Genomic DNA, 72089 nt, shown 5'->3' with positions numbered 1-72089 from the left:
AGAGGAGTAAGGTAAGAAGAGTAAAGTGGAAGAAGTTTTTGCTGCGGGTGAGATATGGAAGATGAACGAGGTGAGGAAGGTAACGAGAGTGAGGAAAGATATAGAAGACTAACGAGGTGAGGAAGGTAATGAGAGTGAAGAAGAGAGTGATGCGGGTGAGATATAGAAGATGAACGAGGTGAGGAAGGTAACGAGAGTGAGGAAAGATATAGAAGACTAACGAGGTGAGGAAGGTAACGAGAGTGAGGAAGAGAGTGAGGAAAGATATAGAAGACGAACGAGGTGAGGAAGGTAACGAGAGTGAGGAAGGTAACTAGAGGAGATAAGGCAAGATGAAAGGAGTATGCTTGAGAAGAGGAGGCAAGGCTGCGGGCAAGATGGAAGGAGCAAGCTTGAGGAGAGGAAGGAGCAAGCTTGAGGAGAGGAGTAAGGTAAGAAGAGCAAAGTGGAAGAAGTGTCTGCTGCGGGTGAGATATAGAAGATGAACGACTACTAGGGAATTTATAGAACTACAGATGCAAGACCGTAATGCGAGATGACTAGATGCAAGTTCGTAATGCGAGACATTATAAAATAAAATGATGGGATGCAAGACCGTAATGGGAGACATTTGAGACATATAAGATAGTGATAGTACATTGAAATCTATAAAGTAAAATGATGGAACACAGGAATGATATAATTAATAGAATCTCATCATGAAGAGCAAAGTGCAAGAAGTGTCTGCTTGCGGGTGAGATATAGAAGATGAACGACTACTAGGGAATTTATAGAACTACAGATGCAAGACCGTAATGCGAGATGACTAGATGCAAGATTGTAATGCGAGACATTATAAAATAAAATGATGGGATGCAAGACCGTAATGGGAGTCATTTGAGACATATAAGATAGTGATAGTACATTGAAATCTATAAAGTAAAATGATGGAACACAAGAATGATATAATTAATAGAATCTCATCATGAGATACTTGCTGTACATAATAAATGATAGATTTTGAGTACATTGAAATCTATAAAATAAAGTGATGAAACATAAGAATGATATGATTATTAGATTCTCATCATAAGATATTTATTGTACATAATAAATTAGACTTTCAAAAAAGTAAAACCTAATGTATTGTAATGAAAAAATATCATAAAATATCCTAATGTATTGCAACATTTAACATAAGTTTTAAAAACACTATCATTAATCAATACAAACAAGATAAAAATCTTCAAGGACTCATGTTTCTTTCTACATGTTTTACAACTGAATAGAGTCTGATGAGTCCTCTTGAGGCTGTGATTCTCTAAGAGTACATTGAGTCTCTACTTGTGTGGATGGTGTACATTGAGATTCTACTTCTGGTGCAATCGGGATAGACTTAATCTCTTCCTCCTTTACAAGATGTGATGTTGTAGATGCACATTGAGTCTCCACTTCTTGTGTAGGAAGAATGCATTGAGTCTCTAATTCAAGTGTAGACTGTAATGCTTCTACTTGAGGCTGTGATACAGAAGGAGACTGAATTGTCTCTTCTTTTTCTTTGGCTCCCTCAGGTTCTTCATTGAGTCCATCATGTTGTTTCCCAATGATAGTAGTTAGATAGTGAACAGTCTTAGCCACAAAATCTTGTAGCTCGAGCTTGGTATATGCTTCTATGGAGACATGTTCAAAAATTTCATTGAGATACAACATGAAGTTGTAGGCAATTCTCCACCCACTACTAAACATGTCCTTTTGGTCCACTGCAAGGCGTGTCTGGAAATTTGGTTGGTCTTGATGCTCCCTGATTTTCATAATCGCAAAAACTAACTTGTTTGCAGACCTGTCCATCATGACATATGACAAAGTGAATTTGTGTAGTAAATAGTAACTTGATGCATGTTCATAATGATATGATAAAAGAACACTTACTTGAACACCCCGTGAAAGCCTGTAATTGAGTTGACAAACCAACAATGGTTGTCATCAAGGTCCCATACTATCAGGCTCCAATGTGAACTACATCACCAATAAAGAGCGATAAGATTTATCACAATATTAAGTATTAATTGACACAATATTATAAATAAGAGAGTAAAAGAAAGATTGAGACCATACTTACTTTTCATAGTATGGCATAAAGACAAGTAGTATGCCATCCAAGTCTAAAGGTTGTAGAATTGAACAAACATCATCTACTGTCTTCTTGGTATCACTAAGTACAGCTGAAAGAAGAGAATCGAGCATACAGACGCGATTCTGTACTGATCTAGGAAAATGAGATATAACCGTACTGCAGCAATAAATAAACAAATGTTAGAAGCAGATTGAATCAAATGATTGAAGTATCAAGTCAAGAGATGTTCATATCAAACCTGAGGATGGCCATCATGACTTTGTCATTAGCCTCTTTCAAAGGGTCGGAGAGGATTGTAACTTCCTCGCTACCAAAAGTCAAAACACGAGGTCGCTTGCTAATGATGACCTTAATCTCAGAAGAGCTCCCCATTTCGTCCAATACAGCGGTTACATCAGGACAACTTATGGGCGTAGCAACCAATGTTTCCTCTAGATGCTCCACCACGTTAACAATAAATGCCTTAATGATAGATGACATAAATGCATATAGATGCAAGTCTGTATATGTGGACAATGAGGTTTCACCGCCTCTCAAATCAAAAATTTGAGCAAGGAGCAAGAAGCAGTTATATCCAACTCTCCACCCACAACTGTGGTCATCATTCTGCTTCGCTGCAGGGCATGTTACATACTCTATTTGATCTTCCAAGTCACCCTCCATTTGCATAAGTGCATCTATAGCACTTACCAACTTTCGAGCAGATCTACACATCAAAATAGAAAACATAAATGAATGTGCGCATTGCATAGGATGCATCTCATTGACATAATTATGACACAAGTAGGTTATACTTACTCTGACACACTGCCATGGATAGATGCTATTGAATTGACAAAGAAGCATTGCTTGGCTAAGATGTCCACAATTACCAAGCTCCAATGCAAGCTGCATTATCAATTAAGAATAATTATTATTTGATATAATCCTCCACAATGTAAGAGATAAGCTAGGTAGGGATTGATACTCACTCCTCGTGATATGCGGTAAAGATAACTCGCGCCGCAGTCAAATCAATAGGTTGCAACCACTTAAAAATGTCATCTATGGTCTTCTCCTTATTGCTAAGTACACTAGAAACAAGAGGATCGACCATATATGCACATCTTTGTATATATAGCGGAAGCTGTTGTAAAACCATACTGCAATAAAAAGAAAAGAATATTAGTTCATTTGATCCAATGGAAATACAAAAGCATAAAGTCAGTAAAAAGTTTGTGTCAAACCTGAGGATGGCTATTATAACCTTGTCATTGACCTCTTTCTTGAAGTTTATGAGGATTGAAATATCCTCTTCATCGAATATAAAAGTAAGAGGTTGTTCTCGAACTTGAAACCTAACTTGAAATGACTTCTCCATTTGCTGCAATGTATGATTATTTTCTAGAGTCATCCGATGGATAGCCAGAGCAGCTTTGCTTTCTTGAGATGAGCTTTCATGATTCTCTGCTCCAACTATGTCCTCCTCATCCTCCTCCTCTCCCTTCTCCTATAAAAGGATAAAATAATTATGAGATTCAAAATTTTAAATTAATTATAAATTTAAAAAGACCTTTAAATGAATAAAGAAAATTAAACATAAGTCTTCATACCTCTACATATCTTCGTGGTCTTTTTATGTAACCTTCAGAGGCAAGGTCAGTGTCATATCCATCTTCCTCTGCTTCCTTGCTATCGCTGGTATCCTCACTATTATATCCAGAGCTTTGATCATTTTCATCATCTTTCTTGCTCTCATCGTACATGATCTGCTCTATGTCATCCTCTTCATGTGAGATCGGACCTTTCTTATCAAACTTTATTGTGAGAGAAGCCACGGTATCAAGGTATTCCAAGCAAGCAGGGCTCTCAATAATATTCACATTGTGTCCTTTTCTGATAAGAGCTTCGAACAGATGTCCCATTCGGCACAATGTGACTTCCCATCCAAACAGTAGCAAAAATTCCATCATACTAATTAAAAGATCAGCACTTTTTGCTGGCCTTTCATAGTGATTTGCATTGCGATGGAGGGGACTTGGAGCTTCATGCTCTTCCAGCAGTAGTTGCAATCTCTTTGCATTCCCTCTTATATTGTTTTGTAAGGAGTGATCATTATAAGGGCTCTTCATGCACAAGAAAAAGGTTTCTAGACTCTGTATCTTGAGACCGCATTCTCTCTTGTCCCTTTTTCTTGAGTATATCCCATTGTAAATCTTGAGCTCATTGCCATATTGTTTTTCTAGGGTAGCAGACATTTGTTCCTTGTCATCTTTATCAGCAAATATGACTATATTACATTGTCCCACTCTACCAATGGTGGTATGTAATATTCTGTCAAGGAGTGGACGGATGTCATCCGCTGATATTTCATAGACAAAGAAAAGCTGAGGTCTCTCCCAAGCAGTGTCGTCGGACAAAAAATCACTCAATGAAACTCCCTTGCACTCAACACTCTTTCCAGACTCTGAAATGATTTCATGTATGAAATAAAAGCCCTTGTTCAAAGTCTTTTCTTTTCTGAGAGTGTGGTTATTGATGACTTTTTGTGCATATGCATACACATTTTCCGGAATGTCACTTCTCATAGAGGGAGTAATTTCAGATCCATCATCTTCTACCTTCACCCATTTATGCGCCCAAGCCTTCTGTTTAGCTGACGGTAAAGCTGATGCCATCTGCCTCACAATGTTATGATCAATTTTACATTGGCTGATTGGAATATTTTTTTCTCCCAATAAATATTGAATTGCTCTCTTTACTGCATCACGCTTCACCTGTTGGATGATGTTATCTTCCATGCAATGATCTTTATCCTTTTTGCCAAAAAACCATTCTTTTGACATTAATTTCTCTGCAGCAAGACTTGCGTATTTATCTGGTAGGTTTCTTAAAGGCCTCCACATCCGAGCTGTCATCTCTTTTTTCTCAATCTTCTTTGCCTTCTCTTTAATCAATGATGGAGCCTCATATGTAACATCTCCTTTCTCACATGCAAGACACACGTCTTTGATCTGATGAAAAACTTCATCACTACGGAAAAGTATGCTTGTGTAGTCTTGATACCTATCCCTTACTGTCTTGAAGCTTGTAATCACCTCAGCTCTTTCCTGCTTTCCCCTTGGTACAATGGCACTCAAGCATGTGTAGAAGTCAACAAGATTATCCGCTTCCACTTTAGTTGCAGTTCTTTTGAGAGTGGTCAAAGGAGAATTAAAAGTTTTCCATATGGTCCTAGCTTTGAGCAACATCTCTGAAGTGGAGGTGATTTTTCGTAGTGCATAAATGTCATGATTAAGTCTTTCCGACTCAATCAAATATTTCTTCTCGTTCTTGAAGATACAGATGCATGCAGAATAGTAGTGAAATTGAGGCACACTCGCGAAAGTTTGATAAGTAATTTCTCCTTTCTTGTATGCATCTCTAGAGCGCTCATTACAAGCATAGGCATAGTGCTGACCATCTATTGCCTCAAATGTACAATGAGCTAAGAAATTTCTCTTGGCATCCCTTATATGTCGTTCTGGATCATTCACTAAACTCTGTCCTTCTTGAAGTGAGGGAACTTGTTTTCCGAGGAACTTAGTGAATTGCATCTCAAAATCTATAGGCTGAGAGAAATTGATGGATTGACTATAATCTCCCATGACTGGCCAAAATGTTCTTGGACAGAGTACCAAATTAGAAACAACTGGTTTTTTTCCATCAATCAAAGCCTGAAAAATCTTTTCAGCATAGGCTGTATCTAAGGTCCTGCTGTTGGTGAAGACACTTGCTTTGACCACTGTTGAAGCATGTATAACTTGAGTCTTCTGGCCCCATATATATCCTGGATCCTCATCTGTCACAGCCTCATTCAAGCGAAGATTTAGGTTCTTCATTGATAACATTTCTGCTTCTAGATCTGACTCCATTTCAAGACCCTCCGCATCCTCTTCATGTTCTTCCTCTTCTCTTCTTTGCCCTTTCTTTGTATATGAACGACCTCTTTTTCCAGTTATAGGACTTGGAACTGTAGCTCGTGAAGTACTTGCCTTTTGCATTTGACATCGAGGTTTATTTTTTAGAGGCTCAATGTGAACTGCTTTAGATCGCCCTACTTCTTCTTCTATTGCCTCAACTTCAGGTATACTTAAGGGCTTCACTTGTTCTGTTATTCCATCAACTTCATGAGTTACACCATCTAAGTGAGTAATACCATGAACAAGAGATGTGTGTGCATGTCCTGTCTTATCTGATGCATGTCGTGTCTCACTCAATTCAATTTCTGTCTGAGATGCATGTGCATGTCCGGTCTCCACCAATTCAATTCCTGTCTCAAATGTAGATCCCTTGTAAGCATCCACGTGTACAAGACCCTCATCCATTGCTACAATGTGTTCTATCTCCTCCACTCCACTTCCTCTCTCATTTGTATTACCATGAACCAAATCTACATGGCATGTCTCATCACTTCCTTTCTCATGTGTGGATTCTTGCACCTTAGGTCCCTCCAATGAAGTTGAACCTTGTTGGATGACACCCTGAAAGTATTCAAGGATAATCTTTGACTGCATTTTTCTTGCTTCCTCAATGGGAAATTCCTCCCACACATGTTGAAGGATCTCCAATGCAGGAACCAATTCAGGAAATCTAAGTGCTTTTGGCGGCGGCATCACAAAGTGCATTGCATCTTTCTTAGAAAGAAGAAACGATCTGTTGCTCATTCTTGACTTTGTGTAAATCATCATTGTAGTGCTGTCTTTTTCAATTTTTATTCCTACTAAGGTGCCCCCTTGAATCAAATTGCTCTTGGAGAAAGATACATTTGATGCGCACTCATCTTTCTCCAACTCTCTCTTTGTCATCACTAGAATGAGATTTCCTTTACTTAAGACCAAGAACCATGCTTTCTTTGTTGTGTCAACAACTGTCCAGTTTGTGAAGTTCTTTGGGGCATAAATTCTTCCATTGTATTTCAGTGTCATACCATTGACAAATGCTGTAGCCTCAAGATCCATCCTGTATTCAAGCACAACACAAATTTTAAGTACTTTGACAAACTACAATTACTTTGAAAAATCAAAAGTACAATGAGTCCCATTAATACACCTCAAGTTTGTATTCTTCCCAATCATATAAGTATCAATTTCATGCTTTGGGAATAGCCTAAAAGGCTTTACAAGGCTTACAGCATAAATGCTTTGGAAATAGCCTAAAAGGCTTTACAAGGCTTAGAGCATAAATGCTTTGGGAATAGCCTAAAAGGCTTTACAAGGCTTAGAGCATAAATGTGAAAAAAAATAAGGATTTACAATGATCTCTGAATACAAATTTGAAGTCTGTCATATATAAGTACAAAATGCTCTGTCAACTCCCGCAACTAATATAAGTGTAAAATGCTCTGTCAACTTCCACAACTGTAATCTGTCATGTCCACTGATACAACTTTCAATCATCTTGAAAGTTTAAAAACCTTAATCGTTGCTTAAATGGTATCGTTGCTTAAATGGTAGGGTTGTTGTGACTGTGAAACCGAATGTGAACGAATGGACTGACTCCGATTAGGAACTAGTCGGGAAATTTTGAGCATGGCTTTGATTGGTTTTTTTGGAGTTCTCTCCTCTAAGGACAAACTAATCTATGCTAATCTAGACTACACCAACCGTCGAAGCGAAGAAAAGCAAGAAATAATTTCTTTTCCATTGTTCTTTTTAATATCCTTAGGTTGCGAATTAAAAGCAAAAAATAATCTTTCCATTATTCTTTTTAATACACTAAGGTTGTGAGTTTAAAAAAGATAAAATTTATATTTTATCTTTTTTAAACTCACACCCCTTTCTCTCTCTCTCTCCCCCCCTTCTCTCCCCCCCCTTCTCTCTCGCTGCCGCCCCCATCCTCCCACCCCACCTTCCCCATTCTCACTCCCACGCCCACGTCCATTCTTTCACCTTCCCCATTCCCACTCCCTCTCCCACTCCCATCCTCCCACCCCTTTCTCTCTCTCTCCCCCCCCATTCTCTCTCGCTGCCGCGGCAGCGGCCCCCCCTTCTCTCTCTCTCTCTTCTCCTTCTCATTTTAAAAAAGATAAAATTTATATTTTCAAAAACTAATTTACTTACAACTCATAAGAATTGAACATTCACATTAATAAGAAGTTAAAATCTTAATAAATTTGAATTTATATAATAAAAACTATAAAGTAGTTTAACTTAAAGTTTATGAAAAAATAACGTAAAATAAAGAAAACAAGACTTTAAATTAAAATTTTAATATTTACCTAGAAGAATATATTAATTCTCCCTAAAAAGAAATAAATTAAAGTAATAATAACGAATATTCTCCCTAAAAAGAAATAAATTAAAGTAATAATAACGAATGTAAGTTAAACTACTTTTAAAATTTTAATTTAAAATGTAATAAAATCAAAATTATACTCTTTATATTCCAAAACAAAATGCATTATAGTGTAAATTAAACTAGTAAATTAAAAATGAAAGTGAAACTCATTTTAAATTCAAAAACAAAGAAAAATTTAAAATTCAAGTTTCTACAAGTTTTGCTTTTAGCATACATTTGTCTTTTCACATCCACGGGTTTGTCTTTTGAAACACAAGGTTGTCTTTTATCACAATTTTCACATCCACGCGTTTGTCTTTTGAAACACAAGGTTGTCTTTTCTCACAATTTTCAAGTTTTCACACGTTCGTCTTTTCAAACACAAGGATTCATCGTTTAACAAAAGGCGAGAAATTTTGAAATTCTAGTTTCCACACGTTTCTCTTTTCAAACACCAAGGTTTGTCTTTTCAAACACAAGGATTCATAGTTTAAAAAAAGGCGGGAAATTTTGAAATTCTAGTTTCCACACGTTTCTCTTTTCAAACACCAAGGTTTATAGTTTTGTTTGTTTAAGTTTCGACTAAATCACACACCAATCTCCTCTAATATGCCTCATTGATCGTAGCTCCCAAATTCTTCCATCAAAACATCTCTCCTTTATTTCTTCTTGATCATCGCCCACTCATTTTTTCTCCTCATTGGTAAGATTTTTTATCTCGATCGTACTTTCTCTTGTGCCCTTCCTCTCTAAATTTTCATCAAACACCAAGGTTTATAGTTTTGTTTGTTTAAGTTTAGACTAAATCACATACCAATCTCCTCTCATATGCCTCATTGATCGTAGCTTCTTCATCTTGTCTCGATCGTCGCCCACTCATTTCTCCTCTTCATTGGTAAGATTTTCTATCTCGATCGTACTTTCTCGTGTCCTCCCTCTCTAAATTTTCATCTCTCTCACTCTTCTCTCTCTCTCTTTCCTCTCCGCTCTAGTCTACGTTTCCTCTCATCTTAGTCTACTCTCTCCCCTCCTCTTCATTTCCCCTCTCTCTCTCTCTCTCCCTTTCTCCTCACCTTTTTCCTCTCTCTCACTTGCGCTCCCCACTCTCCTCTCCACTCTCTCTCTCACTTGCCGTGATCTCCCCCCCCCTCCCCTCTCTCTCTCTCCTCCCCCTCTCTCTCTCTCTCTCTCCACCCCTCCCTCTCTTTCGCTGCCGCGGCAGCGGCCCCTCCCCTCCTCTCTCTCTCTCCCTCCCCCTCTCTCTCGCTCTCGCATCTCCCCCCTACTCTCTCGCTGCCACGGCAGCGGCTCCCCCTCTCTCTTCCCTCTCCCCACCCCTTCCCTCTCCCCCTCTCCCCCTCTCTCTCTCCCTCCCCTCTCTCTCGCTACCCCCCTTCTCTCTCTCCCCCCCTCCCTCTCTCGCTGCCGCGGCAGCGGCCGCGGCCCCCCCCCCTTCTCTCTCTCTCCCCCTCCCCTCTCTCTCGCTCCCTCTGCCCCCTCCCCCCTTCCCTCTCCCCCCCTCCCCCTCTCTCGCTGCCGCGGCAGCAGCCGCGGCCCCCCCCCCTTCTCTCTCTCTCCCCCTTCCCTCTCTCTCGCTGCCCCCGGCCCCTCCCCCCTTCCCTCTCCCCCCCCTCCCCCTCTCTCGCTGCCGTGGCAGTGGCCGCGCCCCCCCCCCTTCCCTCTCCCCCCTCTCTCGCTCCCCCCTCCCTCTCGCTCCCCCCTTCCCTCTCCCCCCCCTCCCCCTCTCTCGCTGCCATGCCCCCCCCCCCCTTACCTCTCCCCCCTCTCTCGCTCCCCCCTTCCCTCTCTCTCCCCCCTTCCCTCTCCCCCCCCCTCCCCCTCTCTCGCTGCCGCGGCAGCGGCCGCGGCCCCCCCCTTTCTCTCTCTCCTCCCCTCCCTTTCCCCCCCCCCTTCTCTCTCCCCTCCCCTCCCTCTCTCGCTGCCGCTGCCGCGGCAGCGGCCCCCCCCCCCTCTCTCTCTCTTCCCCCCCCTTCCCTCTCTCCTCCCCTCCCTTTCCCCCTCCCTCCCTCTCGCTCCCCCCTTCCCTCTCCCCCCCCTCCCCCTCTCTCGCTGCCGCGGCCCCCCCCCCCTTCCCTCTCCCCCCTCTCTCGCTCCCCCCTTCCCTCTCCCCCCCTCCCCCTCTCTCACTGCCGCGGCAGCGGCCGCGGCCCCCCCCCGCTTTCTCTCTCTCCTCCCCTCCCTTTCCCCCCCCTTCTCTCTCCCCTCCCCTCCCTCTCTCGCTGCCGCTGCCGCGGCAGCGGCCCCCCCCCTCTCTCTCTCTTCCCCCCCCTTCCCTCTCTCCTCCCCTCCCTTTCCCCCCCCTCCTTCTCTCTCCCCTCCCCTCCCTCTCTCGCTGCCGCTGCCGCAGCAGCGGCCCCCCCCTCTTTCTCTCTCTTCCCCCCCTTCCCTTTCGCTGCCCCCTCTCTCCCCCGTTCCCTCTCCCCCCTCCCCCTCTCTCACTGCCGCTGCCGCGACAGCGGCCCCCTCCCTCCCCTCTCCCCCCTCCCCTCTCCCCCCTCCCCCTCTCTCGCTGCCGCGGCAGCGGCAGCGGCCCCCTCCCCTCCCTCTCCCTCCTCCCTCTCACCGCCCCCCCTTCTCTCTCTCCCCCCTTGCCCCCTCCCCCCCCCCCCTTCCCTCTCCCCCCCCTCCCTCTCTCGCTGCCGCTGCCGCGGCAGCGGCCCCCTCCCCTCCCTCTCCCCCCTCCCCTCCCCGCCCCCTCCCCCCTCCCCCTCTCTCGCTGCCGCGGCAGCGGCTCCCTCCCCTCCCTCTCCCCCCTCCCTCTCACCGCCCCCCCTCCTCTCTCGCCGCGGCCCCCATCCCTCCCTCTCCCCTCTCCCTCTCACCGCCCCCCCTTCCCTCTCCCCCCCCTCCCCCTCTCTCGCTGCCGCGGCAGCGGCAACGGCCCCCTCCCCTCCCTCTCCCCCCTCGCCTCCCCTCCCTCTTCCCCCTCTCTATCCCTGCCCCCCCTCCCTCTCTCGCCGCCCCCCCTCCCTCTCCCCTCCCCTCTCCCTCCCCTCCCTTCCCCCCTCTGCGCTGCCGCGGCGCAGCGGCCTCCCCCTCCCCTCTCTCTCTCCCCCCCCCTCGCTGCTTCTCCTCTCTTTCCCCCCTCCCCCTTCTCTCCCCCTCCCTTTCTCTCCCCTCTCTTTCCCCCCCCTTCTCTCGTCTCTCTCCCTCTCTCTTTCTTTCTCTCTTTTGCTGCCGAGGCAGCAAGACTCTCTCTCTTCTTTTCTCTCTCTAAAAATCTTTCCTTCACTTTTCTCTCTCTATAATAAAATTCAAAGAATACAAAATTTTAAAACAGTACCTGGAAAAAAGTTGAAATCGATGCTTGTGCTTGCTTGTGCTTGCTTTTGCTCTTCCTCCTCTTTTTGCTTCTCCTCTTGCTCTTCCTTGTTGAAATGAGAGAAACAATGAGAGAAGGAGAGTATATATAAGAAAAACTAGGGTTTTAAGTGCTTCTCTCTCATTGGTCCTTCTATAACATTATCTCCTCTCCCATTGGCCTCTCTATTAGATTATCTTCTCTCTCTCTCCCACCCACTCCCATCCTCCCACCCCATTCCCACTCCCACTCCCACTCCCACCCCCATGCTCCCACCCCACCTCCCCCATTCTCACTCCCACGCCCACGCCCATTCTTTCACCTTCCCCATTTTCCACTCCCTCTCCCACTCCCATCCTCCCACCCCACCCCTCCCACTCCCACCCTCACTCCACCCCCACCTCCCCCATTCCCACTCCCACTCCCACTCCCACTCCCATTCTCCCACCCACTCACATCCTCCCACCTACACCTCTCACTCCCACTCCCATCCTCCCACCCCCACCCCTCCCCCCCCATTCCCACTCCCACTCCCATTCTCCCACCCTTATCCTCCCACCTCACCCCTCCCACTCCCATCCTCCCACTCCCTCTCCCACTCCCACTCCCACTCCCACTCCCATTTTCCCACCCCCCCACCTCCCCCATTCCCACTCCCACTCCCATTTTCCCACCCCCCCCACCTCCCCCACTCCCACTCCCTCCCCCATCCTCCCACCCCACCCCTCCCACTTCCACCCCCACCTCCCCCATTCCCACTCCCATCCTCCCACCTCACCCCTCCCACTTCCACCCCCACCTCCCCCATTCCCACTCCCTCTCCCACTCCCATCCTCCCACTCCCACTCCCCACCCCACCCCTCCCACTCCCACTCCCATCCTCCCATCCTCCCACCCTCACCCCACCCCCACCTCCCCCATTCCCACTCCCTCTCCCACTCCCACTCCCATTCTCCCACCCCCACCTCCCCCATTCCCACTCCCTCTCCCACTCCCACTCCCATCCTCCCACCCCCACCCCCACCGCCCCCATTCCCACTGCCTCTCCCACTCTCCCTTTCTCCCACTACCACCCTCCCACACTCCCTTTCTCCACTTTCCCACTCTCCCTTTCTCCCACTACCACCCTCCCAACTATCAATTCCACTATTACTTATGAATTCTAATTAAAACTATTACTTAAATAAATGATATTACTTGAAAACACTCATAGGATTTAAGGTTTAGGATTTCGTGGTTTGGGTTTAGGATTTGGGGTTTGGTGAGTTAGGGTTTAGGGTTTAGGGTTCAAGGTTTGAGGGTTAGGGTTTGGGGGTTAGGGTTTAGAGTTTGGTGGTTTAGGGTTTAGGGTTTAGGGGTTAGGGTTTAGGATTTAGGGTTTAGGGTTTAGGGTTTGGGGGTTAGGGTTTAGGGTTTAGGGTTTGGGGGTAGGGTTTAGGGTTTGGGAGTTAGAGTTTAAGGTTTAGGGTTTAGGGTTTGGGGTTTAGGGTTTAGGGTTTGGGGTTTAGGGTTTGGGAGTTAGGGTTTAGGGTTTAGGGTTCAGGGTTTGGGGTTTAGGGTTTGGGGTTTAGGGTTTAGGGTTTGGGAGTTAGGGTTTAGGGTTTAGGGTTTGGGATTTAGGGTTTAGGGTTTAGGGTTTGGGAGTTAGGGTTTAGGGTTTAGGATTTAGGGTTTAGGAGTTAGGGTTTAGGGTTTGGGGGTTAGGGTTAAGGGCTTAGGGTTTAGGATCTAGGGTTTAGGAGTTAGGGTTTAGAGTTTAGGGCTTGGGGGTTAGGGTTAAGGGTTTAGGGTTTAGGGTTTAGGGTTTCGGGTTTCGAGTTTGGGAGTTAGGGTTTAGGGTTTGGGGTTTGGGAGTTAGGGTTTAGGGTTTAGGGTTTGGGGGTTAGGGTTTAGGGTTTAGGGTTTAGGGTTTAGGAGTTAGGGTTTGGGGTTTAGGGTTTAGGGTTTGGAAGTTAGGGTTTGGGGTTTGGGGGTTGGGGTTTAGGGTTTGGGGTTTGGGGGTTAGGGTTTAGGGTTTAGGGTTGTTATTAGTTAGGGTTTAGGGTTGTTTTGGTTTACAGTTTAGGGTTTAGGGTTTAGGGTTGTTATTGGTTAGTGTCTAATTAAATTTTCAAACACGTTCTGGATTTTTAAATCATTAATAAAGTAGATTATTGAGAAGAGACTAATGTTCTTTTTAATGGTTGTTACAGCTTGTTTGCAGGGGAAACTCACAAAGGAGATGGCTATAAAATTTATTCCGGGGATGGAGGTGATTTTATGTTGCAAAAGAGAAGTAGTTGCATTTGCTACAATCCATGAAAGTGATCCAAATTCTATTTGTCACTTTAGAAGACTTGGCGAAGATAAGGTAGCGGTTATCGTATCAAGGATTCTTAGTGCACATGTTGAGCTAAAGCATAAGTGTGGGGATATGGAAATCCTTGGAGATGTTATGCCCTATAATACTTCCAACAAAGCATTTATTGCATGGGACAGAGATGAGACTTATCCAACACATGTCATCAGGAATACAAAGTGCATATCTTTGGATTTTAGAGTGGGAGATATTTTACAAATGTTATCATTTACAAATAAGTATGTAGCAGAAGGTCAAGTCTTGGGATTTGAACAAGTTGAACACTGGACATTTGCGCAGATGAGAATTCAAAAAGTTACTGATGATGGTATGGATGATAACTCAATGTCATTGGATGGTCCCTACTATGAGGTAGGTAAGGATTTGAGATGGAGCATGCAATTTTTAAAGATTGGAAAGACTCGGCATGTGGTTTTTAATGATAAACATAATGTATACTACAACATCAAAGAATTGAAAGAATATGCCAATGTACCAAGCTCTATTCCTTCAGAGATGGATGATTCCAATGCACTCAACTATAGCACTGACGTCTTATCAGAAGTCGATGAGTTCATTGGTACCGAGAAAGAAAAATATTTCACAAGTGATGCCTTATCCGGGGTGGATGAGTTCATGCACATTGAGAACTTTGGCAAAGATGTGAAAAGTGTTATATCTTCAAGCATGGATGGCTTCATGGATACTGATAAAGTTCTTGGAGTCAAAGCAGGTAGCTATGGAATTATGGAAATCATGCACGATAGTATAATGAGTGATGTTCTCTCTGGAGTAGAGGAGTTTCAAGACTATGGAGTTATGAAATCCATAGAAAGTGCATCAATGAGCGATGTTCTCTCAGGAATAGATGAGTTTGAAGATCATTCTGGACACTCTATCACCACTGACTATGGAGTTATGAAATCCATAGAAAGTGCATCAATGAGTGATGTTCTCTCAGGAATAGATGAGTTTGAAGATCATTCGGGACACTCTAATGCCATTGTGACAAGTGGTTCTACGATTGTATCAAAAGTAGGGATGAGATCAACAAAGGACTATTCGGTGTTTGACTTTGATTGTGAACTTGTAAATGTTACAAATGGTTTGACGAATGTATCAAAAGCAAGGATGACATCAACAGAGGAATATTCAGTATTTGACTATCAGAGTGATAAGATCAAGGATGCAACATCTCATGAAAACAACGTGACAAATAAATCTTACAAGGAGAACTACACAAATCCAAATAAGAAGGAACAGAAGGTCCCAAAACGGACATACAGATGCATGAAAAGACAACGAGTGCAGGCAGATCCAGAAAAGCAACCAAAGAGAATAAGAGTAATGAATGAAGATGTTATGCTAAAAGCAATGCGATCTACATGCTGTAAGCATACATGTATGCGATCCATTAACTTACATGACATCAAGGGTTGTAGAGAACATGTCTGGCAAAGGAAAGGAAGCAGAAGAAATGAATACCTACTCACGAGATTGTCTTGCTTTCTTGTAAATGATAAGAGAAGGCGAAGTTCAGGACATCAAATAAGGCCTCTTATAAATGGAAAAAGTATATGCAATAATGCATATCGCATTATTACAGGATTATCACATGGCACATATTGGAATTTGGCTAATAAAGCAAACTATGGAGTTAAATTTAACATTCATGGAAACATAGGAAGGCCCAAAACAAGAGCCTCAACGGTTGCGGCAACAGCAATTTTGAAAGATTACATTTATGAAAATGCTTTACCGCAACCCCACCTATCAGAAATGCATCTTCCGATAGGTTTGACCAAAAAAGAAGTATTTAACTCTATTGGAGAAACACAGAGGCAAAGAGGGCATGCACCGGCATCTTTTCATACTTTGTATACTCTTTGGAAAAAAAGCTTTGGACATGTTAAAATCCCAAAGAGGCAAAAAATGTCAAAGTGCAACGACTGTGATGATCTAAAGCGAGCACTTGAGAGTGCAACATCTCCAGAACAAAAAGAAGCTTACAAAAGAAAGAGAGAATTTCATCATGGACTTGTTCGACATTCTAGAATAAAATATGCATTTTGGAAGGAGCAAGCTATTTCTCACCCAAATGAGTACATGTGCATTATTGTAGATGGTATGGATCAAAATACAACAACATTACCTCGATTCGTTAACACTCCACCTAAGCTACAAGGCAAATACTTTTTAAAGACACATCTATGTGGAGTGTTAGTGCACGGATTTAAGTTTTTTGTAGACATATGGATTGATTCCTTGCATCTACACGATAGCAATCAAGTTGTAACATCCGTTATGAAGGCAATTCACAATGTACATGCAGAAAAAGGTCGCCTACCAGCAACTTTGAGAATACAAGCAGACAATTGCGGACGAGAGAATAAGAATGTACTCTTCTTTGCATTTTGCTCAATGCTAATCGCTCATAGAATCTTCAATGAGATTGAAGTTGGGTTTTTGTTGGTTGGGCACACACATGAGGATATCGATCAGGTATTTAGCACAGTTTCAAGAGAACTAAAACACAAGGACATGGAGACAATGGATGACTTGATAAGAAAATGCGGGAGGCAAGTTGGTGGCCGTAAGGAAGGAACAATATGCTCAATGGTTGAGAGGATGTATGATTGGAAGAGCTTTATTCTACCTTTCATATAAAAAGGTGGTGATGCCCTGATTGGTCATAGCGCTCCACACTATTTTCGATTTTTCTTAAAGGATGAAAAACCAGTGATGCAATGGCAACACTATTCTCTTGATACAAAATGGGAACCTGAAGAACCTTACTCTCTCTTAACTTCAATCCCGAGCAAAGAAATGCATCCAACATGGGCTCCTATAAAAGAATTCAGCGAGAAATCCAAAGGTGAAATAGAAGGCTTAAAAGCTTTTATTGCATACAAAGAGGAAATGCTCCGGAGATTTCCTGATTGGAAGCCCTCTTGGAAGGAACACACTACTGTTGTAATTAGCAAGACCTACCAATTGATAAAGGACCTTGCAAAAATGCGAGAAGATGATATTAAGGCAGAACGGCCTTTATTTTGGCCAAATGTTGGTAATGACTTGCGTCCAGCATGTGGTCTCTTTGAAAATGAGTTTGAATCGTTGCTCCCACGTCCATATTGTGGACCCAAGAAGAGAGAGTTTATGCCACAAATAGACATAGATGTCCATTGTTTTGTTGCAGTTCGACCATCGGATGATGAACATGAGAACGTGAAGTTTTGGGTTGCAAAAGTAGTTGACGTGAGCATGGATGACCGGGGGAGAGCTACAACATTTACAGCGGTATGGTATGAGCCAAGGGGCAGGAAGGAGAACCAAGATAACAGTACATTGTATAGTAGTTGTTTGAAAAAGGAATGGGTCCCAAACCATGAAGCAATTTCAAGACTTTCCACAGAGACAGTCATAGTATCCTGGAAATCAAGGTCAAAGAAAACAAAGAAGCACATGGGGTATGATGTAGAAGACAAAATAAAATTACCGCAACCAATTATTACGCACATTACAGAGTTCACAAAGATGCTCGCCCGGGAGGAAGTAGAAGGAGATAGCGCAAATGAAGAATGCCCATGATAACACCATTCAAATATCGAGAAAGAGTGAAGGTGGTGGTGGTTGTCAGATGAGAGTGAATGAAGATGGCACCCAAGCGACAAGTGACGACAGAAAGGACATTCTGAACAAGCAAATGTTTGGATCGCTCATTTCTGTGATCATGATAGAAAAGGACATTCAAACAAGCAAATGTTTGGATCGCCCATTTGTACTAAACTCATTGTAAAGGAAAAATTAAATTATTGAAAAGGCCACAGGAGATCCTTTGTACAAAGACTCATCCAGAGCAATATTTGTTGTAAAACTTATGACATGATAATGTAAAATTGCAAGCATAGCTATTGCTATTTTTTGGAGTACAAAAGAGGCTTCCATCATGTCTCATGTGTATATAAACCTTTTAATTTCTTGAATATTCAAGAGTGTTATAGTTTTCTGCATTGAAAGTAAAAAGAGTCTTACAGGTCTCTTATGTATACATTTTTAAAATGTTGTGAATCCTCAATAGCATGGGTTTTTCATGGATTTAAACTAATAACTCAGATTTTTTATTTTAAGAATATGATTCTTATAAACAAGAAATAGAAATTTAGGATTTAATAGTAGTTTTTGCATTATTTGTACAACATTGTAGAGAGATATTTTGAAATGTCTTATGTGAAAATGATAGTGCCAGAAAGTAAACTTTTGATTCTCGAATGACAATTTCATAAAGTAAACTTTTCAGTTGGGAAGAATTTTAAGGAATAGTCCAAAAGTAGACATATGAGTCCAAAATTAATGAAATAAGTGTTAGTAGTGGAAAGTGTGTGGAGGAGGAGGCATTAATGCTAGAGAGGTATACTTTTCATGTTTGTTATTTATGTGCCTCTTGTTCTTAACTAGTTTTTTGTGATTGACTTGCTCCATGGGTTTCTTGATAAGGCATTCAAAAGGTCAATGTAAATCTGATTCTGGATCCTCTGGAGACATGACCGAGGAGCACCGTAAAAATCTTGAGGAGCAACAAAAGATGTTGGTGGAGAAACAAAAGGAAAATATAGGGAATCCTGATCCTGTAAAACCAGGGAGAAGGAAGAATACCAACTTGGATGGAGATGGTAAGCTGAAATATCTTTGTTGAAGTTTTCCAATTCCTTTTAGTCTAGTATTGTCATTTGATATGCATTATGTTTGCAGATACTTCGGAAGCTCATGACTCGAGGATAGTGAGAAAGCCTTTCTCCATTGAATTTATTTGGGTTCCATTGTCTTTTTTGCCACGTTGGAAACATCCCGTCATACCTAGGAGTTGGGTAAAGGTATGGGAGTTTGACTATATCAAATTGGGCAAAGAGATAGTGCAATCACAGCTTGTAGATGGATATCAAGAATTATGTGATTTTTTTGCACTTCTACATCAACAAGGGAAGAAACGAAACTCTAAACAATGCACATGGAGTGTGGATTGTTGCATTGTGGATCTTCCCACAGGGTATGCTATAGGTGGTGAAGAAGAGGTTCCACCTTGGAATGTTATCTCAGAAGATCATATCTCCTCTTCCTTGACCATTGCTACAAGTGTGATGGATGACAATGGGTCGACTTTGGTTTTTTGTTCTCCATCTACTTTGCCTATTGTGGAGTGCTATGCAGTAAGATTAAAAATGGAGGTGGCTTGCAGGTAAATTTATTTGTGTTGAACACTTCATGAAGTCTTGCAGGTTATAGGCTAGGGTCTGGATTCTGGTACATATTGTTTTGTTTCAAGAAGATGGATAGTACAAAGCATGGAACCTCAAGGCATTTCAAACACTTGGGATTGGTGTGAAGGTGAGTCTTCAGATGTATTTTTGCTTCTACTTCTGTATCATAAATCACATAGAAATTGACTCATGCTTTTTTGAATAGTCTTATATTTTCCATGCTATGGCTATGAGGAGGATAGGACATGCAATCAGCAAAGGGTGTGGCCTCCATGATGAGGATGAGTTTAGATAGAAACTTGCTTCCACATTACTTGCCTTCAGTCCATCGTTCCAAAAGAGTTGGCAAGGGAGGTGCATGGCGTGGATCTCTTGAGAAGAGTCTTGCATTCATACTTATGTTCTTGGAGATGTTGTGTCCTCCAAATGGTTCCATTCTTGAGATGGGGGCAGGGACAGGACCAGGATAAGGGCTGCACTCCACTTTGGTCGCCCTTGCTTGGCAATAGACAATGACCCAAAGATATGTACTAGACTACTTCCAGGAGTGGTGGATGCTATTTATGCAGGTGTGGGATTGTCTACACAGCAGCATATGCTCATGGACATCGATGCTGAGGAGGAAGAAATCAATGTTGCTGTGCCATTGGGCTAGTGAGTAAAAAATGTTGTTCTTTATTTTGGATGAATACCTTTCATTTACGCATGTAAGGGAGTTTTAGAGTTTCATTTTGAAGTGAATTGCCAACTTACACAGAGAGTATGGCCATCCACATGGAAAGGAATGACAAATCTTATAACTATGAGTTGAGGGAGAAGAAAAGACGACGGACTTTATTTGTGGATGACTTCGTCGATGAGAATTAGTTTATGGTTATACTTTATGGTCTACTAGACATTGGTGCTATCTCACATACACGATTTTTATATTTGGCTATCGTTTTGATTCTGAAATTTTGTGACATTATGCATATGAGACAATAGTTTGGAAAACTTTTTTTGGGTGTACTCTAGTTTATTAATGCGCAAGTAAAATCTACATTGGAGGTACAGATTGTTTTGGCTTTTGAAACAATCTTGAGCTTCTATTTTGTTGGTTGGCATTATTTAATGTAAGATTCTATGATATGCATTCCTTTTCCTTCATACGTTGTCACTCTTACTTGTTATATTACCTGCATCTGGTAAACTTGTTGCATGTGGTTTGTAAAATATCACTTGGCGGCTTACATATAGATGAGCAAGCTGAAGTGCACACATAGATTTATTGGTCGGATTGGTTCATTGAAATTCAAAATTTAAATTATGCTTGTGGGTTATAATTTTTAGTGTGGAATCCTGGATTCATGATTTGGATTTAATCTTTTTTTGGTTAGGAATATACTGGGCAAAACTTCCATGTCTGGTAAAAGTTTTGTGCAATATGTTTAAACCTTGTTCATAGATGGAATCACATACATGAGTGGCCAACTTAGTTGAATAGTCTACTTTGGGTGTGAGGAGAATAGATAAAAAAATAATGAATTTAAACATATATATGAATGTTCTAAAAGATAATGTATCATTCTAGGGGGGTTGCAAATGACCTTGACCCATTTTAATATTTTCTTTAAATACTATACATGGAAAGTTTGTACTATTAGAATTGAATAAATATAGTTGGTATTTAACATATGCCACTGTAATAGTGTTTCAATATAATTCCTTGAATGAATATACATAGGAACATGTTGCAAAAAGGCTCGCTCGGACTTCTCCACTCGTGCTTTTCTGCTCGGATACCTGTAAAACCCACTTCTTAATGGAGGACCATACATTTGAGGTGGAGGCGGTGGATACATCCCTAATGAGGGGTGGGGGTATGCCCCTGAGTTGGAAACCCCAGGTTGTTGTTGCAAGAATCGAGGGGGTTGCGGAGGGGCAATCATCTTCTTTGAAGGGGGGTTAGGCAGAACTTTATCAAACTTTTGAGCAATCTCATGTGCTAGCACCATAGTTTATGGATTCTCCCATTTAAGCTTGAGGCGAAATTTCTTCACTTGCTCCTGCTACAAGGTATCCCAGCACATGCTGAGTCATTCCAGCTCCAAATCTGGCATTGTCCTCCTACGTGGCAATTAAATAGTCCAAGAGCACGGCCACTCAATCCACATATGGACACGCCATCTCACCTTTTGACTGCTTCAAGTTTGCCACCTGCAGGTACACATTCTCTGGCTCCTCTTCTTTGTGAAATACTCAATCATCACTGCTGTCAACCTTGGCCAACTTTTGCAAACGTCTTCGGCCTACTTCTCATACCACACTTGAGCCAAATTCTCTAGAAAGGTGGGAAGAACCAATAGCCATCTATCTTCAGTAAGAAAGTTGAGAGAAACACAACAGCACTTGAAGGCCACAAGATACTCATTTGGATTTTCTTCAACCCATCCACCACAGGAATGGTGGCTAAGATTCCATCGGGCTGATAGAATTACTAGCCATCGTAGTGGCCTGCAATTACTCACCTGTTAGTTAGCACCACCGGGCTTACATGCATGATTAACTATGAGTGTAGTAAATGACTAGCCACCAGGCTTGCATGCTCAGTAAAGTACTAGAGTGCATGGTAATGAGTGATTAGAGGTGATTAGGCTTCGTGATTTACTTTTATGGTAATTGCTGCCTAGTGTGGTGTCTCTCATCAACCATGTTTATCGTGGCTAAGATTCCACCAGGCTAGCAGTTAGTTATACCAGCCATCGCAATGGCATGCTCACCTGCCAATTACCACCACCTAGCATTTGCTTCATGATTACCAGCCACTGCTGCCTGCAATTAATATGGATGGTACCTTGAGCCTTCGGGCCTCCAGCCACCATGGTGGCTTGAACTTTATAATATATAAGATCTGTGGCATTTGGCAACGTTGCTCTCATTCGCTCCTGCTTTGCTGCTTTGCTCCACACAGTTTGCTACTTTTCTCACATGCTCTACATGACTTTTCTCTACACACCCTCCTCCATCTCTCTTCTGCCCCTACTCTACTTTGCTCTTGCCTCCCTCCTCCAACTCTTTGTTGGGATAAGTATGATCAAGGGCTTGCTCTATGGTGCATGTGTGCATCTAGGGGAGTCACATGTGTGTGTGTGTGTGTGTGTGTGTGTGTGTTGTAGAGGCACATCTAGTGCTATGATGTGTCTAGTGTGTGACCTAAGTGATGATATAAGCCAGAGGCCCCCACATGGGAGGTTCCTTTGATTTAGGCCAATCCCACTGATGTAGGGGCTGATTGCCATTGATATCCTCTCTTTCTCTAAAATGGAGGTCATTCCTTCATTCTAATACATGGATTTTGACTCTTTGTGCCATGATGCATCTCTTCTATCCCATACACCCTAGCATAAGTTGGTCCATTCCTAGAGCCTATTGCTGGTGAATTTTGAAGGCCAATGCTTGATGGAGCAAGGATAAATCAAAGAAAAGACAGTCAAAGAAGGTGCACTATTTCATCTATGCTCTATGGTGAACTTACCTTGGTATAAAAGCTTTAGTTTTGCATAGAAAGCCCTCTCAAACTCTTCTCCATTTGTGTGAATTATGACCTCCAAGTTGAGCTAGTCTACTACAAAGCATCTTTTATAGTATTGGACATTTAATGTTAGAGTAAATGCTAGAGTGATGTTTAAGGATTGAAGAAATGCTAAAGTATATATTAGAGAATTCTTTTCCAGTTTGAAATTCAGTTGGGACTGATCTCTTGTCAAAATGCCAAGCTCTAAAGGTTCTTCTAATGATAAGCACTTGAAGAAGATTACAAGGACAAAGTTCAAAGTGAAGAAGACCCTAGCAAAGAAGCTTTGGGAGAAGCCAACAGGGTTTCAATATGCTATACAATTAGGATTCTCTAAATTTATCTCTAGCAATCTACATTTGTCTGGTGAGGGAGATTTTCTTGTTCAACAAGATTTGTCATTAAATTATAAGAGAGTAGATACTGCTTGACAAAGGTAAGACCCTCTCATGGCTACTTATAAAATTGACAAGCTCGCAAGGCTTCCATACCTGGCAGATGAAGATAGAGTTTATGCTTATGAAAGAAAATATTTGGGACTTAGTCAAGGAAGGAACTCAAACCTCTCAAGAAGATGAATCAACTACAACCAAAGGTAAAGGAAAGGCCACTGAGTCTATACTTCTACACCTATCGATGCAAAAAGGATAGAGAAAGCCTATGCCATCATTAATCACCTTGAGAGGAATTGTTATATAATCAACCCTTGCTCATATTGTGCCAAGAATAATCACTCTGAAAAGTTTTGCAATGAGAAAAAGAGGACTATGACAAATTTGGTTGAAGAGAGAACTCCATCAGCAAATGAAGCATCCAACCTTGTGGTAGAAGATGACTTTGCCTTTTGAGCAACTTGTCTTTGAATTTTTATTTATCATCACTCGGTCAAATTTTGAGGTTCTCTGCCTGGAGTAGTACTCCAAAAAGAATGCTATGTATTTTGTCTTTTGTAACTCACCTCTGGTCACCATATGATGTAGGCAATGTGATATGTGTTTGGTCTATCCCATTTTTGTAAATCTTGACCCTTGGGCACCTTTTCTAGCATGAGATTCTAGACATAGATTTATCCTTGCCCACCATGAGATGGCATGAGAAACTATGAGACTAGATGTATCCTTGACATTGCAAGAGGCAAACCCTTGAGGGGGGGTATGTTGGGATAAGTATAGTTAAGGGCTTACTCTATGGTGCATGTGTGCATCTAGGCGAGTCACATGTGTGTGTGTGTGTGTGTGTGTGTGTGTGTGTGTTGTAGAGGTACATCTAGGGCTATGATGTGTCTAGTGTGTGACTTAAGTAATGATGTAAGCCAAAGGCCCCCACATGGGAGGTTCCTTTGATTTAGGCTAGTCCCATTGATGTAGGGGCTGCTTGCCACTGATATAAGGGAGGTGCCTACACCATCCTCTCTTTCTATAAAATGGAGGTCATTCCTTCATTCTAATACATGGATTTTGCCTCACTTGTGCTCTCACTCTTTGTGCTATGAATGCATCTCTTCTATCCCAGTGCCCACACTCTTCTACACTCTCATCACTCATCTGCTCCCCTGCTCATCCACTCTACTACTCACACACTCATCTTCACCATGCCTACTACCACCCCTCGATGCAACATAATCCCAATATTATTTGCCTTCTCGTATAAGGTGATTGCATTGCAGACATATGGAGTAGGAATGTTGGCTCTAGTGGACACCCTTTGTTCCTACAGTCGATTCCCCCATATCTGCATCTCACCACCTTAAATGACATGGTCAAAGAGGGCCTCTTGTCTTGAGATATCGAGCTCCACTTGTGATATGCCAAGGTGACCGTTGTGCATTTATGTCACCGACTTGTTAGCTACAGATGCGGTTGGTACACCGCCCATGAATAATAGCTAAATGACATCTATCTTTATCTACTCTAGTTAGTGGCTCAGTTAGTATGCCACCTTAGTTAGCTGAGTTTGGTTTGAGACCCACATATAGGGTTCACCTATTCTTTTGTACTTAGAGTTCTTTTGGCTTTCACAACTAAGAAGAGGAAAATTGTTTTCAGCCTCCACCTTTGTGTATATTTCCCATTGTGTAAGTGAGAATGTTGTGAGACTCCTTCCTTTCTCCCACTCTCTTCACATGGTATCAAAGCTCAGTTCATGATAAGGAGCTCAAGAAATCAAACCAAGTTCGCAGTGTCCTAGTAAGAGGATCAGTGTTGCACAGCCAAAAAGAGCAAGAGTGCACTGTCTCAGATTGGGACGTCCTTTGCGGTGTGGCGAAAGGGAAGTATACACTATAAGCAAGGGCATAGTCCTTGGTGAAATTATTTTTTTGATTTGAGGCCATTTTAGGGCCCGTTTTGGTGGCAGAAGTTTTCCGCATGCACTCAGGAAAGTGCCTTATTTTTAGCGTGCGACCAATGTTCCGCAGGTCGGTGAAAAGTTATCACAGAAATTACATCGTATGCCTATGCGCAGAGATATTGAGAGTGCCAAAATCATTCTTATTACCTGTTGATGCATAATCGTCACTAGGAAGTGACTGTGTGGTCAAATACCACTGTCGTTAGTTTTGCAGATTTGCCCTTGTGAGGCAGAAGTGTTTTTTTGTAGTGACAGAATATTTTACAGTGTTCTGTAATGGCGTCTGATGCTCTTTCATAGATTATCACTGAAAAGCTTGACAAGAACAACTTCCAAGCATGGAAGTTTAGAATGATGAATTTCCTTAAGGGAAAAGGCTATTGGGAGTTCATTACTGGAGCTAAACAAGAATCAGTTATTCCTAATATTCCCAATCAACAAGAGTTGCATGCATTTAAAGGCTGGCATGAGAGAGCCAGAAAAGTTATGTACTGGCTATCTATCAATATTTTAGATTCTATGATTGTGCATATTTAGGATGCAAGCACGCCAAAGGAGGCATGGGATACTTTGACAAAAATGTATGGCACAAATATGCAAGCCAGGAAAATGCAGCTCAAGCAGGAGTTGCATAATGTGTAGAGAGAAAATATGAGCATCAATGACTACCACATGAAGGTGAAGAAGATTGCAGATGCACTTGCTTCTATTGGGTCGCCAGTGGAAGATGATGCTTTAGTTTCTGTGACCTTGAATGGTCTAGGAAAGGACATGGCTGATGAGAGTCACCTCCATCGGGCATTGATCACCACATAAGTAAATCATGAAGCCTAATCACCTCTAATCCCTCATTACCATGCACTCTAGTACTCTACTAAGCATGCAAGCCTGGTGACTGGTCATTTACTGCACTCATAGTAATCATGCATGCAAGCCCTGTGGTGGTAACTGATAGGTGAGTAATTGCGTGCCATTGGGGTGGCTAGTAATTAACTGCCAACCTATTGGAATCTTAGCCACCACCATAGATATGGCTAGTAATCTTAGATCCACCACCTCTAATCACTCATTACAATGCAAGGTAGTACTGCTGCCTTGAATTAATCAAAATTTGGGCCAACCAGTCTATGGCTCTCATCTTGATAGTTCCTTGTAGTCAAGCTACAAACTTAAGCCCCCATGAATTTGGGAGCTCCTCACTCGCTCTTCAAAAGCCCAATTTGGATGCTCTTAGCAACTTCACCAGGTTGGTACAGGAGTTGAATGTGAAGGAGGGACAAATTTCTATCAAGGTTAGAAGATTATCATCATTGAAAGCATGATTAAAATGGTGCTAGGCATTCCCGGAGGTGATTTGGCACACTTCTTCAAGAAGTAGTGGAAGAGACATAATATTCTCGATGTATATCCCAACACTCAAATCAGTAAAGATGGTGGAGTCAAGCTTTCTAGCTTGCCACTAGACCTCCAAGATATGTTGAAGAAGACAATGCACTTCTTTACGAGACATACTGTGAAGTTTTGGCAGGTTCAAGCAACAACAGTAAAGCAACTGAAAGGATGTGATGTATCTTTCTCAAGGGCAACCTCCTAGAGCATAATAACCAACCTGAAGCATTGCATAGATGGCAAATCCCAATTGTCATCTCAGTCCACTAGAGTTGTAATGCACCTGATGACATCTACCCTCAAAGGGATTTTTGAGCAATATGATAAGAAGATATCTCAAAAGGTTACTTTTCTACAAAAGAAAGCCACAGATGCAGCAAAGGCAGTGCAACTTGAGAAATTTCTCAAGGAGGGTGCAGAGGCTAAGGTAGAGGAGGCAAAAGCAAGGGCCTTTTAGGCATGATAGCAAGCTAAGGCCGCTGCAAAAATGGTTGGCATAGAAAGGCATAGAAGAGAAGAAGCAGAGAAGCGCATCAAGGAGCTCTTAGATAGGCTTGAAAAGTTAGAAGTGATGGGGACATCGCAGACAAGGAGCTAGCAATGATGCAAAAGGAGCTTAAAGATCAGAGAGCCAAAAATGAGGCTTTTTACAAAGGACTCTGCATTACACAGAACGCATTGAATATTGAAAAAGACCAGATGATGGAGGAACTGAAAAGAAAGAATGAAAAATCCAAAGCAGTGATGCAAGAGCTGCAAGAGAGCTTCAAGACCAGGAAGGATGGGGCAGAGAGCAACAAGGGTAGAGAAGCAATGAGGCAGCTCTCTAGGCTAGGAAGGATGCAGAGAGCATCCATGGTGGAGCAAGTTGTAGTAGCCATAGTGGGAGTTGTTATTTTGAAACACTGTTGGAAGTTCAAAGAGTAAGCTCCAAGACCTTGCAACAAGATTATGGGAGGGTTGTGCATGAGCTTGCAGTGGGTTTCAAAAGTTTTGACAAGCAGTCCGTCATCATGAGAGATTTCCAAACTAGAGTGGAAGTCTTGGAGATGGCCCATGTTGATGTTTTGGAGCAATTTAAGTAGCTACAAGAGATGCTGAGGGAATCAAATGAAGCTGTTGCATGGAGTGAGCAAAGAGTCGAGGAGATAAAGGAGAACATCCGCAGCCTTAGGATGAGGGAGAAAGGAATCAAGAAGCAACTTCACCATGTACAGAGCAAGACACTGGTATTAACATCCACAATAGTTAAATTGGCTGCCTATCCTGCTATGCAGAGAATCATGAAATGCATGATCTTCCATACCCCCATCATAGATGACTAAAGGATCCAATGGCCTACGTGCTACCACCTTGTGCACGTTTTTTGCTTTGGAGTGTTCATGCATACAAGCTCGGTATGTAGAAAATGTCATTTTCCATTGCCTAAGTCATGAACAAATCAAATGTGTCTGCCTGCTACAGTTATCTATATGACGAGAAAGTAGATGTTGTAGCTCAATTTTCCATTTGGACAAAAATTGCAAGAGACAAGGGGCTCAAATTGAAGAAGTCCAAGCCCACCGAGCTTGACTGTGAGGAAAAGGAGCCTAAAGGGAGGAACCAACCCTTCAAGAAAGGAGCAAGAAGGGCCGAGCTTGCAACCAGGAAGCTCAAAGCAAGGAAAGAGGAAGCGACATGAAGGGAGGGGCCGGGCCCTGAAGGAAGGAGCCAGTCCCCTTCGGGAAAGGAGTAAGGAAGACCGAGCCTGCAATCAAGGAGCTCAAAAAGGCAACTTGCTGAAAGAAATGTGGAAGCAGCCCCCTGAAGGAAAGGAATCTTTGAGATGTAATCTATGTAATCTGTGTGTAATCTATTGAATTATTAATTTTCTCCAGAGTTTACTTGGGCAATGTTTTTGTTTTAGGATAACACTTTGCGATGTAATCTATGCAATCTGTGTGTAATCTATTGAATTATTAATTCTCTCCAGAGTTTACTTGGGCAATGTATCTATTTTAGGATAACACTTTGCAGCATGCGATTCATTCTAGTATAATAGCTTCTAATATAATAGCATTGGTTGGTTGCAGCTCAGAGGTTGGTTGTGCACTAGGATATTAACTACCACCAGCGTAGTGGTTTTCTTCTATTTTTACGAGGATATTAACTTACTACCTCCAATGCGATGGTTGGGCACCACCACAGTGGTTGGTTGCACACTAGGATTATAACTAACACCAGCGCGGTAGTTTTCTTCTATTATTATTATTATTACAAGACAAGATGAATGGCATACAATTCTTTCGTTTAGGAATTGTGGATTAGTTATGGGATTTCATATTCCTCAATGTAAATATAGTTGTTAAGATATATATATATATATATATACATATAATAATATATGTGTATGTATATATATGCAATATTATAATATTTCCAAAGTGACTGAAGTGATGTTTTTCTCAACTATGTGACTAGAGAGTGTCCTTTGACTGCAGGCCAAGGACCATAATGTGAGACGAAAGATTTTGATAAAACGGAGCTGAATATTTGAAATAAAGTGATTGGATAATACTAATGAGAGAGGAAGAGATGTCACTATGATGACCGTAGCATGTAGTACAACAGGAGAACAATCTAAGTCTGGGAAGTGTCAAGACACACCAAGGATCGTACAATGTTAGCCAAATATCTACATATATCTATATGTCTGTAGATATCCAATTCTATAGACGAATTGATTGAAGTGATGTTGTACAAATCTTCAAAATGATCTTCAAAGTGATCGAAGTGATGTTGTATATAGCTCCAAAGTGATTGAAGTGATCCTTTTCCAAGATAAGGACCATTATGTTAAACAAAATATTTTGAATATCTATATACATCTATATGTCTATATATTGTAGAAAAGTCACTGAGATTTGCATGCTCTTTGATACAAGCTAGTGCAGGAAAAACGAAGGAACATAGATGGAAAACCATGATACCAACAACATTTCTTCAGCCTATTGTCCTATAGAAACTGAAGCCATTTTGCAATGGCTCCTTTGGCAACCTAGGATTGTCGTACAAGAGATTGATCAATTGGAGGAGGTACTTAGTGTTCCACATCATCAACCCGATATCGTCATTTGGAAGAAGTATCTATTGCAGGAGGAATTGTGGGAAGGCCTTCAATACTATAAGGATCCACAGTTTGTGAAGTGCATTGTTGAAGTCTCCCACTATGCTCTATGTCCTGCCATTGTCCTGAAAGCCTTGTGTGAATATAAAGTTCTTCAAAGATGGCACACTTGATCTCTCGAAGCTTTGGCTACTCTTTTTTTTCTTTTCACCCGTCTTTTTTTTTGTTTCAACTTTAATCTTAGAACCACTTTTTCATTCTAAGTGAAACCAATTCAAATTTTATAAGAGTAAATTTGGATATATATTCCTCAGGTCTTTTTTAGGGGTTGACCACCCCAGCATAGTCTCAAATACACTTTCCATTTTTCAAGATAAGTAGATTATTCTTTCTTTGCAATGAGACAACATTTTCTTAGTACTATCTTAGTCATCCTCATCCACTGCTCCAAGACACCCGAAGATGTGCTCCTTCACGTCTAAATCCAATTTGAAGACACTCTTCTCCTTCTTTCATTGTGACACAAGTTGCATCTGGAGAGCATTTGGAACTTAATATCTCCTACTAGATGAGAGTACACAAATGTTTGTGGACTCTTATGTACAATTTGTAATTGCAGCATCTCTTGGATGTTTTTTGGTACTAAAAATCTCCGATTAATACATCCCACTTCTCATAGGTTGTTACCCTTAAATGCTTCCTCGATCTTGTGCTTAGGTTTTGTGCACTACAACACAAAATATCGGTCATCTTCCTTGTTCTCCCCAAAGGCAATGACAATTGCAAAGTTATTCCCCTCTTGTAGACAATTAGTGAGGTCATCGAAACTCTCCCCAAACTGTGGTGAGTCATTGTTTGTCATTCCATATGAACATAGAGGAAAAACTTGAACTCACTCCCATGTCTTCACAGTTGCAATGTTGTCACAATCGTCATGATCCCCTATGATGCATGCATTGTAAAAACAAGAAAATTTTCTTGTTTTAATCACGTGGTTGTTTTGAAAAGCCCCATATGCTATGTAGACTATGAACTCCTTTAATTTTCTTGCAATCGTGCCAACTTCTCCTTTGCACTTAATCCACTTTCCATTCATGGAACACTTTGTGTACTACACTATTCTTAAGGCTTTGTTTACTGTATCTTAAATGTGCACTTGTGGAGAGGTTGGTTGTAGTCCATATTACAGCATCATGGGGCATCATTGAGTTTTTCTTGAGGGCATGTTAATTGGTGTTTAAACAGAGACAAAACAAGTACGCACAAAAATGCGGTCTAATTAAAGTATATATATGAAGCAAAATAATTTTCAACCACCGTGTTGGTTTAGGATAGTCACAATTTGAACTATCGGGCTGGTTTAGGATAATCACAATTTCAATCACCGAGCTAGTTTAGGAAACATTTAGGATAGTCACAATTTCAATCACCGTGCTGGTTTAGGACAGTCACAATTTCAATCACCGAGCTGGTTTAGGATATGTTTAGGACAGTCAACCACCAAGCTGGTTTAGGACAGCAGTCACAATTTCAACGATCGAGCTAGTTTAGGACAGTCACACAATTTCAACCACCGGGCTAGTTTAGGAAAATCATAATTTCAATCATCGGGCTGGTTTAGGACACATTTAGGATAGTCAACCACTAGACTGGTTTAGGACACATCTAAGACAGTCACAATTTCAACTACTGGGCTAGTTTAGGATAGTCACAGAGTTGATTACTCAGTTGGGAGAGGCAACAAGTGATCCCTTGTTTCACAAGATGGTACAACATCTTTTTGAGGGAAAGCCATAGAAGCCTCCCTCTGGAGTAGATCAGGAAGGAGTGGTGGGCAAAAAGAGGAAAAGAGCAGGTCCTCTTCCCAAGAAGAAGAAGGCTAAGAATCATCAGTTCGTCTTCATCTTCTAGCTCCAGTCTTCATCCTCGATATCACCTCCTTCTTCGGGATCTTCAGAGTCAAAGAAGAAGAAGAAGAAGAAGAAGTCCAGCAGGAAGGCAGCGACTAAAGAATTTAAGGACGCTGGGAAGTCCGTAAGATTTGCCACTTACAATGGCCAATTTGGCCAAGCTGAAAAGGCTATGCAGTTCATAAGGCAGTTTGATGCTACCTTCAGCCTAGAAAATTTCAGTGAGTCCTCAAAGCTTCGTATGGATGGTTTACACTTGATTGGTACAGCCACCAGTGCATGGTGGATAGCAAAAACAACCAACTATGTAGCCCCCAGGAAATGGAAGGACTTCAAGAAAGCTTTCTATAAATAGTTTATTCCCAAACAGTTTTGAGATCATGTCCTTCTGGGTTGGGAGAGCAGTCGTATGGAAGCACAAGATACAGTTGAGTCTTACAACCAGAAATTTTGGGATGCAAACTTGCAGGGCCTTTCAAGAATATTTGTGATAAGACTCAACTCAAGAAGTATAGGGCCAGACTCACTCCAAAGATACAGGCCCAAGTTAACACTAAAGATATTAGATCTCATGCATTCAGCCAATGTGGCTAGTCTCATGTACATCTAGGATCCTACTAGTGTGCCTTCATTACCAGCAGGGTTACCGGGGGATAAAAAGCTAGCGACCCCCAAGTTTAAAACAAGAGAGTTTCCCAAGGCTCAAAAGAGGGGATTTCAGCCTCAGAAACTAGGGGAAACCAAGTGCAAGAGCCCTATAAGGGAAGACCACAGTTTACCCCTGAACACATTGAAACTTTCAGGAAAGAGGGTAAATGCTTCAGGTGCATCAAAGAGGGGCACGTGGCTTCCCAGTGCCCAGAAAAGCCTTCAACTTCGAAGGGAAAAGAGACAGAGTAGCCACGAGGACTGCAAAAGCCAATGGTAGGAGGCATTCCTTACATATTGGGTCATGTTTCAAACCCAGAGGAACGACAATTGCTACTATCTTGGGGCAAAGTCAGAGACTAGCAAGCACTAATTTTATTTGATCCAGGCGCTACTAATAACTTTATATCAGAGGATCTAGCCCTGAGGCTGGGAGTAAAGATAGAGGAGTTGGGCAGGGCTTTGGATGCCGATCAGATGTTCTGTGGGAACCCTGTGCTAGTCACTCCCTTGATAGGGAATCTCTGTCTTCATGTATAGAGTTATGTGGATCAGGAAGACTTCTTCATTTCTCCACTGAAACATCATGATGTACTCTCTTGGGTATGCCTTGGTTTCATCGCAAGGCAGTGAAGTTGACTCTTCCTGAAAGAGTGCTGGAGTTTGTATATAGGGGCAAAGTACATTGTGTGGTTGCTAGGAATAGAGGGGAAACTATTCCCATTGTATCAAATAGTTCTGTTCGAAAAGAAATAAAGTATGGAGTTTTAGCTTACATGGTTTTTGTAAAAGAGAGAGATATGGAAATGCATGTTCAAATAAGTGAGGTAGATTAGAACAAATTTTAGTTTCTTAAAAATTTTAAAGATTGCTTTTCTGACGCTTTACCAGGGGAGCTAACCCCTGAGAGACCTGAGGATCATGGCATAGAACTCGATCCTAGCAGCGAGCCACACAATAGGGCCCCATACAGAGATAGTACAACTCAATGAGAGGAGATCATGACTCAGATGTAGGACTTGTTGTCCAAGGGGCTGATTCAGCCCAGTTCTTCTCCTTTTTGTTGCTTGTACTACTAGTACAGAGAAAGATGGCTCATTCCGTATGTGCGTCGATTACCGCGTGCTAAACAAAATGACCATCAAAAATAGATTCCCTATTCCACTCATTGATGATGTGCTGGATCAGTTAAATGGAGCTTCAGTTTTCAACAGGATAGACTTAAAGAGTGGCTATCACCAAGGGAGGATACAACCTCACGATGTGCATAAGATAGTGTTCCACACTACTTTTGGGTTGTATGAGTATCGAGTGATGCCTTTTAGATTGACAAATGCCCCAGCTACTTTCAATAGGATGATGGATCGTATCTTCCGACCCTACAGACAGTTCACTAGTACCTTCTTCGATGACATAATTGTCTTTTCTAAGTCCGAAGAAGAGCACAAGGAACATCTTGCTATAGTGTTTCAAGAGCTGAGAAATCGTTAGCTTTATACAAACAACAAGAAAAGTGAATTCTTTTTGGAAGAGATCCATTACTTGGGGCATATGATATCCAAAGATGGGATACGGATGAATCCGGCAAAGATCTGTGCCATTCAGGAATGGCCAGAGCTGGAAATTGTGCATGAAGTTCGAAGTTTCCTAGGCCTGTGTTCTTACTACAAAAGATTTATCAAGCATTTTGTGGATATAGCCGCTCCATTCCACGATCTTACTAAGAAAAATGTAGCTTTCAAATGGGGAATTCCTCAAAAGACAGCATTCATCACACTCAAAGAGAGGCTGACCACAGAACCAATTTTGATGTTCTATATTTATATCAGCCATTTGATGTGGATTGTGATGCTTGTGGGGAATGTGTTGGGGCTGCATTGCATCAGAATGGTCATGTAGTGGCTTATGAGAGTAGGATGCTGTCATGACTGGCGGATATCTGGAGATCGCCTATCGACCTGTTCTCAAAGCCCACTCCAAACACAATAAGCACGTCGGATTTACCGACTGAATAGTTTGCACGAAAAGAGCCGTGCTTGCCAAGAATGCCTAAACACCTCTCTGCATCATCAGAAGGGAAGACTCCGATGCCCGTGAGAGTAGTCGCCACTGGGATTCCCGTCAGATGAACGAACTCTCTCAGCTCTTGGCTTGCTCGACATCCACCTCCGCAATACCCCACCGGTTTGCGAGAATTCGAAATCGAACGAAGAATTGGCTCCAGAATCCAGATGCGAGACCCCCCCGGAGGTTTTGGCAACGTTTGCAGATACCCGACAAGCGGTTGCGACGAGTCGGGTATTGTCGTTTGTTGATGAACGTCCTTGGGAATGTGGACGCGTACCTTTCCAGAGGCGGCTGAGAAGGCGGCTTCCTTGATGACAAAAGGGATGTCGTGCACATTCACGATGCGGATCTCGTGGAAGGCACGGGGACACAGTCCCGAGAGATCAATCATGTAGCTGTCGGGCAATTCATCAGCAGTAGAAGTGGAGACGAACGGAAGAGAGACGGAACTGAAGAGAGATGGTGCCAAGGAGCGGAAGCGAGGAGAAGGAGCAGGCGACGCCATAGCCAGACCCAAGTAGCGGAAGCGAGGAGGAGAAGCCATGGCTCAAGCAAACGAACCGAGCCGACTTTTTCTTCATAGTGCCGCCGCCCATCAGTTGTCAAAATACGTAGAACCTTCTTCTGTACTCCACCCTTCCAATTAATAACAAATGTTTGCCCATTGATGAGGCCCGGTTAACCACAAGAACATTACACTTTAGACACGCAATAGTGCGAGGCTGCTAGCCTACAAGCGTTTTTTGCCTTCCCACGAGGAGGCTTAAGTCCTAGTAGAAGCGTACCTATTTATTTATTCAATTTTTTAGACTCTCTTCTCGTGTCCGAGTTTAAATTTGCATTTGCATTTGCATTTTTCCCCACTTTCCCCTTTCCACACCCCTTTCTAGCCATCATGTTTCACTTTTTGGCCTGCCAAAGGGAGGTCTAAGTGAAGGTGACGGAGATTCAGAAGTGAAAATGGCTATTTTTTATTTTTTTTTAATCACAATTTTTTCTTGCTATTTTTCTCCTCCACATTTTCAGTGCCTCTCTCTCTCTCTCTCTCTCTCTCTCTCTCACATCCCTTTGAATTCATCATCCCCCCCCTCTTTCCCTATTTGGATCTACGGCAGGCCTTATGAATGATTTATTATCATTCACCTTCTTTTCTAATGTATAAAAAGCACTCCATCGAGATCAACCACACCGACAAGAACTTTATTTGCGTGTAGCTCACAATAAAAGGTTGCTAAAAGGGTGAGAGTGTGTGTTTCTTTCATGTTTAAATGTGAAAACTATTAGGGGCACGACCATCCTGTTAGACCAAACTTATTATTAAATTTAGTTTCAATGGCCATCCTCTTTGATCAAACTTAATAGATAGTCTCAATGATTGTAAGGTGGTATCTTTTCTTCTTTTCTTCCATTGTAAGGAGCACTCTTTTCTTCAATTGAGATCCTAGTGGCTTTTAACAAATTGAAAATAGTGTGAACCTATGAATTTCTTAAAAGAGAATGCAAGTCAACCCTAGGGTGTCATTGTTGGGTCCCAATATGTCCCCCATTCGATACAAAAAACAAAATTTTGATTAATATGATTAAACTAAGTTAGAACGCCCCCCCTTGTGTGTGTGTGTAGAAAAAAATTAAGCCCCGCCTTTACAATATATTATACCTCCCCTTTGTCTACCCTAAAGGAGACTCTTTTTCATATCCTGATCATGACTCATGATGATGATGATGTTGGAGCTATGGAAGAACAAATGTCTCTTCTGCCAAATCAAGAAGTGTTAAATAGTCAAGACAAAGGACATGATGAGAAGCCACTTATGACTCGGCCCTTCAACCGAATCAAGAAGTGTTGATGAGTAGTCGTCGTCTTCAAAGATTCCACTTTGAACTAAGTCGATGACCCACTGGAAGAATACAAATATAATTGGAACTATCAAGTTTGGTAATGAAAATTTGCATACGAATTTAAATCAAAGCTATCGTTAGTGACCGTTTGTTTCAACCGCATTGGAAATTTTCTCAAGTATCTCATTCTTTCATTATATGAAAGACCTTATTTCGTGAATCTCACTTTAGCCTCACAACTCTTCTGAAACTATCCTATTCAAAGGTTATCATAAAAAGAATGTAATAGCATAATTTGAAAGAACATCATTGAACATTCAAGCTCATTTCCATTTCATGATGATTTTGATATTATCCAAGACACAAAGATGTGCTTGATGTCTACTCAAGTCATTAAGCATGACCTCCACTCCATTCCCTTTTAATGCCTCATTGTAAAAGTTTTCATGCTCCTTTGCATCCCATACTCTTTTGCATGGTCCATCAAACTTACTGATGTACTGATGAGAACAATCCCATAGCTTTTGTGATTGCATAACCCTCAGCTATACTTCCTTCTAGCCTTGCTTTATTTTTCACGTATTCTTTTAAAGGCCTCATGGTCCTCTCAAAAGGATACATCCATCACATACTAACATGTCCACAAATTCTCAATTCTTTAACTACATGAATGAGTAATGCGTCATAATGCCAAAGAAGGAAGGAAGTACCACTACTACAAAACTAGGTAGAAATGGCAGCCCAAAAGTGACATTTCTACATTATTAAATGGCACTTTCTTGCCACCATTTTCACATGTGCCATTTTTTGGAAATGGCAACCAAAAGTGCCATATATTTTTACCATTTCTCTGTCCATAATTTGGCAACTAAAAGTGCCACATATTTTGCCATTTTTACATATGAAATGGCAACTAAAAGTGCCATATAGTTTTGCCATTTCCACATACAAAATGGCAATCAAGAGTGCCATATATTTCTACCATTTTTGTGTCTAAAATGGCAACCGAAAGTGCCATATATTTTGCCATTTTTACGTATTAAATGGCAACTAAAAGTGCCATATAGTTTTGCCATTTCCACATGCAAAATGACAGCCAAAAGTGCCATATATTTTTGCCATTTATGTCTTAAATGGCAACCAAAAGTGCCATATATTTTGCCATTTTTATGTATGAAATGGCAACTAAAAGTGCCATATAGTATTGCCATTTCCACATGCAAAATGGCAACCAAAAGTGCCATATATTTTTGCCATTTTGATGTGTAAAATGGCAACCAAAAGTGCCATATATTTTGCCATTTTTATGTATGAAATGGCAGCTAAAAGTGCCATATAGTATTGCCATTTCCACATGCGAAATGGCAACCAAAATTGCCATATATTTTTGCCATTTTGATGTCTGAAATGGCAACCAAAAGTGCTGTATATTCTGCCATTTTTATGTATGAAATGGCAACTAAAAGTGCCATATAGTTTTGCCATTTCCACAATCAAAATGGCAACCAAAAGTACCATATATTTTTGCCATTTTTAATGCATGAAATGGCACTACAATAGAGACCAACTGTGAAAGAAATGGTAAAAGTTGACATAAAAATTGTCACTTATTATATTCAAAATGGCAAAAGATGACTTAAATTTTGCAAGATTTCATGTTGAAAATGGAAATAAAGTGACATAAAAAATGTCGATTATTATGTTACAAATGGAAAGAAATGGAATCACAATTTCCATTTCTTCTTTTATAAGCAATAGCATTCAAAATGGACAAAAACATTTAACTTCTACTAGCTTTTAAAATGGGCCAAAAAGTTACATGGCATTGGAATCTTAAATGACTAAGATTTTACATTTGATACTTGGTATTCATGAATGAAATTTATTGTCTAAGTGCGAAAAATTAATCAAAAGTCTTAAGTGCATCAGTACTCATATTACACAGTGTGAAGAAGTCATCTAAAATTCTAAGGATAACTTTTACCTTTTATAACACACATTTTACTTAATAACAGATATTATTCAATAGTTGATTGAGAAATAAATACTTCAATTTTTACATAACAAAATAAAATATAAGATTATAAAGACATTACATGAAGAGTTTTCCAAGCAACATTCAAGCCTACGGCTTGACCCAATGTCTAAATCTCATCATTTGCTTTGAATATACAAGCATCCTTAATGATTGCATCATCAACTCATACTGCTACATAACCAACTCCTATTGGTATAGTATGAACTCTAAATGAAGGATCCAAACTAATTATTGTCCCTATTCCAACTATGTCTTTTGAGTCCTTATGTAAGATCATTACTCGTTGTCCCCTTTGAAAAGCATCAACCTACAAAGATACATTCAAGAGATCATTAGTAGAATATTTGTTTAAAATATCTTTATGAAAAATATCCAAAAACGTTATGATCATTGCCATACTAATTAAGAAAAATAATTAAATTTACCTTACTTGGAAAACACGTATGTCATTTGTTTGTGCTGCTATCTTTTCTACTCCAATTGTTGATCGATGAACCTTTTTAAAATAAAGTAAATATGATACTTAATAATGCTTCATGTGAATGCTTTCTACTCTACTCAAAGATCCATAAACCTTTTCAAAACAATACTGAGTGCAAGATGGTGTGATCAAGTGGTGGAGACTGAAAGCGAGAGGGTGACACCGTATTAGGAAGCTTCTTATCATTAAGTATATATATATATATATATATATATATATATTAAATTGCTTTTGCTTTTGCTTCAAATATTGTTGATTCTATGAAAGTATGAACCTTTTCCATCCTCATGTCCTAGATCAATTCGTCTCTGTTATGAGTGTTCATCTTCCTGTCCAAACACTCTTCTACCAGTTTATTGACAGTAGGTAGCAAAAAGAAATAATCATAACTTTCTTACCTGAAATCGGAATATAGTGATCCAACCAGTCAAAATAACTGACGCATACGCTTTGAACAAGACAACACAAGCCGTTTTCATCAATCATGACCAAAACGCTTATTTGCGATGCATCTTTGATAACTTTTGCATATCAACTCAAAACCTAGCGATCAAGTAGTCGAAACGATCAGAAAGAACGTTTTGCGAATGATCGTGTTGTCAGATTGACAAAAAAACATATCGCTTTCTCCTCACAGTCACGCTAGCGTAGCCAGGCTTTGATACCATGTTGAGAGGAAGAGAAAGAGGAGAGAGACGAACACAAGAGTTGTGTTGAGAGGAAGAGAAAGAGGAGAGAGACCGACACAAGAGTTGCTCCCAAGAAAGTGGTTCTATTCATAGAGCATAGGCATATATATAGTTGAGGACTAGGCAGAGTTAGGACAAGCTATATATAGCTCTAACACTTTTAAAAGAAGCCCTCATGTTCTCTCATGAGCTTTTATGTGCATGTATGTTGTGCTTTTAAAGCATCCCCCATGTGCTTTCCGGTACTTTATGCGCTTTATGTTGTGCTTTAAGGCAACTCTCATGTTCTTTTATGTTATGCTTTCAAGTAGTCCTCATGTGCTTTTTTGTGCTTCGATGTTGTGCTTTTTAAAGCAATCCATGTTGTGCTTTTTTGTGCTTTAAACAATCCTCATGTACTCTCATTTTCTTTTATGTTGGGATTTAAAGTAGTCCTCATCTGCTCTCATGTGATTTTATGTTGTGTGTTAAAGTAGTTCTCATATGCTTTTATGCTGTAACAACTATTTCATTGATTCTGAATTTTTTTCCCATTTTATGACTAAGGCAAAAAATCCTTCCCAAATGAAAGTTTACTTTCAAAAATATCATTCCCAAATTAAAAGTTTTTTTGGCACTATCCTTTCCACATAAAAAATTTATTTACTCACACAATCATCTTGCAGTAATAATGTAAAAACTAGGAAACATAATTCATACTGTGACGCCAAAAATTGATATTTTTTATTTGGCATTGGTATTGTTTTCTTCTATGTTTCATAAGAGTTTGAGTATCAAGTGATAGCCTAGCAGCTCTTACTTATTTCTATTTTTTAAGATATTGTATGGGATTGAGAGGATGAGTGGAATGGATCATTGTAAATACCATAGCTATGAATTATAAATACCTTGGTATGGGGTGAGAGTCATTTGTGTATGGGATATTATGGGATTTTTAGAAAATAGGAAGAGTGAGTCATATAAAGAGGTGGACTCGTGTCCATGTGCTCTAATAATATAAGAGAGGCCACATGCCAAGCATGTGGAAGGCATGTAGAGGAGTGTGGAGTCAAGAGAAATCCTTCTAGAGTTCCCATGTGGAATAAGGAGGATGTGGACATATGGAAAAGAGAGGGTCCCTATGAACTCCATGTGGAGAGACTCTTGACTTTCTCAATATTTTAAGAGTCTTGAGCATCTTTTGATGGGACACATGGAAAGAGCACCCAAAAAGGACATGAATGGTGACATATGGGCTTATGTGATTGATGGGGAAAGGAATCTACAGGCAGCAATTGTAAATGGGTAAAGGAGGGTGACAAAATCTCTATAAAAGGAGCCCTCCTCTCCCTTGTTCAACATCTCTTCCACCATTAGGCCTCATTTCGTTGTAGCTCTAGTCTCCTCAAGCCTCTTCTAAGAGCCTTCTCTACCTCTTGTAGATATTCTCTTATGTAGACTCTTGAGTCCATCTCTCTCTAGTTCATTCTCTCTCTATGAGTAGTCTTGAAGCTTCCGCTCCCTCTTGTACGTATGAAACCTCTTCTTCTCCCTTGTGTTTATCGTATTTTGAGTTGCATTGAAGTGGAGTCTCGCTCTATTGGTAATGAAGGTCACTTCAGGTTCTCTCTCTTGAGTGTCTCTTTCCTTTTTCCATTGTTTTCTCTTCCAAAGTGCTCAAGACTGTTGTCTATTTGGCCGCTCATTGTGCATACATGGTTCATCTATTTCTCAAGCCACAAAAGGGGCTCTTCCTTCCCTCCTAGGCGACCTCTATGGGACTTGGATCGTTGATGAAGTCTAAGCATGGAGGTAGTATTCTCCCAAGTTGGCACCAGTAGAAGGAGTAGGTGTTTTTCATGACAATTTGACCCCCTGTCAGTATTTTGCTCTTAACTTTTTGCTCGGTGGTCCGATTTGGATGAAACTTAGAAGGAGTAGGTGTTTTTCATGACAATTTGACCCCCTGTCAGTATTTTGCTCATAACTTTTTGCTCGATGGTGCGATTTGGATGAAACTTATATCAGTACAAAGATCTCTTCAAGGAGAATCATTCTATGTTTTCAGTTTTTATATTAGGTATCAAACCAAAAATCTATGACTCTCTATGTGTGACTATTTCTTTTTCAGATAGTTTTTACCCCCGTCCAGTAAACTGTCCATATCTTTCTGACCGCTTCTCTGTTTCTTACGAAACTTATATCAGAGCAAAGCCCATTTCAAGGTGTATCTCAATATGTGATTGAATATTTTATATCATATCTCTTTTGAAAGTTATGGATCTCTGGTCTCATGATAGTTTGGAGAGTGTTTTGAGCTAAGTGTAAAGGTGTCTATGAAGGAGGTAATGTTTCCTCTTAACCTACCCATCCGACCCAATCATCCCCTTCAAACTCCTCGATATATATCAGTTCATGTCATGTTGAGCCGCAAGATCTTCTTTCAACAACGTATCGCTCTTCTCTTTGGTGCAGACCGGCTTGCTAAGATTATGGCCTCCGCTGATCCTTTCCTTCTCCCTATGCTTGAGTACAACATCACTTGGGATGTTACCATCTTCATTGTCATCTAAGGGAGGATAGTATGGTGTGGTCTCTTGGTATAAAAGCTTCTTTTAATGTTCCCTTCCCGGTGATGAATATCTCTATCACTCAGTTCAAAAGCAGTAGGAAGTGTAGAGGTGCGTGAAGTTTATTACCCCCAACTTCATGTCACATCTTTTTGGTGGAGACGCCAGGTACGTTTGGTATTGGATTCATCCCACCTTACTAAATGATCTCGGGTGTAATGGATTGCATGTTATGCCTAGTATAGGCATGTGTTTTCTGATGTGATAAAGAAGATGCCTAGAAGAACTCCGTTAGAAGAGATTGCAACCCATTTAAGAGAACTAGAATATTGTGAAGGTGATGCTCAAGCTATTCGCATGGTCATCATGATCATATCCTTTATGTTTGCACTCTTGAATATGTTGGTGAATCAACAACATCGTCAGCAGGCACAATGATAGATTGGGGATTGTTTCATGCACTGGCAGCTTGGTGTGAAGAAGAGTTGAGTCTTTGGGTAGTTTTTGCCTATAACAATGGAGTGGTGATTCTCAATGCTTTCAACTTCTTTTGCTATGCAAATGATGAAGAGTACAATATCTTGAAGCTGTTATGTGCACTTCCAATTGTGACAAGGGTGATTCTTGAATGCATGTATACACAATGTTTTCATGGTGCTGGTTGTGGTCACTTATTTTTGAAGATTTTGTTGAGGATCACATTGTGGAGGGTTTTCAACAAGTGGTTATGCATAATAAGTTGGTCTTGGTATATTGAGGCTCTGTGGGATCTTGTTTGGATCTTTTTTGGGATATTATTTGGATCTTGGTGTTTCCTTTTTGTGTTTCATCATGGTGAAGATTCCAGTGTTTCGAGGGACCCAAGGGGAAGACCCGCTGTCTTATCTTCGGGATTTTGTTCGAGGATGCTAGCTTTCTGGATGGTCCATGAAGGATTGGGTGGAGATTTTGCCTGATTTTCTTAAAGGTGTAGCCTTGAGTTGGCACGAGGCTTTGCCAAACTCTACCAAGGAGGACTGGGACCAACTGGTGGCTACAATGAAGCAAAGATTTGGGGCAGTGGAGTCGCCAAATGCTTTGATGTTGCAATTGGACCAGTTCTATCAAGGAGAGGGTGAGATGGTCTCTGCGTTGGCAATCCGATATGAAACTTTATGAACAAAGTATGAAAGGGCAGCTTTGCGAGCTGTGGCATCTGCATCATCGGCCCCTCAAAGTCTCGTAGGGATGGAGTACTTAAAGATGAGCAAATTTGTTATGGCTTTGGAGCCTTGTCTTCACTCAAAAGTAATGAGTAAAGATCCAATAACATACGTGGAGGCACTTCGCATTGCGACCAAGAAAGAAGCTTCTCTAAAGATCGAATCCTCTTTTGTGTCTTCAACAGCTTCAACTTCTAAGGTGGAGGTAATGGGCACTCCTCAGGTACCAAAGTCCTCTGAGTTAGATTATAATATCTCCCAATTGATGGCAGAGTTTGCTGATTTGAAATTGTATTTGGTTAATGTACGACAACCTAGAGCACCAAAGAGTGAAGATAGGCCTCGAGATAAGAGCGGGGTCACTTGCTATGAATGTAATGAAAAAGGTCACTATCGCCCTGAGTGTTCTAGATTGAGAAAGAAAGAAGAAATACAAGTATCCTTGTTAGAAGCTTCTTCAGGGGATGACGAAAGAGAGGTAATGATGGCTAAATGGGAGCGTGGTAAAGGAAAAGAAGAAGAAGAAAGCAAGGAAGAAGTAGATGAGGAACATCAGGAAGAGGAACACTGTAGTAAGAAAAAGAAGGCATCTAGAAGGAGAATTAGCCAGTCAAACTTTCCTTTAGGACAAGGCATTGGAAGCTATGACTTGTTGTCCAATCTTAAAGAAAAGGAAGCTCATATCACCTTTGGTCAATTACTTGCTTTGTCTCCAAAACTACGGAAGGAATGGGGAAAGCTAGCAAGCACAAGAGTGTCAAAGAAGAAAAAGAAGAAAAGTGCCATTCTTGTTGTTCAAAAGGTAGATATAGATGTTGGTGATGATGTACCTATGGTTGATGTGATCATTGATGGTCAAGTGATTTCTAATGTGTACATTGATGGAGGTGCATCGATTAATGTCATGAGTGAGAAGACCATGATAGATGCTAAAATACTCTAGTACTACCTCTCCTTATCGCATCAAATTGGCTGACAACACTAGGGTTAAGACCTTGGGAGTTGTGTGAAGAATCGAGAAGTGGATGTATGTGGAATTTCTATGCCGACTACTTTTTAGGTGATCCCTACCCAAGCCAGATGCACGTGCCTATCCATTGATTTTGGGAAGGCCTTGGCTACGCAAGGTGAAGGCTGTTCAAAAGTGGAATACTGAAGAATTGATTTTGCAGGGAAATGATAAGAAGGTGCGCTACAACATCAGAAGCCGCAAAAAGAAAGTTGTCAAGGAGGAGTCTTCAACATCAGAGAGTTCAAGCTCTGACTTAATCGATGAAGAAGAAGAGACAGGGTGTAGCTCCAAGGAGTCCAGCTATCTCACAATGTACATGGCAACTAATAAATCTCACATGGGACTTTTGAGCCTGATGCATACATTCACTAGCATGAAGCTCTTATTCAAAGAAGAAGAGCCATAGAGGACTAGAGCAAGGGAGACGGAGACAAAGAGCTGCTCGATATGGTGGGAATTCAAACATAGGAAAACCAACCTTAATGCTTAATGGCAAAGAGCACTAACAAAGGAGCAACAAACGTACATGCCTTTACAAACACGAAGCTGAAAATAGTTGGACATCCTATATGAGATACAATGTGGTCCTACATCCCTAATTAGATCATCCTATATGAGATACAATGTGGTTCTACATCTCTAATTAGATCTTGGTCACATCATTTACAGAGCTCTAAACTTGGATAAGAAATGAAGATACTACATTCACAGGTCTCTGCTTTGCTTGAGGTTGCCATGGCTATTCTATCAAGATGATGCTCTTTCTCCACATGTAGAACCAATTTTGGCACTTGCAATTTGGTAGGTGCAACTTCAATATTTTTGGTTTCCTAACCCTTTGAATTTGCACCAAATGGCATCATATAAAACTAGGTTTTGTTTGGCTGTCCCCTTCATGCTCTTGGATGTCCAATCCTACAATTCTATTAGAGCACTTTCATTCCAATCTTAATCTAGCGCTTTTAGCTTGAAACTTCTTGAAGTTAATTAAAGGAGATCCTTTTATGCAATTTAGATGAGGAAGAACTCTAGTTTCCATTGTATTTGCCATACAATATTAAGGGACACCACTTGAGCTTGCGAGGCATTTGAACTCAAGTAAAGTAGTGAGTTGCTTGTGCATTCCCCATTGTTTTTTTCAAGTTTCTCATTTAATGCTTGGTGTCATGCATCATCATTTCCATTTTCCTTCATTTAGTATCAATACCTAGACTTATTGTTGGTGCTGACTACACCTCCATGGCTTCATACAAAGGCCTATCCTTTTAAATTTCTCGAGTGTTGGACAACAAGCAATGAAGCTATTCTCTCCCACCACATTACATGAAGCTGAAGATGTCAACCCAAGGGTTTCAAATCATCGTGGCACCGAATGGCTCAAAAATTGTCAAATTTCTAAGCTTTGCACCTTTTGGCAAGGCAACGAAGGAATAGGAGTGGAAAGGATACGACTGAAGAAGGATACCAAATCAACCATGAAGAATTCAGTCGGGACACAATTTTATGTCTTGTACACTCCCTGATCCAGCCCTGCATCACTATCTCTAATGTTGATACAAAATGAGAAGCAAAATCTTAGAAAGACCTTTGGAATTTCAAAGGCTCCCTCGTACATTTCTATACAAAAGACCTCCATGTTCAATTACTTATCCCACAATAAACGTTTTGAGGAAACTTCAAGTTCACTTCCAAGACCTCCATGTTCAATTACTTATCCCACAATAAACCTTTTGAGGAAACTTCGAGTTCACTTCCAAGAACTCTTTGACTTGATAGTCTTGGGACTTCTTACAAGCACCCTTTCACCTATCTATGTGTTGCTCTACTTCAGTGATGGTAAAACTTCAAAAGTTCCACTTCTACACTCAAATTACTGAAATTTGAATTACTTGGATGTTGCCACTTCAAAGAGAGGCCTATACTCACTGAATCTATTTTAAGGTGATATGTTGCAGAGAGGATGTCATGTACTCAAAGGGGGGATAAATCACCACTTCCAGTGATCTGGTATGCAATATAAGATACAATTCCACAAATAAGAAGACTATTCCACCTTCATTTATTTGTTACAATCCATGCTCCCTCTCTATGCTATAAACAAAGTTGCAGATTACCAAACATGTCATAAAATTACCATACTATAGCTCAGGTTAATTTGTATCCACTGTCTATCAAAGCCTGAAGAGGCTTGAAGACAGGTTGATGTACATGAGGCCATTCAACCCAATCCCATCCATCACACTTGTTTGGTTCAAGATTTTGTGGTTCTTGGTCAGGGTCAGAAAGCTCTGCACGCATGAAAATTGTCACGTAGTGTGATGGCCGAATTTCATTCAACATCACTGTGTTGGTAGCACCTGCATACTGAATATTTCGGATGGATAAACCCGTCTCCTCCATGACCTCTCGTGCAGCACATTCTTCCCAAGATTCTCCTGCAAAGATGAGATAGAAAGGGTGGTCAGACCCAAGCATACAAAGAAAAAGGGAAAGTATTCGAGGTTTGATGTAAGTGCATTATAGACCTAATCTGGCCGAGTCCTACTTCAGAACCTGAAGCAAAGCCATCGGTTGTTGCTGTTAAAACCAACCAACTTTCCCACTGATTCAGTATACTCAGCTTTGGCACACAGTATCATATATAAACCACAACCTGCCAGTCTTTTAAAGATAAGCTGTTAATCTCTATATGCAAGTTATCATATCTCCATTCAGCATCTTTCTTTCAACTTGGAATCTTCCCTTCGGTTGCATTTTTGTCACCGCAGTTTTGCCCAAGCATTTGACAAAATTGAAATCCATGTGGAACTCAATGGCATCATTTGCACATATTATTAGGAGAATTGTGTAACTTAAAATCACTACATATCATACTACATTCTACATTCATACCCTTCTGAAAATTAGTAAGTCAAATTTGATCCTGCTGGACAGGCAAAACTAAGTTATCTGCATGACACAGTATAAGTCAGCTAGCAAAATTAAGTCATGTGGCACGTGGATCCCATCCAACCCAATGAGAGCTGGGAAGAAAGAATGAGCATGCATCTTCTCATTTCTCTTGCACTAGAAGCTTGACTTGAAATAAATTTAGATATCAGAATGCATTGAACAATAATTGTCTTTGGAACCACTGAAACGACATTTTGTAAATCTTCCATCAATGCTTCCACCTATAGGAATAAACAAGAGAACTAGGAGCTAATAAAGGATGATGGAAAATGATATCCGTGTTTGGCATGGATTATGACATTATTCATGTTTGTCCAAATGATTATTTTCTTTTCCAAAGGGAGTATGAATTTTAAGTAAACTGTCCCAAATGTGGCACAAACTAAACAATAGGAAATATTAGCAAACAACTGTTCCTCAGAAGGTCCTGCAACATATGCCGATCATTTATGAACATTTACCACATGAAGAAAAGAACAAGAGATGCCTTGATACATGGGACAGCACAAGAAAAAAACATCAATAAGAAAGTTTCTTCATTGAAAGGCCAATCCCAGCACTTCTGGTTCAAAGGCCAATACTATGAGAAAAGATGACGACAACATACTCTCATATCACAGCAACAACTAGACCACAAAAACTATGACAATCAGAAATTTCGAAAATTCAAAATGAAGTTTGTAAAAAATTTAAAGAAGCCTTGGAATATTTTTTTGACACATTCCAAAGATTATCAACAAATGAAGACAAACAAGTCAAATGGAAGATTTAGCATTATCATAAGTCAAGCATCATCAAGTAATCATCATACTCAAGAATCCATTGTATCCAAATGAACACAGGTGGAATCAATAACCTAGCCCAAATAATGCACCTCAAGTATGATTTTTTGGCAGACCCAAGATTCGTTTAGATTGCTAAACACATTCACAGTTGATGAGTGCTTGAAAAGCTCGGTGCAATAGCATCACTTGTTCAGGCTAGTCCAACAACCCAATCAATAAGCCATCCGTAGGGTCCTCCATCAAATGAACATCCAATTAATTTCCAGAAATTGAAATCTCAATTGACCAAAGTTGAACTTCAGTCTAAGACAAGGCAATCATTGCCCATGAATTTAAGACTTATTACATATACAGGGATGCTTGATCAAAACACCATCACTAGTTCAAAACTATGCCCATGTATCTCATCTTTTCGCTCTTTTTAAGTTGACTCACCCACATGGCTTGCTCACATACTACACACTCATGTTTTATGACTATAGGCCCCCTAAAATAAGGCAACCACACCTCACATGACAAGAAGGTTATCCCAACATGCCCCCTCTACAAGACCCTAAGCGAGCCATAGGCATTACTAGAACTACTACAGATGCCTTGAACTCCAATTATGTCGCAAATATCATGTAGCTAATGTGGATCCTAGAGGCTCAAGAGACTCACATAGAGATTGCATGACACAAGTTGATAAAGCCCTAATAAACCATCACGGGTATGCCACTAGCCCATGGACAACTTCCTATACTTCATCCAAGTTGCAGCATCTCAAGGAAGCTACAAGGACTTCCACATAGCCCAAAACCAGATCGGTCCTAACCATATGTAGATCTTGATCATGCAAAGGAGAATCCTTCAGATTTGGACAGCAGCATCATCACAGTCAGCCTTGCAGAAGAAGCAGACAGCAAAAGAGGTCAAAATACAGAGTTGACTTTTTTACCTATCAACATTTGACTTTCCTCGATGTTACCTTTTGGTTAACCTATCAACGTTGAACTAGTCCGGTGAAGCCGGATACACTGAAGGAGAGTCTCAAGGTAATGGTCAAAGGAGAGGCTTTGGAATGATGGCCAAATATTTCAAAAAATAGCTGTAAAAAGGGGCTGTAAAAGCCTATGAGAATAGTCAAGTCTAGCCGAGAATGAACACCATACCCTCCATGGTCTTTGAAGGTAAGAAGGAGGGCATGCTCGACGAGCAGAAGAAGGCTCTCATCAGAGCCTATGGCACAGCTAAAGGACAACAATTTGTTGTCTTATTTGACATGGGGAGTTCAGAAGACACTATCTCTCCTCAGCTCACCAAAAAGATGGGGTGCACTTTCATGCCTCATGAGCTTGGCGTGGATGGGTTCACACCCGGGGTACACACTCAAATCACACAAGGCCGAAAAATCTTATTTCACAGTTCAGAAGGCCTCTTTTCAGCATGACTTCATCCTCATATCACTATTAGGATGCAATGTGATACGAGGGATCCAGTGGTTCACCTGTGCCCAATTGGCGGCAGGATTCCTTTACAATTGTCAAAGGACTACCTAAGCTAGCCATCATCCATGGGGACAGAAGCATTCCTAGCATCATTCTGATCTCCCACATCCAAGCAACTTGTGTTGTTCGCAAAGGCGCAGTATGCGCATTGGTGTATGTCAACTGTCAACTAAGCTCAGTCCAACTAGCTCCTCCTTTGGGGCAGGCCATGGCCGATCTAATCCAAGAGTTCCAAGATATTATACTCTAGGACGATCTACCCACCACAGCTTCTACCTCACAAACCTGAGGACCATCGGATTGAATTAGTTCTAGACTCGACGCCTCCCAATAAGTTTCCCTATCGCTTATCTAAGTCTATGGCGACAAAGTTAGAACAACATCTCACTCAGTTATTACGCGTTGGGTTTATCTGGCCATCCTTCTCACCATTTGTGGCTCCAATTCTATTTGTCCAGAAAAAGGATAAGACGGCACAGCTATGTCTCGATTACACGGTACTCAACAAAATCACAATTAGCAATAAATTTTCCATGCCCCACATAGAGTATATCTTAGAGCGTTTGAATAGTGCCAAGTATTTTTCCAAGATAGACCGTATTTTTCCAAGATAGACCTTAAGAGCAATTATCATCAAGCCCCCATATTCGATGCTGACATCCCAAAGATAGCGTTCAAGATAAAGCGAGCTCATTATGAGTTTGTAGTCATGCCGTTCGGTCTCAAAAATGCACCACCAACATTCAACAAGATGATGCCGCAGGTGCTCGTTGAGCATATAGATAATAGGAGTGTGCATGTTCATCTTTCTAGATGATATCTCAATCTTCTCAACCACATCGGAGCAACATATACAGGATGTGTGGAAAGCTCTTATATCTCAATGTCAAGAAAAGTGAGTTCGGCCTAATGGAAATCCAATATTTGGGTTACATCATCAACACCAATGGCATTCAATTGGACCCTGCAAACATTCAAGCTATCACAAGCTGGGCAGTGCCATGACAACCCAGGAGATCCGATCTTTCATAGGGGTTTGCCAAGCCTACAATTCACATATGCCCAGATTCTCCACTACCTCGGCACCCTTAATCGACTTATTAAAAGGGGTGAAGACTCACGGGAAAAAGATATCCATGACCAGTGCGGCTTTGCAGGCCTTCCACGACCTACAACGATTGGCCACGACAGCTTCAAAAATGAAAATCGCATCATGGGATGATCCATTCTTGGTCATGACCGATGCAAGCAATGTAGCTATCGGGACAGTTTTACAGCAAGAAGAAAGACCCGTGGCATACTACAACACAAAGCTTAACCCTACAGAAAAGAATTACTCGTTCTACGACAGAGAATTACTCGAAGTTATCCAGGCATTAAAACACTCGAAGCCGTTCCTTTATGGGCAGACCTTCACATTCAAGACAGACCACCAAGCCTTAAAGTGGTTGCAGACAATGCCCTACTCCCAGTGGAGCGATCGGCAATCCCAAAGGAGTCAAATCTTCCAGCAATTCGGGGGCATGATTGAATATGTCCCTTGAAAGAATAACCTCGTCGCCGACGCTCTCAGTAGGAAAGCCTCCAATCAGACAATAGAAAAGGCCACTCTTCTAGAGATTCAAGGGAAGGACCGTGACTATGAAACACAGTGCCGGGACTCCGCAGAGTTTTGAACTCAATATCAATTTGCCTTGACTCTTGTGCCCATTATTTAATTCACGATGGATGATTATTCTACAAGCAAAGACTTTGTATGCTCAAAGACAAGCGATAGGCTCTACTCCATGACGCCCTCACAAATGGCCATAGAGGCATCAATAGTACATTGGAGAAACTAGAGCGATGTTTTTACTGGACCAAAATGTGAAAGGATTTATACAGCTATGTGCAAAGATGCCCAATCTGCCAAAAAGTAAAGCTGTCCCATCAGAAGGTGGCACGATTGCTTCAGCCCTTACTGATCCCCAAAGTTCCTTTCCAGGACATCACGATGGATTTTGTGGGACCCCTTCCGCATCTACAGGTACGTAAAACACTCAATGTCTAACCAGTGTTGATCGTTTTAGCAAATTTTGTATGCTTATTCCGTGCAAGTAGACAGCTAGCGCAAAAGACGTAGCCCGCTTATTTATCCAATATTGGTACCCGATTGGAGGATTGCCACGGACCATTACCATGGACAAAGTTTCCAAATTCACCTCACATCTATGGAGGGCTATGTTACCATTACCACAGACAAAGTTTCACCTCACATCTATGGAGGGATCTGTTCGAAAACTTTGGCACCAAGCTCCAGATGTCCAATTCTTTTCATCTCACCAAGATGATATTAAGCCAATAAAACTACAGAATCCATGGCCAAGATCACGGAGTCAGTTAAAGACCGCCTCACCAAAGCACAAGCAATGTACACGCGCCAAGCACAAGAGCACAAATGCTCGAGTGACACTACCTTTACAAACTAAAGAATATAGAGTCAAGATGGATTTAATAAAGGCTAGTTAAATTCTTTATTGATGAATTTTATTATGTCCTTGTATGATCCAAATGCACTATAGAGTCAAGATGGATTTGATAAAGACTAGTTAAATTCTTAATTAATGACTATAATTATATGATCCAAATGCACTATAGCAAAACTAATGGTATTGTTATAGACATGGATGAGTATATAATGTGAAAAATAATCATAGAGATTTTCTAAGATATAAAGTGAGACTTTTAAAAATTTTCAAAAGTTCTATATATATCTTTGTAAGACCAGAATAAGTCCAATCATACAACTTACTACAACTTTTCTTATAATCACTACAACTTTTCTAGTGATTGTATCTTAAACTTAATTTCACGTATCTAATACATGAAAACCGCTTTTCATGGATAAAAATTTTAAATTCAACAATTTCAATTTTTTCAAAGTAATACATAAGTCAATCATAGCATGAATGGACGCCTCATGGCTTGTCGATTGATTTAATATGCTCCATCACCTATTTTCAACTTATGAGATGAAAGTTATGGCTATTTCAAGTTTGCTTGTTTTTCAAGCTTTGGTTTGAAATGCAAGCCTGCAAATGAAAAGTTATGGCTAGTCAAAGTTAATATGTTTATGAGAATTATAGTCTCTAGGTTTGGATTTGCTATTTTTTAAAAAATAAAGATCCTAGTCCCCTTAATCATGTGTTCATCTTTGGGCTAGACAACGAGCGGATTCATCGACCATGAATGTGTAAAGGTACCCACATGCCATGTCTTGTAAGAGCACTCTCACCATTCAATGGGCTTTTTGGAACCCTCTATACCCTGCTCCCAATTAGCTCGCACGGTATAGATTATATTGTGCCGAATATTGACAGGGGTGGTCACGCATGCAGTACCTACTCCTCCCCATAACTAGGCTCCCAGAGGTTCCAAGACCTAATGCCAGCGACCATCTCCTAGACACATTCCTCTAGCGATGCATACCTTCAAAAGACTAGAATATATCCAATCTTACAAATTATAAATTTTTCTAAAACAAGTGGAAGAACGAATGAAAGAAAGAAGGGATTTCGTGACTTTAAGAAAAATTATGAGTAAATGAGAGAAATAAAAATAGAAATAACTTAGTAAGAAAAGCTATGCTTGTGTTCTCATCAATACCCAAGCATAAGCTGCCACTTGGGTTTTGAAAGATTCCGTGATCCTCTAGCCATAGCTCAAAGTGTCATCAACGTGGCAGATCAAAGTCTTTGAATGTCTTGGCTGATGACACACAATCCATCTATGCGGTAGAATGAAGAGACCATCTCGATGTGAAAAGCATAACACCCCTCTATCCACCATGCCCCACGTAAAGACCCGTCCAGTCCTCCGCACCATGTCAACAATCCTGAGAGAACGCTGACATACCTCTATGCGCATGGCAGCTCCATAATTGAAAATACCTTCTATTGTAACTGTTTCTTATCACAAAACCGTAAGGCTTTGGGGTTTTCCATAAGATAGCATTGTACCTTTGCTGTAACTGAAATTTCTCTTTCGGCTATTGTGGTCATGATATGTATCATGCTGCACACTGGTTGCCTGGAGAGAGTAGCATCCACATCCTGCTCATTAATATGTGCTTCCAATTTCTCTGGTATCTTCATTGGAGTGCAAATTGTCTTGCTATCGTGCATGTGAGACTTCTCTCAATATATTTTTAGTTATTTTCTATATAACGAAGCATTAGTCCACTAACATAAGCGTTTCGAACAAGCCTTGTGATGACGAAGATCCGATCAAGGCATAAGCTGAGGAGTCACAGGGTTTCAAAACTCAGAATGGAGAAACTGGCAAGAATGTTAAAAGCTCAGGAACGAACGGAGATAATACTTTTGGAAGTGTTAGCGATCAAGTAGCATATGTGGAGGCAGCTGGCATAAAAGATTGAAGTTACAAATGAAGACGAAAGAAAGAAATCCGAACCGAAATCGAGATGGCCACCAGGAAGGGCGAAGGTGGAATCGCCAATGGAGGATCGACGACGACCCACAAGGACGAGAGAAGGTTTCTTGACGAGGAGCACCCCGACACCAACTCGGGGGAACAATATGGGGGCAGAGGAGACTCCATCTGCAGAGGCTATGTTGGAGGAAGGTGATACATGAGGATGAGGCGAAGGCGCCATAGCTGCATATACTACAAGGAACTTTTGAGGGAAATGCCTTGGGGAGGATTTTCTCAAGTAGCTTGGTGAAAAACCTCAGAGTCCAAACCGTGGTTCGTCCCCCTCGCTCACACCACCCGACGGTCATCAAAGTGCTAACCTGTAATTGGTGTAGCACTTCGAGGAGATGGAATGGGCCAATCATGTAGTAATAGAAGGAGTTCACCATGGCATGGGCAGTCTTAATGGGTGGAACACAATCTTTTGTGTCAGCTCGCCACGGAGTGGGCGGCCTTCATAAATCTTTTTGTGTCAGTGTTGGGGCCCATCCCTCCTATTGGGCCAAGTAGGGCAACAGGCCTTCACACCACCTTTTGGAGGATGGCAAGCGAATGGTGTGAACCCTCTTGTTTTTGGTGCATGGCTTTGGCATTTCACCAGTTCCTTCCTTATCGCTTGGCTATGATTCAAGCTGGCTTTCTTGAGTGACTGCGTTGGAGGCAGTTCTAGTGCAAGGCATCATAGTGCTCGATGGATTGATTTTCTGGCTTGGTGAATGGCTTTGATCACAATAATTTGCATGGATATCAGCATCCTTATCTCTTGGCACTAATTCAGGGAGATGGTGTTTGTTGACTTCGAATTGCGTTGGAGTTTAGTGCATGGCTTTGATGAGAGCGTTGGATATTGAATGTAATTCATCTTGCCAGCTAAAATATAACTAACTTGCCTATAATTTTGAGATTTTACAAAATTGAGAAAATATTTCTTTACTAGTGAAAATGAAAATGTTCTAGGTTCATAAACATGCTGCTAGGTGTGTTATCTGATCAAGTACTTGTGCAATGGGAATGCCACTTTGCATGTAATTAAATTCCACCTAGTTGAAGGTGTGTGCAAAGTATTATGACCATCATATATTCTTTGCATTGTGGATCAAGCATAAAACACCGTTTTTGCCTTAGCGTCATGCACAACCATATAAAAACAAGGTCCTAGGTGTGTTATTTAAACAAGTACTTATCGGATGGGGGCTCCACTTTGTATGCAAGTCCATTTCAACTAGGTTGAGGTGCATGCAAAGTATTGTCACCATCAGATATGCTTTGCATGGCCGATCATGCATTATACACCGTCTTTCCCCTAGTGATATGTTTGAGGAAGTGGCTTAGTGGTTGCCCAAGGAATTTTCTCGAGGGGACGAGCAAGTTTCTTGCCACTTTTCTAAAAAATGCCTCCCCTCGAATTCCCCAAGCATCAAGGTGTTAGACTATCTTCTGCAATTGGTCAGTGGGAGGAGGTTCTCAAAGGCTCAAAGGAGGTGGCACGGATGTTAGAATTGGTCACGTTAGGGAAGGGTTGCGTGTCATTTGGAAGATTGATCTATTGATCATTTAGAAGATTGTCAGAGGTCCAAAAGAGGTGGCACAGATGTCAGAATTCGTCAAGGTAGGGAATGGTTACACGTCGTTTGGTGGTATGAGTACGTGTTCTGCTATCATGTTTTATCTTTCCAGTGGCATGGTTATCAAATTACAAAGTATCCAAGAAGCCTCCTCCTTAATGGAACTAGGCACTTCTTGTATACTAGATGTGCACTCTTGTATTCTCTTTAGTTACTCATTCTCGATTAAACCTTTAACTAGAGCAGCATCACATGACTTAGAGCAGATAGGCTAGCCTTGCAATGTATCTATGAGAGATGGGTGAGTGATTAAAATAGGCCATCAACATTTTGTGATCACAATGGGATCTCATTACAAATGCACTAAGCTAATTAGAGACTGAGCACTAAACGTCCATAGTCATGAGACCATAGTTATGAGGTGGTGCACAAGGGGTTATGAATAAAGGCATGAGTTGTGTAGCCCCTTGGGATTTGTTTCCCATTTCCAATATCTTGCTCTTGTCTCAAACAAGGACATGTGGACTCAAAACAATTATTAGAGTCTATATAAAAAACAATTGTTGTAGTACTTGAGGCCATAAGAAATGCTACCAAAGCTATGCCATGCGATTCAGAAATGTTAGAGAAATGCAAGAAATGCTACCAAAGCTATGCCATGCGATTCAAGAAATGTTCGAGAAATGCAAGAAATGCTACCAAAGCTATGCCATGCGATTCAAGGAGCAACTAAGGCAAGGCAGAATGTAACGGAATGACCAAGCATCAAAATGATTTGAAGTAACCTCAAAGCTTGGAATTGGCAAATGCAAGCCTATAATAAGAGGAGTAGGTAGTGGCACAAGACAATATGGAGTATGAAGTACAAGAAGATAAGGCCCAGCTATGTCAAGAGAAACAATAGAGTCTTGACCAAGATCTGCCGCAAACTATCTCATGTCCAATGCAAGCTAAGAACAATAGCAAAGACAACAAGTATCCTCAAGAGTTCTACAAGGAGAAGGATATTCCAAGGCTACATCATCATAAAGAGAGGGACCTGATGTTGTTTACTCAACTGAAGAGGATCCAAGACACACACCCAACTATGAGCATGAGATGCATAAAAGCTAGAGTGCTTATAAATAGAAAGTCTTCTACACACATCTAGCCATGAATGAATGCATGCAAGGCTATGAAACCTATAAGACTAGAAAGTCCACAATCAAGGAGCCTCTCAGTAGGACATCAAAGGATGGCACCACCAAGGATGTCAAAGGGCCCATTGGAGAAACCTTGACCTAGTAACCCACAGTGTTGTGGCATCGAAGGATGGAATCCCCACAATGCATCAAAGTAAAGCTCCAGGAAGAATGAGTACCCTTATAGCTAATTTCAAATCTTCCTTCAAGTGGGTTCCATTAATGGGTGCACTATTGAAGAAGACGACATGACCTATTTTCCTTGCACACTAGGAAAGACTGCATAAAGGTGGTTCAACTGATATCAGCTACATCCAAGATGAACAATAGATGACAAGCATTTTTTAGGCGCTTTTGCCAAGAAGTGATGAATGAGGAAGACATCCAAACACAACTCAATTCCTAAAGTAGAGAATGGGAGAGTTTGTCCACAACTTTGTCCTATCACTAAGGGCTTTAGTCAATCAATTAATCCATCTACTTGATGACAAGACAATGCGTATTGGGTTGTGGCCGAGTGGGATGCTAATGGACCTCTAATCCATGTAGGTAGTGAACCCAAAGCAAACATACGATGAGCTTCTCAACCAAGCAATTGCCCTTAAGAAGAGTGGCACAACCAAACAAAAGACAAAGAAGAAGGCCGAGGAGAGTGAGGGAGAGGAAGAAGCCATCTTGTCCCCTGAGGCAAGGAAAGAAGCTCTAACAATACAATTGAAGAAAGAATTATGAGATCTAGTCATTTGAGGAAGGCTCAGCTTGCGAGAAATGGTGCAACAAGGTTTCATGGAGCAACCATTGTAGCTGGCCCCATATTGCTATGAGTTCTTTGCAATATAATTTTCGAGGTGCCCATGTAATATAGACTTGTTGGCACAATCCCAATGATTGAGGCACCAGTGATAGATGAGATAGCTCCTTTTATCACCATCAGAATCAAGAGATAAGATGTGCAAATTGTAATAAATGATGCAAGATCAAGAGATAAAATTATTTTCAAAATCTTGGTCAAGAAACTAAAGAAAAAGAATCTAAATCGATCTCCTTTTTCGGTCAAGGTGGTAGATCAACACCCAGTGAGGATGCTTTCCGATGGTATCATCACAATAGGAGGGATTAATTACATAGTAAGCCTAATAGTCATAACAATGGAAGATAATACCTACCCTCCACTATTGGGTAGGCCTTGGTCACAGAGTGCTAGAGTGCTATGTGATTGGGGTTTAGAGATGATGACCATCAAAACTAAGGGCAACATTTTCCAAAATACCAATGAGCCTAAGTTCAGTCCCAAGGAGCTATAGATTGCAACATCTAGAGGTTGGATGATCAATCCTCATAAGATGTGCAGACTAGCTTGATGGAAATAAATATATTTCCAATCGAAGAGATGTATATCTTCTAGATTGCACATGTTTGGGATCATGTAGAAACAAAAGGATAAGTAGCTTATCAAACAAGAAGATCTTTACATGGAGTACTTCTTAGAAGACAAAGAGGGAGAAATGGAGATCACAAAGCCTGAAGTTACCATATGACAAATTGGCATGGAGAATCTAATCTCACTGGCCCACACAAGATTTGAACTTGCGTATGGCGAAGGCACCACGAGAAATCAACAAAAGTTAAAGGTGACTTCCTATTAGCTTTAAGGGATAAGGTGGCTATTGATAGAGTTTTAAGATGTATTTGCATGGAATTTCCCCCAAGCTGAGAGATGTATCTCTTGAAATCTCCCAACACAATATATTGTTGGTTTTTAATGCCAAGACAATGCAACAAAAAAGGTACCAGATGAACCCAAACTATGCCAACCAGGCAAAAGCCGAGCTTGATCAACTAAGATTAGTAGGGTTAATATATGATGCCATCTATAGAAGTGATTGGCTATTTCCAAAATGGTGTTCCAAAAGAAGAATAGAAGCCTCAAGTATGTGTCGACTATTATAAGTTGAATTCTCAAACCATATCGTATCCATTCCCAATTCCCTTCCTAAATAGCATCTTGGACCAAGTAGCCAGTCACAACATGTACTCATTCATGGATGGTTACAGTGGATACAACCAAATCTCAACTGCAGTAGCAAAGGACCAACAAAAGATGGAATTTGTCACCAAATCGGGAGCCTATGCTTGCAAACTAATTCCATTCGGTTTAAGCAATGCACCTTTGACATTTTGACAATTTAATGTGGACACCTTTGAGCCATGTGAAGGATAGTGAGCTCACAATCTGAGACCATTTGAAGGAAGCAGTGCCAACACTAACTAATGAAGCAATGTGACCACGAATTATAGAAAGAGTCGATTCAGGCCAACACAGAGAAGCCAATTAGTGGTAGTGGTCTAGTAGATTCTGAGATCTAGAATTGGAAGGCAAAATGTCTCAATTGCCTAAGTCTCAGGCACTTAGAAGATGAGTTTGAGTGAAGACACAATTGTAGACTCACCCATGTGCTGCTTGGATCCTCTAGTTTTGTCTTGTTAGAATCTACATAAGATAGCGAGAGTCAACTCTAGCTACTCTCAATGAGTGTTGAGGTGGGCAACATAGTGTCTGAGCATTGAGTTTGTAGGTATGGCTATTGTTACTGATTGGTTAGTAAAAGTATTTCTTTGCTTCTTTGTTGCCTTTGCATTTTTGCATACTTGTATTCATGACATATGCTTGACCACCCTCGTCTCCACATGATTTTGCCAATGTTGTACAAAACCCCCTTGTTTCTTGACGTCTTATTCTGTAACCCAAGCACCATGAGTATTTTGCACAACAAGTAGCCAATGGAGTACAAGAGAGAGCATCCTCTTGCAAGTTTTGTGCACACATATCAACTCGATCACTAGGTCACTAGTCAATGAGGGGTGAGAAAAATACCATCAAATTTTGAAAATCCTACAGTTGCTCGAATTAGCATATTATTATAGAGATTCATCTGAGTGTTAAAGGACAAGTTAAGGTGTTTAGAGACATGTTTGGATAGAGGAGTGTACCCAGATAGCTCACAGGTTGATTCACACCTTGACAAAAGTTTGATGTAGAGACACTAAAGGAACACGGCAAGGTACATGGCCAACAAGAAAGGGTACCTAATATGAGAAGGAAGAGAATGGAAAATGTTAGAGATGGTGGCATGGAGTCAGGACCAAGAACAGACAGTCGGCATGAACAAGTATACATGGAAGGGGACTACCAACAGAGTGGAGAGCTCGAGGATGGAGGAATCCCGACCTTACACTTCCAAGGAATCCTAGCCTTACGCTTGGAGAGCTAGTCACAGACTACTACTTGAATACATGAAGTGAGCCCATTCTCGAGCTTCATCCAACGCGGCCCAAGAAACATGAGATTGGTGAATCCTCAAGGTGGAGATATGAAGAGATTGATCACCATAGAAAGATATGATTTTGAGGTGTCAAGTGAATTCAACTAGGAGCTAATCCATGAGCATGAATCAAGTCCCGAGAATAGAAGAGCCTCAAAATCAAAACTAGGAAGGCAATAGTATAATAAAATATGGTGTGCATAGGGCCTAGGGTTAAGGTGGCAAGGCATGACCATGTGCCACCCTTCCATGTAAGAGGGCCCATAAGGTGTGTTGTACATAATCCATGGTAGTAATATTATAAAATGTAAGGTGGCATGGCTCCTCCATGTGCCACCCCTCCACCTAGGCATTCCCATGCCTACATTTAGTGAGATATAGCTCAAAGTCCATGGGAGAAGTAATATAAAATAGTTGGAGATGGATATTATATTGGGTTATTCCCTCCATATAGGATAGGCCCATGTGGGGGAGGTATAGAAGGTCTAAGAGTGCAAGTTAAATAATGGGGAAAGTAGGATGAGGTGGCAAGATTCCTTGTGCCAACCCTCCACTTGTTCTCCTAGAGGTTTGACCGTATTATAAAATTGGGAAGAGACCAAGGGAGTATCATAGACTTGAGATATGGGGCTTGATTTATGTGGAAAAATGAGGCAAAGGGTTATCGCACACAATTGAGAGTGGGTAATTGCCTAGCCCACATGGGATACTTTTCACACACACCATGCATGTGGGAGGATGCATTTATTGGGAGAGACCCCCTCTCTTGGCTATAAAAGGAGGGGACTATTCCTTGATGAGACACGCTCATTCTTGTAAAGCCACCTAGCTAGTACTTTGATTTCCCCCTTCCCTTCCTTTCAAATAAAGCATGGCCCTCTTCCCTTGATGTCTCCATCCTTACATTCCTCCTCCACCCATGTACATAGTCCTCTTTCTCTCATTCTCTCCCCTTATGCCATAGTCTCCCTCTTCTTTCCCTCCCCCCTGTGAGATAGAGACATAACATGGAACACATCAGCCAAACTGGTTGGTGGAAGATGAACTCGTCTATAACATATATCAAAGTATGAGTAGTTCACTATGCTAGTGTAGCCAAGTAGTGCTCCTCATATGCAACATGCACATAGAGATCACATCCATAATGATAGTTGCCAACATAGAGAGTGTGGATACTTAGGCCCCAATTGAAAGCTGAGCTACTAAGACCCAGACTCGAGTCTTGTTTGGACTAGAACACCATGACTTCCAAGCCCTAGGCCTTGTAGATCACCAATTCAAACTAGAAGGCATAAATTAAAAAGCCGAGTTTGGGTACAACGGACCAGCCTGAAGAGCCCAACTATAGTGAGAACAGTCAAGATGATCAATCCAAGTAGAGCAAGAACGATCAAAGCAAGGAGTCCCTCACTGACTACAAGAAGGTGAAAAACAAGGAGCCCATCTCTAGCTGCACATACTAATGTAAGACGTCTATCTCACCAAGTGGGCCTATAGCACCTATTGGTCACAAACTCAGGTAGAGGCCTTGCAATCCTATAGATCCTAATCTAGCAGATGTAGTGCCCAATCTAGTAGCTATCAAAGCCAAGGCTGCTCAAAATGTCAGTCAAGTTTGAAGAGTTTAAGATGAAGAGTTCAAGCGTTCATTCATATTTGAGAGCATTCTTTGAGAGTTTTTCGCTGAGAGGAAGAAGAGATTTCTTTTCATGCCTCAGAGATTTGGTGAGAATCATATTCACAAAGAATCCCTACAAGTCTTCTTGTGTGTGAGACAGAAAGAGTTTCTACAAATCTATCTACAGCCTACTCTATCTACAGCTTGTTGAGGCAACGCTTCAGTTTCTACCTCAACTACTAAGGCGGCTCTCCTACACTTACATGGGCTGAGTTTTAGTGCTCCAACTGGTCCCACCAATAGAAGGAGTAGGTGTTTTTTATGATAGTTTGACCCCCTGTCAGTATTTTGCTCATAACTTTTTGCTCGATGGTCCGATTTGGACGAAATTTATATAAGCACGAAGCTCTTTTCAAGGAACATAATTTTATATCTTCAATTGTTGTATTAAATGTCAAACCAAAAATCTATGACTCTCTGTGTATGACAGTTTCTTTTTCAGACAGTTTTTACCCCCGTCCAGTAAACTGCCCATATCTTTCCGATCACTTCTCTGTTTCTTACGAAACTTATATAAGAGCAAGCGCATTTCAAGGCTCATCTAGATATGTGTTTTGAATATTTGATATCATTTCTTTGCTAAAAGTTATGTATCTCTGTGTCTTATGATATTTTACAGAGTGTTTTGAGCTAATTGTAAAGGTATCTATGAAGGAGGTGCAATGTTTCCCTGGAACCTACCCATCCGACCCAATCAACCACTTCAAACTCCTTGATCTATATCAGTTCAGTCATGTTGAACCACAAGATCTTCTTTCAACAACATATCACTCCTCTTTAGCATAGACCGACTTGCTGATATTATGGCCTCTGTTGATCCTTTTCTTCTCCCTATGCTTGAGTACAACATCACTTGGGATGTTGCCATCTTCATTCTCATCTAAGGGAGGAAAGTGTGATTTGGTCTCTTGGTATAAAAGCTTCTTTTTAATGTCCCTTTCTGGGTGATAAATATCTCTATCACTCAGTTCAAAAGCAGTAGGAAGTGAAGAGGTGCATGAAGTTTATTACCCCCAACTTCATGTCACATCTTTTGATAAAGACACCAGGGACGTTTGGTATTGGATTCATCCCACCTTACTAAACAGTCTCGAGTGTACTTGATTGCATGTTATGCCTGTATAGGCATGTGTTTTCTGATTTGATAAAGAAGATGCCTAGAAGAACTATATTAGAAGAGATTGCAGCCCGTTTAAGAGAACTAGAAGATTGTGAAGGTGATGCTCATGCTATTCGCATGGTCATCATGATCATATCCTTTATGTTTGCACTTTTGAATATGTTGATGAATCAACAATGCTGTCAACAAGCACAATGATAGATTGGGGATTGTTTCATGCACTAGCAGCTTCGTGTGAAGAAGAGTTGAGTCTTTGGGTAGTTTTTGACTATAACAATGGAGTGGTGATTTTCAATGCTTTCAAGTTCTTTTGCTATGCAAATGATGAAGAGTACAATATCTTGAAGCTGTTATGTGCACTTCCAATTGTGAGAAGGGTGATTCTTGAATGCATGTATACACAATGTTTTCATGATGCTAGTTGGTCACTGATTTTTGAAAATTTTATTGAGGATCACATTGTGGAGGGTTTTCAACAAGTGGTTATGCATAATAAGTTGGTCTTGGTATACTAAGGCTATGTGGGGCCTTGTTTGGAGCTTGGTTGGGATCTTATTTAGATCTTGGTGCCTTTTTGTGTTTCATCATGGTGAAAATTCCAGTGTTTTGAGGGACCCAAGGGGAAGATCTAGAGTCTTATCTTCGGGATTTTGTTCGAGTATGCTAGCTTTCTAGATGGTCCATGAAGGATTGGGCAGAGATTTTGCCTAATTTTCTTGAAGGTGTAGTCTTGAGTTGGCATGAGGCCTTGCCAGACTCTACCAAGGAGGACTGGGACCAAGTGGTGGATGTTGTAATGAAGTAGAGATTTGGGGCAGTGGAGTCACCAAATGCTTTGATGTTGTAGTTGAACTGGTTCTATCAAGGAGAGGGTGAGACGGCGGTCTCTGCCTTGGTAATCTGATATGAAACTTTATAGACAAAGTATAAAAGGGTAGCTTTGTGAGCTGTGGCATCTGCATTATTGGCCCCTCAAAGTCTCGTAGGGATGGAGCACTTAAACATGAGAAAATTTGTTATGGCTTTGGAGCCTTGTCTTTGCTCAAAAGTAATGAGTAAAGATCTAATAACATACATAGAGGCACTTCCCATTACGATCAGGAAAGAAGATTCTCTAAAGATCGAATCATCTTTTGTGTCTTCAACAGCTTCAACTCCTAAGGTGGAGGTAATGGGCACTCCTCAGGTACCAAAATCCTCTGAGTTAGATCATAATATCTCCTCAAGTGCTAAAGTCCTCTGAGATAATATTGTGTCTGAAGAAGGCCTGCAAATGGATTCTGAAAAGGTTCAAGCAATCATGGCAGTGCTAAGTCCTGAGAGTGTCACTAGTGTTCGCAGAATTCTAGGAAAGAGCCCGGGGGGTCCACTAAGGTTTATCATATGGTATCACGTGAGTGCAAGGGAGGGGGGTTATATAAGGGAAGGAAGGTACATTTTATAAGGTAAGGTCCCACAAATAGGGGGTAGATAAGGGGAATTTTCATATATTTATTGCACACAGGTGACATCTCCTTATTACTACTAGTGAATCCCCCATGGGAAAGAGCAAGTATTATCAATGCTTTTATGATGATTTCACAGAGATAGTGCATCTCATGAACTTATTGACAAGAAAAGAGGTTTCTTTCCAATGGGGTGTGGAGCAACAAGAGTCTTTTTAGCAACTTAAGGAGCCGATGAGTAAGGGCCCAATATTGAAAGGCCCTAATTGGGGTCTCAAGACTTTTATGTAAATCCAAGTGTATCTTTGCATTTAGTTGGTGTTGTATTGCTACAAAAAGGAGAGGCGGGTAGAATGCAACCCATCTATTATGCCAGTTGATAGCTTACAAAGGTGAAAACAAGGTATGAAGAAATGGAGCAACAAGCTCTCTCTTTGGTGTTTTCAGTCAGAAAGTTTCGCTTCTATTTATTACCTCGACCTTTTTTCTTCCTTACCTCTCAGTCTGTTTTAGCATATCTAGTTCACAAGCCTAATCCTAGGGGGAGATTTGCAAAATGGTTGTCAAAGCTTCAAGAGTTCTCTTTCTCTTTTGTTACTGAAAATACCACTGGGTCCACTATGGCAGATTTGCTCACAGGATGGGAGGATCTAGGAGAAGAAAAGAAATGTAAGGAGGACATTAAAGATGAAAGGGATACACCACCAACAGCCTTTATTTTGTATTTTTATGGGGCTTTTAGTCCTTCATGCCAACAAGGTGCCAGGCGGATGGTCTTGGTGAATTCTAAAGGTCAAGAAGTATGGGCAAGAGGACAAGAGCTTCCAGGTATCACAACTAATAATGCAGCTGAGTATAATGCTTTGATTCTTGGTTTGGAGGGTTGTCTTCAAAGTCAAGTTAAAGAATTGGAAGTAAGAGGAGATTCTCAAAGTCCTCATTTGAAGGAGCTTAATCAGACGGCTATGGCACCATGTAGTCAGTTTGATTTTTGCAAGTTTGTTCATATAAATAGAAAAGAAAATTAAAGGGCAGATGAGTTAGCTACTCAAGCCATTATAGTACAAGACCAAGGGGTGGTTTCTTTGCTAGACACTGGATGGCCAGAACTACAAGACGTTCAGTAATATGTGGAAGAAGGCATGTTTCCTCGAGGGTTTAACTCCACAACAGAAGTAGAGATTGGTAAGGAAGGCTTGTCCCTATACTATTGTTGATGACATTCTTTATAAATTGGGAAAAGATAAGGTGCTCTGTCGGGTGGTCCATCCCATGGAGACTAGGAGAATCCTAGAAATGTGTCATGAATGCTCTAGTCATTTTGCTTCAGTGAGCACAGCTAGGAGAATTCTTAATGCAGGTTACTTTTGGCCACACCTCCATAAAAATGTATATGAATGGTGTCGAAGTTGTAAAGTATGCCAAAAGTTTGGAAGGCGATAGTTGATTGCTAGGCCCTTGAAGCCTATTCCAGCATATGGACCATTTGAGAGGCAGGGGTTGGACTTTGTGGGACCACTCCCTCACTCATCTCAGGGCAAACATTATTTATTGGTGGCCACAGATTATGCGACTCGGTGGGCAGAGGCCAAGGGCACAGTCAATAGCAAGGCAAGCACAGTTGCAAAATTTCTCTTTGATCAAATTTGTTTACACTTTGGTTGTCCTTTGGAAATTCTCATTGATGGAGGAACCTCTTTTAGAAATGAACTAATTGAAGATGTGGTGCATAAGCTAAAGATAAATCATAGCATGTCCACGCCATACTATCCCCAATGGAATGGCTTGGCTGGATTGTTGTGCAATTCAATGGGAAAACTTGTAGACACCAAGAAAAGGCATTGGGATAGGCACTTGGTAGAAGTTTTATGGCCTTATAGAACCACACATAAGCTAGCTATTGGGTTTACACTAGTCCAACTAGTGTATGGAATAGAAGCCATTTTGCCCATTGAATTGGAGATACATAGTCTTCACACTCCTGTTGCAAGAATAGAAGGACAGGAGGATGCCTATGCCCAACACCTAGTACAGCTAGAAGCCTTGGATGAATGCAAATTATAGGCCTTACAAAATTTGGAAGCTTCTCGAAAAAGGTGCAAGGCCCGTTTTGACACCAAATTACACATGTCCATGTGTTCCAATAATATAAGAGAGGCCACATGCCAAGCATGTGGAAGGCATATAGAGGACTGTGGAGTCAAGAGGAGTCCTTCTTAAATTTCTATGTGGAATAAGGAGGATGTGGACATATGGAAAAGAGAGGGTCCCTATGGGCTGGATCCATGTGGGGAGACTCTTGAATTTCTCAATATTTTTATAGTCTTGAGCATCTTTTGATGGAACACATGGCAAGAGTAGCCAAAAAGGACATGGATGGTGACATACGGGCTTATGTGATTATAGGGAGCAATTGTAAATGGGTGAAGGAGGGTGACAAAATCTCTATAAAAGGAGCCCTCCTCTCCCTTGTTTAACATCTCTTCCACCATTAGGCCTCATGTTGCTGTAGCTCTAGTCTCCTCAAGCCTCTTCCATGAGCCTTCTCTCCCTCTTGATATTCTCTTATGTAAACTCTTGAGTCCATCTCTCTCTAGATCATTCTCTCTTTATGAGTAGTCTTGGAGATTCCGCTCCCTCTTGTACATATGAAACCTCTTCTTATCCCTTGTGTTTGTAGTATTTTGAGTTGCATTAGAGTGGAGTCTCACTCTATTGGTAATTAAGGTCACTTGAGGTTCTCTCTCTTGAGTGTCTCTTCCCTTTTTCCATTGTTTTCTCTTCCAAAGTGCTCAAAAGTGTTGTCTATTCATCCGCCCATTGCGCATACATGGTTTATCTATTTCCCAAGCCACAATGGGAGCTCTTCCTTCCCTCTTAGGCAACCTCTTTGGGACTTGGATCGTTGATGAAGCCTAATCATGAAGGTAGTATTCTCCCAAGTCAGCACTAGTAGAAGGATTTTCATGATAGTTTGACCCCCTATCAGTATTTTGCTCATAACTTTTTGCTCAATGGTCTGATTTGGACGAAACTTATATCAACGCGAAGCTCCAACTTTCTTTTTTTATGTCCCATTATCCAGCAAACAAGGCATCAGTGTGAAGATAGTGAGAGAGAGGGAAGGAGTCTCACTTGCGACTTTCTCACATGCACAATGGGGGAATACACACAAAGGTGGAGGCTGAAAACAGTTTTCCTCTTCTTAGTTGTGAAAGCCAAAAGAACACTAGTACAAAGAAATAGAAGAACCCTATATGTGGGTCTCAAAACCAAACTCAACTAACTAAGGTGGCATACTAACTGAGCCACGAACTAGTGTAGATAAGGATAGCTATCATCCAGCTATTATTCGTGGGCAGTGTACCGACCGCATCTCCAGCTAACAATAACAAGTCGGTGACATAAATACACAACGGTCACCCTGGCATATCGCGAGTGGAGCTCGATATCTCAACAATCAGTACACATTTTAACATCATTAAATTGAAAACTGTTTCTAGAGATCCAGATAAACCATAAACATGTGCCCTTATTTGGAACCAAAGCTCATGCTTGGTTTTGAATGAATCCCCTAGAAATATAGCCTTCCAGTTGATTGTCTTACCACATTCAATCTGATGAACTTCTAGACCTTCCTGGCATGAGGGCAAGCAACAAACAAGTGAAAAATATCCTCAAGAAGTCTAGGTCATCTTCTATATTTCCCATCTCCCTTTCCTATTCCGAGTCCTCTCACATTGGTTCACACAGATTTGTGAAGAATGAGCTAAGAAAGGCGAGACATCTTCTCAAGGACCTGTTTAATCCATAAATTTTCAAACCTTTCATACCAATATATAGTCAATTTAAAAAAAATTGCATGTTCAATGATAGGGCACTTACTTTTGTGCATTAGTGGTGGTCGCACATACTGTCTTGTAAAAACCATCTAGAATTAAGTTTTAAAGAGATCATCCATATCAGTAGCTAGAGTGGGAATAGAAAGGATTGAAGAGCTTATAACTAGCTGAACTCCTTGTAAAAGACTAGCATAGAGCCCCCTTTCCATCTGACATCTCCCTACCATTATTCCATCCTACTTAAGATAAGATCTTGACTTTGGTTAGATAAAGAAAATTCTCTCCTAATCTCCTACTAGGTCTTCCATCCAAACTGATCTCTATTCCAAAGTTGGCCCCAGGTCTGTAAACCTTTCTTGGACATGGTTCTTATTAGAGAAAACTACTCATCAATGAAGATACCTGAGACTCAAATGGAATCATTAGCCCATAAAGTCCCCTTTATTTAAAATTGTAAAAACACTTTAACTTCCTCAAAAGTTCTCCAAATAGATTGCCATAGTGAGCTACTCTTAGTCTTACAAGGTTCATGATTACAAATAGTAGATATTAAGGGATAGCTCTTCCATTTAGGGGCCCTAAATGGCCTAACCTATTTCATGTTCCTTAGCAAAAGTTGAGCCCAGTCACATGTTGGACTTGGAATAGCTTTAATGACCCAAGTTGCAAATAGCTTTCTAGCTACAATAGCAATATTTATGACCCCTAGCCCTCCTTCCTTTTTAGAATTAGCATAGAAGACCATCTTACTTTAGAAATATTTGATCTACCTCCCCATAGAAAAGACTTGCAAACTCTAATAAATTTGTCAAGACCAGACTTGCATGGAGGCCAACAAGAAAGGTAAAAAATAGAGATGGGATTTATGAAATGGTTGAGAACTAGTCTCCTTCCTACCAAATTGGTGTGAAATCCCCTCCACTTTTCAATCCTCTTGTTACACCAAGTGAGATCCCCATCTAGACATGCAACCACCAACTGCCAGTGCCCTTTGAGTTCCTCCACACATCTGCTTCAGATCCTCTAATAACAGTGCCCTTCTCTAACCATCTATCCCTCTTCGCCTCAACTATATTGAAATCCCCCATAGCAAAACAATTGCCATCTGCACACAAAAGAGATTCTCATTATACACTTCTTTCATACATAAAGATTACTACAAATTTAATCCATTTGATAAAGCATTGAAGAAGCACCCATCTGTTTTGCCCATTCGTTGATTCCTCCATTATAGTGAGAGAGGAATCCAATACCACTCCCTCCCTTTCCTTCCACATGGTAACTATTATACCAAACCCTTGCTTTGTTTATAATTTTCAATCCTCTCTCTAAGTTGACTCCACAAGCCTTGACCTCTTGTAATGCTAGAAAAGTAGGGGAGAGAGAGTTAGCCCTCAACCAGTGAGATATCTCTTCTCCTCTTCCAGGGTCCATCAACCCTCTAATATTTAGAGTCAAGAAGGAGACTGAATTATCTAACATTTTCTTTGCCCTTCTTATCCCTAGGTTTGGGGCTCTTTATCTGACTAATAGTAGCTTTAGATTGCCTTCTTTTATGCTAAACAATAGTAAAGGCTTTACCTTGGCTGGTGTCTCATTGGATTCTTGGTGTGTCCTTGATTTTCTATTTCTCTGAATCCTCTTCACTGATGTCTTCTCGTCTATGGCATCCTCTATATTAAAACTCTCCTTTAAACTCTTTCGGCTAGCTAGATTTAGTAATCATGTGATCATCAGGATCCTCTCTATTTTTTACTTCCATGTTAGCCCCCTTATCTTTGGTATGTTCAAAGGGCTTTTTATTTATTGCAGGGCCCAACACAATGCCCTTTCCACATAAGAAGAAAGAATTGGGCAAATTCTTGTACACCAGGGGTTGCTCCCCAAAGGTACTACCATATCTATTTAGAATTATGAGGGTCTTGGGCAGTTCCTCTGCTATATCCATCTTAATACACACTTGGGGGTTACCTCTAGGATTAATAAAGTTCTCTTGTTCCACCCCAATGACTTCTCCTAGATCACAACATAAGAACAATAATTGATTACAAAGATAAATAGGAAGGTCAGGTAGCTCAACCCAATCTAGCACTACGGTCACATTCAAAATATTTTCAAAAATATCTCTCCCTGGACAAAGCCATTCTGTTCTCGGTCAATCATAGTGTTGTAGACGTGGGAGATGCGCAATGCCAAAGCTTTTGCAATGATCTTATAGGAGGTGTTGAGCATAGTAATGGGCCTCCAATCACTTACCTTAAGGCAGTCTTAGCGTTTCTGGAAAAGTTTCAATAGGTTGGCATTGACGTCCTCCGACAGCTCCCCTTTTGTGCACGCTGCATTGGCCATATTGGTGAGATCTTCTCCAATGAGGCCCTAGAATGCTTAGTAGAATTCCACGGTCAGGCTGTCAGGGCGGGGGGATCTATCATCGGCCATCATACTTAAGGCTTCTTCTAGTTCCTCTTTTGAGAAGTGTTTGGCTAGACTTGTGCTTTGAGAGTCGAAAACATGGCTCTCAACCCCTAAGAGGGCCTCATTCAAGTTTGCTTGCCATTGCTCGCTCTGCACGGTTGGCTCCCCTACTACCATACTAAGCTCGGACCGAAAAACCACTGCCATGTGCCAGAACTCCGAGACCAGATTGCCCTGTGCATCCATAACCTTGTCAATCAGGTCACGTAGGTGATTGCATTTAGTAGCTTGAAAGAAATCTTTCGATGGGTAGTTAGTCACCCACCTTCAGCCACATGATCCTGCTCTTCAGTTGTCAGGCCTTCTTAGCTTCAATCAGTTCCCACTCCCTGATTGTAGATTCAATGTTTGCAGTAGGAATGTATGGGTCCTTGGGAGAATCCATCAGGGCTGCCCAAAGAGATTCTCTATGCAGGGTCAGGTTGTCCCAAGCTTTCTTCCATCCTGTTCTGAGATCAATTCTTGTTTCCTTAGTCACCTTCATGACCCTGCGGATGGCGACATCCCATTTACTATGCAAGGGTCAGAGTTCTCCATCTGGCTGTCACACTAGGAATGAAAGATTGTGCGACCGAACTCTTTGATGGCCAACAATCATTTGTCAAACTTGGGAGGGATGTCCGCCGACCTTGCCATCTTGCAAGGTAGATTGAATCCCCAAATTATAGGAAGATGGTCAAACAGGGCTGAGGACGTGAAGTACTTCCCTCCCATGGGTGCACATAGCCACCAGCCCTCTTTAGAGATGTAGATGTAGTCAAGCCTAGCTGCTCTATACTCCTCACCCTTGCGTCGATTACTCTAGGAGTAGCCATGCAGGACATCTGGATCTAGTTCAATGGCGTTGATCAATCTCGCGTTGAAGCAAAGGTCCATCATTCCCTTTCTAATCCAACTCGGGAGGCACTGATGTACATGCGATCTACATTGCGCTTCATAAAATTCCAACCCTTGGCTATCCAATGGCCCCTTGAAACAAGAAGATCTAAGTTTTCCCAACAAATCTTCCTTTCGGGGGAGGAGTTAGGGGCATAAACCGACATTACACCAAAGGTTTTCCCTTCTAAAGAAACTTCTACTCCCACGACCCACTCTTTATCATCTTTGAATGACTCTTTGGGGTTCATCTCCCTACAGACCACTAGTGCCATGCCCCCTTTACCTCTTGCTAGTACCTCTTACCGAGCAATTCACAAAAGTTTCATAGCCAATTTGGTTGAGTGAAAACCAAAAACCGACTTCATAGCCACACTTAATCTCTTGCAGAAGAATAATCTCTACGAACAATAGCCAGACAGTCTCGTTGCTTAAGCTTACCACAGTAACCCTTGATGTTCCAGGTCATCACCGATAGGTTGATATTCATATTAGTCTGAGTGGAGTGAGAGGGCCTTGCGTGCATCCTTGGAAACGTTAAACTTGTTCTCCTTGCTACCCCTCGTTGCTTCCTTGATCCTCTTGGAGAGCCCCTTGGTCAGCGAAGCGATTCCCATACCCATCTTCTTTGGCTAGCTACCCTTAGGGGTGTAACCTTTAGCCTGCTTCTCCTCATAAAACCGTTCCTTATGGTTGGCTTCTGGCATTGCTTCATCTTCACAAACCA

The 72089-nt window shown here is 41.2% G+C and overlaps 2 protein-coding genes across 3 annotated transcripts; both read right to left on the bottom strand.

Moving 5' to 3' along the window:
* Nucleotides 1-34186: 34186 nt before the first annotated feature.
* LOC147888637 (acetolactate synthase 1, chloroplastic-like) lies at nucleotides 34187-34894 on the bottom strand. Its single transcript, XM_087392332.1, has one exon. It carries the CDS (start codon nucleotides 34892-34894, stop codon nucleotides 34187-34189), a length of 708 nt encoding a protein of 235 aa, XP_087248458.1.
* A 10977-nt stretch (nucleotides 34895-45871) lies between these two features.
* Nucleotides 45872-54209, bottom strand: NUDX1 (nudix hydrolase 1). Of its 2 annotated transcripts, none has more exons than XM_087392658.1 (2): nucleotides 50506-50658; nucleotides 45872-46595 (listed from the first exon to the last, which is right to left on the bottom strand). In XM_087392658.1, the coding sequence occupies exons 1-2, from the start codon at nucleotides 50609-50611 to the stop codon at nucleotides 46306-46308; spliced, it is 396 nt and encodes a 131-aa protein (XP_087248784.1). In that variant the 5' UTR covers nucleotides 50612-50658; the 3' UTR covers nucleotides 45872-46305. The 2 variants fall into 2 exon arrangements, with proteins under 2 accessions (XP_087248784.1, XP_087248782.1); XM_087392656.1 differs by lacking the exon at nucleotides 50506-50658 and adding an exon at nucleotides 53837-54209 and having other exon boundaries at nucleotides 45908-46595.
* Between the last annotated feature and the right edge of the window lie 17880 nt (nucleotides 54210-72089).

This window comes from Dipteris shenzhenensis, chromosome 21 (assembly GCF_047967505.1).
Source record: "Dipteris shenzhenensis isolate YYH24624 ecotype China chromosome 21, Dip_SZ_1.0, whole genome shotgun sequence".
NCBI classification, from domain to species: Eukaryota; Viridiplantae; Streptophyta; class Polypodiopsida; order Gleicheniales; family Dipteridaceae; genus Dipteris; species Dipteris shenzhenensis.
This window is presented reverse-complemented; position numbering and strand designations above follow the sequence as displayed.

Excerpts from the sequence above, each read along its gene's own strand:
- NUDX1 (XM_087392656.1), bottom strand. The coding sequence starts at position 54,038 with ATGGCGCCTTCGCCTCATCCTCATGTATCACCTTCCTCCAACATAGCC. Across the intron at positions 46,596-53,836 it reads TGGTGGCCATCTCGATTTCG|GAGAATCTTGGGAAGAATGT; the intron begins GTTCGGATTTCT and ends TCATCTTTGCAG.
- LOC147888637 (XM_087392332.1), bottom strand. The coding sequence starts at position 34,894 with ATGGCTTCTCCTCCTCGCTTCCGCTACTTGGGTCTGGCTATGGCGTCG.